Source organism: Ochotona princeps, chromosome 27 (genome assembly GCF_030435755.1).
Source record: "Ochotona princeps isolate mOchPri1 chromosome 27, mOchPri1.hap1, whole genome shotgun sequence".
Taxonomy (NCBI): Eukaryota; Metazoa; Chordata; class Mammalia; order Lagomorpha; family Ochotonidae; genus Ochotona; species Ochotona princeps.
Genome location: NC_080858.1, coordinates 27,269,039 through 27,339,184, shown reverse-complemented (window position 1 = coordinate 27,339,184; position 70,146 = coordinate 27,269,039). Strand labels below are relative to the sequence as shown.

General features: G+C 50.1%; 1 protein-coding gene across 1 annotated transcript; it reads left to right on the top strand.

Annotated features, from left to right (window-relative positions):
• The first annotated feature begins 15,379 nt into the window (after positions 1-15,379).
• On the top strand, positions 15,380-69,826 carry SCAF11 (SR-related CTD associated factor 11). The gene is made up of 16 exons (XM_058655703.1): positions 15,380-15,509; positions 21,506-21,618; positions 36,486-36,567; positions 38,399-38,556; positions 45,965-46,042; positions 51,424-51,524; positions 54,922-54,986; positions 57,856-57,905; positions 58,053-58,156; positions 58,883-58,984; positions 62,314-62,420; positions 63,447-65,972; positions 67,489-67,844; positions 68,686-68,901; positions 69,231-69,350; positions 69,509-69,826. Exons 3-16 carry the CDS (start codon positions 36,510-36,512, stop codon positions 69,653-69,655), a joined length of 4,188 nt encoding a protein of 1,395 aa, XP_058511686.1. The 5' UTR covers positions 15,380-15,509; positions 21,506-21,618; positions 36,486-36,509; the 3' UTR covers positions 69,656-69,826.
• Positions 69,827-70,146: the final 320 nt, after the last annotated feature.

Sequence of the window (70,146 nt, the reverse complement as noted above, 5' to 3'; positions counted from 1 at the left end):
TCCCAGAAGTCCTGTTTCCCAGCTCCCTGTTTGTGGCCTGGGAAAGCAGTTGAGGACGGCCCAAAGCCCTGCACCCGCGCAGGAGACCTGGCAGAAGCTCCTGGCTCCTGGCTTTGGATTGGCTTGGCTCCAGCTGTTGCGGCATTTGGGGAGTGAGTCAACAGACGGAAGATCTTCCTCTCTGTCTCTCCTCTCCTCTGTATATGTGACTTTCCAATGAGAATAAATAAATCTTTTTAAAAAAAAAAAATAGGCTGAGTGATTTGAGAGGGATGAGAGGAGAGACAGAGCTCCTAAGCTATGGTTCACTCCCCAACCAGGGCCGCTGAGTGGAGAGCCAAAGCCCTGTCTGCACGCGGATGGTAGGACTGCAGCACCTGAGTCAGCATCCTCTGCCTCGCAGGTGCATTGGGAGCTGGGTGGGAAGGGCTGCTGGACTGGTGTCCGACAGTCTTTGCAAGCAGTATCAGCCCCCCGTTTTCTTTTGGAACTGTCCAGCGTGCCAGGGAGGGCTCACCTCTGCAGTCTGATAGCACCTCCAGGGATCCCACCACATGTAACCCTGTTGCCCTGCCTTATCCCTGAGCATGGCTTCTGGTTTACACTGCATTATTTTTTCCTTTCAAGCCGATCTGATTTCAGGTATTTAGAGTGAACTGTAAATCAGCTTAGGCGCCTTTGTTCCTATCAGTATTATTTTGCTGGTATTCAGTAACGGGAAAGTTGACTGTGTAATCTCTAAAAGGTCATCCGCAGCAGAAATCTGTGGCTCAACTGGCAGCCTCAACTAGCCATTCCCTATGTAGGTGTGTGTACATAGGCGGGAGGCACTCCAGGCAATGGAGTGCCTGGAGGAGACCTCAGCACCAGCCCTGTGTGTGGAACGTCCAGAGAGACACAGCTCCGGCAAACAGGGCAGTGCTGGGCGCTCACTGCCTATGAATTGTGTGTCCTTCCAAAGATGTCCTGTCCATGACCACTGGGAAGCGACCCACGGGGGGGAGGGCTCTTGGTCAAGGTGTTCAGAGGGGTCCAACTTTTTTTTTTAAAAAAAAAGGTTTATTATTTATTTGAAAGGCAGAGTTACACATATCTTCCACCTGCTGGTTCACTCCCCAAACGGCTATGATAGCCAGGGGCAGGGCTGGGCCAGGTCAAAGCCAGGAGCATCTTCCGGGTCTCCCAAGCATGTGCAGGGTCCCAGGGCTTTGGGCCGTCCTCCGCTGCTCTCCCAGGACACAAGCAGGGAGCTGGATGGGAAGTGGAACAGCCAGGACACGAACTGGCGCCCAAACGGGTTGCCGGCACCATAGCAGGAGGCTTTATGTGTTACGACGCAGCCGCGGCCTCCTGACATTTTAGCTTGGCCAGACACAAGTCAGCGACCCAATATTTTTTATTTTTAAAAGGAGAAACAGAACTCGCAACTGCCAGGCATACGCTGGAGGGGCCTTCATGCCGGTACGAAGCCGACGGGGACTAAATCCACCGTGGTCACACCTGCTCCCAGTCGGACCGCGGCGGCACGGACCGGTGGGGAAGCCGGCGGCTGGGCGTCCCGCGGCCCAGGCGGGCTCGGCGGCCCAGGCAGGCTCGGCGGCCCAGGCGGGCTCCGGCCCAGGCACGGCTCCGGCCCAGGCGGGCTCGGCGGCCCAGGCGGGCTCCGGCCCAGGCGGGCTCGGCGGCCCGGGCACGGCTCCGGCCCAGGCGGGCTCGGCGGCCCAGGCAGGCTCCGGCCCAGGCGGGCTCCGGCCCAGGCACGGCTCGGCGGCCCAGGCGGGCTCCGGCCCAGGCGGGCTCGGCGGCCCAGGCAGGCTCCGGCCCAGGCGGGATCCGGCCCAGGCACGGCTCGGCGGCCCAGGCAGGCTCCGGCCCAGGCGGGCTCCGGCCCAGGCACGGCTCGGCGGCCCAGGCAGGCTCCGGCCCAGGCGGGCTCCGGCCCAGGCGGGCTCGGCGGCCCAGGCAGGCTCGGCGGCCCAGGCAGGCTCCGGCCCAGGCGGGCTCCGGCCCAGGCACGGCTCGGCGGCCCAGGCGGGCTCCGGCCCAGGCGGGCTCCGGCCCAAGGCTGCAGGCCGCGCCGCCGCCCCACACACCGGCAGCTCTCTGCGCCCTCGGCACGGCACGGCACGGCACGGCACGGCCCGGTGAGTCGCAGTTCCCCTTTCGCCGCGACTTTATGTCCTGCGTCCTTCCGTGGGCCCTGCTGAGATGCGGGTCACGCGTGGCGCGGTGCACCTCAGTGGCCGAGCACCCCCTGGCCGGGGACAGAGCATCTCCGTACCTCCATGGCGGAGTGACTTCATGCTGGCCGGCTGAGATGGACAGGTGCCCAGTCAGGGCCACCTGACATGGAACCCGTGGAACTACTAGAGTGTAAATCGGGAGTGTGAGTGGCGGGACTGCACACTTACAGACCTGTGTACGGCTCTGGGCAGAACTAATGTCAACATGGCAGCAGCCCACCTGCGGAGGTGGGCGGGTCCCCATTTCACTTGAGCCTAGTGTCCTTAAAACCAGGAGCCGAGCTCCTTGTATTGTTGCCTGCCCTTCCGTTGTCGAGTGCGTATCATCCCTGAAGCCCCTGAGAGAGCAAACCAGCCAAGACTAGGGAACCCCCCACCACTGTGCAAAGGACAGTAAACGCCGCTGTGGAGGGGGTACTGTGCTGCATGCTCCCCCAGGCGCTGGAGGATGCGAGACCCTGCCCCCTGGATGCTGGGGGACTCCTGGACACCCCCTCAACTTCCTTCTGCCCAAGAATCTATTAAAAGCTCAAAAGTAGACAAAAATACTGACTTGAAGGAAGATAGGATTAGGGCAATACTTTTTCTGTGTTTAAGTCAAAAATTTTTGAAGTCTTTTTTACATATTTGAGAGACGGGGGACAAAGTGACCCCCATCCTCTGGTTCACTCCCGACATGCCAGTGGCTGCCAGTACATCTTCAGGCTAGACTGGGGGGCCAGTAAGGCGAGTCTGCGATGTGACTGGCAGATCCCAGGCGCTGAGCCCCCCACCCCTCCCGGTGCTGCCCACTTCCTAGTGGAAACGGATCTGGAGCACAGGCAGGACCTGAACATAGGTGCTCACATTTGGGATGTGTGCCTTCTGCCTGAATTCTAATTACTAGCCATATCTTGCTTGGCAGGAATTGTTCTGTGTAAGAGACAGACACAGCCTGATGGCAAAAGTCCTGGCCTTGAACGCACTGGGATCTCATATGGGTGCCAGTTCTAGTCCCGGCAGCTCCACTTCCCCTCCAGCTCCCTGCTTGTGTCATGGAACCCTGGGACGAGTGTTTGTGGAAGTGGCTGGGCAGGCTGTGTCATGGTGTGTCCCGTGGACCCCTGGGACGAGTGTTTGCGGAAGTGGCTGGGCAGGCTGTATCATGGTTAGCACGGTGCTTCTCCCTGCACGTGTACACTTGGCCGCTCTGGGAATGCATGTGGGGTGTCTGTCATGCTATGTACACATGTGTGTACGTGTGTGCCTGCAGGGATATGTTGCATTATGTGTACACTTGTTCCTGTGCATGGCACAGTGAATACACAATAGCTTGCCCTCAGAGGCCCAGCTGCTGCCTGTTCCCACCAGTATCTACCGTAACGGAGGGAACCACATGTCCTGGATGAGATGGAAGAAGAATTAAGGTTTATACATGATATCTATGAGCCAGCACTGCCCGCAGAGAAGGAGAGAAAGTCACTTTTGTGTAGGATTTCAGCGGCATAGCTCCAGCCTAGCTTTGATAAGATAAAGTGTCACACGACTCACTTTGAAGGTCCTGCAAAGGCAGAACGGTGCCCAGGGCACAGGACGGTCCTGCAAAGGCAGAACGGTGCCCAGGGCACAGGACAGTCCTGCAAAGGCAGAACGGTGCCCAGGAGACAGGACAGCTGTATTCTCACGGGCAAGCGCCTTCCAATCTCAACAGTGAACAAAGCCGTGCTGCCACCTACCGACAGCAGAGCCAAAGAGCAGCCCAGGAGTTCAAGCCTGTGACATCTCTTTGCCTCTAAAATATATTAAAAATTTTCACAAACCAGAGGCTACAGAAAGTCTGGCAGCTGTTCATAGCAAGGCGGGATGGGCTGCAGTCAGAACAGCTCCTGTGTGGTGTCTACAGGGTAGAGGCATGAGCCAGCTGTGTTGCCGACAGGGCTGACCTCTGGGCAGACAGGCTGCAGTGGCTGCGGTGCTCTGTGCCAGTTGACTTCTGGTGGATGTGCTGCCTTCTCTGCTTGATGGCTGGTCTGCCCCTGCTCCAGCCTCGGCATGCCTCCTGCTGCCCACACCAGAGGGTGAGCCCATGGGCGGCAGCTCTCAGGCCGGGAACCCTGAGAACTGCAAGTGACAGCGAGCCTCGTCCCCTCTCAGCTTGGCTGTCAGGGTTCACTGTAGTCACTGCAGGCTGCCTGGTGCAGATGACTCACGGCCAAGAGGTCACCAGGAAACCAGCCATCCAGAGTACCAACGAGAGGTACCCTCCCACACGTCACAGATGGGCCAATCTGTGAGGCTGCCGAGCCACCAGCTCCCGACGCAGGGCCGGTGAGGAGCACGCTGGGGAACCATCGGCAGAGCCTGCAGAGCTGACGCGGAAGCCTCGCCTCATCACTCCCTAAGGAGAAAGCGAGCTGAGCTTTGTGCACACATGGCTTTTAACTTCTTAGGAGCTATGTTATTGTCCCTTGACTCATATTCGGAATATCATTTCTGTCAGCAGCCGTTCCGTGTATTTTGTACCGAGTCCCCACAGTCTGTCTTCTTATCAGCACCTTCAGAGCACAGGCCTTTGTCACATCGGCTGTGTGCAGCTGGGGTGGCCGCATGGCGCAGGTCCTGGGGAATGCTTCTGCCCACCTGCAGAAGTGGGCCGCCACGCCTCACGAGGAGCTGGCGCGTGTGCTGGCTGTGAGGGAGGCACACGCCATGGCTCACCCTAAGAAACAGTGCTTCTCCTCGGCTTCGGCTCCGGCAGATGAAGAGCAGCTGCGTTTGCATGTGTGGGGTGATCGCAGGAACCTCACAGTGGAAGTGGAGACCTGCGGTGGAAGGACAAGTTTCCCAATGAACACCTCGATGGGGAGCAGGGAGCATCCAGAACTCCAAGGCTGCGGGGAGGGTGGCCACGGTGGCCACGGCCTGGCTGGTGGCCGCTCGGTCCTTGGGGTTTGCCTGCTCTACTCCCGAGTGTCTGCTTTCTGCTCTCAATGAGCCTTGCTAGCCCGAGCACCTTCAGCTGGCCCCTTTCTCGAGGAAGGAAGCCCCCCTTCTCCCACCTGGCCTGTCATTGCAGTGTAAAGGCACATGGAGCGCTGGAGGAGGGATGCCCACCAGAGCACAGCGTGGGCACACACCCTGCGTCTCAGCCTCTCGGACACTGCCCTTTCTGCCTGGTGTGCTGCCACTGCACTTGTAAGCCTAGAGTAGAGGTTGGAAGAGTTAGAGTCCAGTGACTTGTACTTCTCTACCCAGCAGTTCCAGGCAGGACTCCATCACACGTGAGAAGCTGCAGACACAGCTACTGGGTTTGGGGGATGCTTCTAGAGTCCCCGGGCAGTGACCTGCACTGCCATGTGGAAGTGACCAGGCCTGGTGCTGAAGCCTGGCTCCATGGGAATTCTTCCACCTGTCCCAGCTCTGTGCCCGGCTGCCACAGGAGATCATGTCAGCATTCCATTCGCTAAATTATTTATGAGCCCAGCTGCTGCTCGGATTTTTTTATTGAATAATTTTGGAATGAATATTTTATAAGCAGCCACAGGCTGTTGGTATTTGACATGTTTTAGAAAATTAAAGAATATGATTTAAATTGTAAGAAGATGAAAGGACCACATTTCCTTGTTGAAAGAACACACTAAACGCGTGGTAGACGGGTTATATACTGTTCAATAGAAGGCCTACCAAGCAATGTGGATTGAATTTGGATCAATTTTCCTGTAATGGAGAAATTAAGAAAGTGACACACTTGATTTCCGCAGTGGTAATCAGTGCTCGGTTGGCTTCTCTTCCTGCTCCCTCGCACTCAGATGAGAGCTTCAGTTAGTTTCCACTTTACTAGACGGCGTTTCTGTAAAGCTACTGAACCAATGATGATTTTTTTTAAAGATTTATTTATTTTTATTGGAAAGTCAGATTTAGAGAGAGAAGGAGAAACAGAAAGATCTTCCATCTGCTGGTTCACTCCCCAGGTGGCCGCAATGGCCTGAGCTGAGCCGATCCGAAACCAGAAGCCAGGAGCTTCTTCAAATCTCCAACGCAAGTGCAGGAGCCCAAGGCTTTGGGGCATCCTCTACTGCTGTCCCAGGCCACGTGCAAGGAGCTGGAGGGGAAATGGAGCAGCTGGGGTGTGAACCTGTGCCCATATGGGATCCCAGCGGATACAAGGTGAGGATTAAGCCATTAGGTTACTGTGCCGGGCCCTTAAAGGTTTATTTTTAAAGGCAAGGGTTCAGAGAGAGAGACAGATCTTGTATCTGCTGGTTCATTTCCCAGATGCCACAACAGCTGGAGGGGCTGCTCCAAAGCCAGGTGCCAGTAAAGTCTTCTTGGAGCTCCTCCACATGGGTGCAGGAGACCAAGAACGTGGGTTACCTCCTGCTGCTCTCCCAGGCCATAGTCAGGAAGCTGGACTGGAAGTGGGGCAAGCAGGACCCTAACTGGTGCCCATGTGGGATGCTGGGACTGCAGGCAGTGGATTAGCCTGCGCTAGTCCAGATCTCTTTTTTTTTTTTCTGTCTCTCCCCTTTTCTCTCTGTGACTCTGCCTTTCAAATAGATGAATACATCTTGTTTAAAATGAATATGTGTGGGCCCGGCGCGATAGCATAGTGGTTAAAGTCTTCACCTTGAACATGCCAGGATCCCATATGGGCACTGGTTCTTTTTTTTTTAAAGATTTATTTATTTTATTACAAAGTCAGATATACAGAGAGGAGGAGAGACAGAGAGGAAGATCTTCCGTCCGATGATTCACTGCCCAAGTGAGCCGCAACGGCCGGTGCTGCACCTATCCGATGCCGAGAACCAGGAACCTCTTCCAGGTCTCCCACGCGGGTGCAGGGTCCCAACGCATTGGGCCATCCTTGACTGCTCTCCCAGGCCACAAGCAGGGAGCTGGATGGGAAGTGGAGCTGCCGTGATTAGAACTGGCGCCCATATGGGATCCCGGGGCTTTCAAGGCGAGGACTTTAGCCGCTAGGCCACGCCGCCAGGTCCATGGGCACTGGTTCTAATCCTGGCAGCCCTACTTCCCATCCAGCTCCCTGATTGTGGCCTGGGAAAGCAGTCGAGGATGGCCCAAAGCCTTGGGACCCTGCACCCGTGTGGGAGACCAGGAGGAAGTTCCTGGCTCCCAGCTTCGGATCAGCTCAGCTCCAGCCGTTGCGGCCACCTGGGGAGTGAATCAATGGATGGGAAGATCTTCGTCTCAGTCTCTCCTCCTCTCTCTATATCTGCCTTTCCAATAAAAACGAAATAAATCTTTTAAAAAATAACATGCAGATGTGTTCTAAAGGGGTTCTGAATGTATTTCTTGAATGTCAGTGTTTAAGCAAACACTGTATTTGGAGGTAGGCAGCTGGGTTAGTGGTTAGGGTGCCTTTTGGGATGTGCACGTCCAGGCCCAGGACCCAGTCCTGCTCTCCATCCCGGCTTTGTGCTCTTGTGTGCCAGCAGATGGTTGTTCAAACATCTGGGTCCCTGTCACTGATGCGGTAGACACGATAGGGTTTTGGCTTCAGCCTGCTCCAGCTTTGCTTGTGTGGGCATCTGGGGAGTTGATAAAACCTCTTTCTAGGGCCCAGTACAGTAGCCTAGTGGCTAAAGTCCTCGCCTTACATGCTCTGGGATCTCACAGGGGTGCCGGCTCATGTCCCAGCTGCTCCACTTCCCATCCAGCTCCCTGCTTGTGGCCTAGGAAAGCAGTCGAGGACGGCCCAAGCCTTGGGACCCTGCACCCACGTGGGAGACCCAGAAGACACTGCTGGCTCCCGGCTTCAGATTGGCTCAGCTCCACCCATTGTGGCTACTTGGAGAGTGAACCAGCAGATGGAAGATCTCTGTCTCTATTTGTCTCTGTAAATCTGACTTTCCAATAAAAATAAACAAACAAATCTTTACTAATAAAAAAAAATTCTCTCAGTGACTCTGGCTCTCAAATAGTAATATTTTCTTAAACTGTCATTAAGATTTTACATTACTATAGAAAGCACAAAGACTAAATGAATTTGAAATTAAAACCACTTAAAAATATTTAATTTGGAAAATAATCAATTACAGTTAGTACACAAATAGAATGAATGAGAAATAACCACTACAGGGGGATGTGGAAAGAAATAAAGAAGTGATGACTTACCCTGAAGTACAAGGTGCTAGTACCACTAGAATAAAACAAAAAATGACATGATTGGATTGACATATGCTCAAATGACAAATACAACACACAGGATAAAAATATTCCCCGAACTAGGAGCAGAAAGAACACCCTTTGTGGCATCGTGGGGACCTGCTGGCACCAACACGGTGAGGGGTTGGCAAGCTCGAGGACACGGCCGGGTGTCTGTGACTGGAGGTTTTCAGCAAGGGTAGTTGCCGGGGGCCAGCTGCAGCGAGTCCGGGGCTTGAGACGGGTGTGTGGAGTCGGCCAAAAGAGACGCGGACACGGTCACTTGGTCAACAAGTGACCAACAACTCAAGAAGTGACTTCTGCACACATGTTTGATTGTTCTATTTTTAACCTCGGGACTAAGTGGGCGTGCACAGATATTTGTTTATTTTATTTTTTACTTCACGGTCAACCAGGTGTTCTTAAAGATAATTCTGTGAGATACTTTCATTGGTTTCGTCAAAACAAGCCATTATTCATTCTTCAGTAGTAGCCATTGGGTGACTCTGGAGTCCAAGGCCACGGCACATGCAGTTACCTACTAATGACTAATACATTCCTGCCACATTTTTGTATCTATACCTTATCTAACACTTGATGGGAGAAATACATCAAAAAGGAAAAAATATAAAGATCCAAGACAGAAGTTTCAAATATTAAATCGTCCTACAAGTACAGGCTCTACAACCCCATAAACAATCAAAGAATAATTAAAATCATATCTATGATTTTAATCATATCATATCAATGATCAGGTGTGATATACAACTCCTGTCACCTGTGTGCAAGCAGGGAGTTCCAGGAGCGTTGCCAAGGTACCGGGAGCAAAGCACCAATGGTGTGAGATATTGATAAGGAGCACTGCTTTGATCTAGGATACTAGGCTAATGAAGCACAGCTGTTCACCATGTACCAGGGCGGCACGGAAGCACAGCCAAGGACTCACGGGGCAGGAGTGCACTCCGGGGAGAGGCCCTTGGCCTCCTCTTCCCTCTTCTCAACAGGTCCCACAGGCCTCTGCTGTCCCAGGTGTCCCGTGGGATGTAGTCTGGCAATTTGTGCTTCACAGTACATACCAAGAAGATGGAGCCAAGTTCAGGAAGACAAAGCAAAAAATGGGTAGCCCTCCCACACTCATGGACTGCGAGAATTAATTTTGTTAAAATGCCCATACTGTCCAAAGAGATCAAAGAGATGTATAGGCTCATTAAAACACCAATGGAATTCTTTGAAGAGTGAGATTAAAAATCCTAAATAGGGAGGTATGTAAGTCCCCAAGTAGTCCAGTCTGTGATAAAGAACACAGCTGGAGGCACCGCAGGAACTGATTTCAGGTTATAATACAGAGTTACAGCACACAAACAGTTACAGGCCTGTGTGACAGAGTACAGTGCCCAGAGTTCGAGCACCTGCAGCAGCCGACGACTCGCGAGGCGTACCTGGAGAAAGGTGATTCTCCGTGTAAGTGGCAACAGCAATAGCCACATGCCGAAGACTGGCGCTCGGGCCCACGCTTCATCCTGCTCCAAAAGCGACCTAACTGTGAAGCCTGCAACTAGGAAGCTTCCAGAAAAAATCATGAGCCAGGGTGGGGCAGGCTGATGGCCCTGATTCATAGGGTTATGCTGTATGCATGTGATGCAATACATGTACAGGTGTTACATGTTAATCAGAAATTACATGTTGGGGCCAGTGTTGTGATAGATGTGCTGAACTGCCACCCGTATTGCTGGCATCTCATATGCGTGTTGGTTTACGTCCTGGCTGCTGCATTTCCAATCTGCCTCCCTACTGGTTGCCTGGAAAAAGCAGCGGAAGATGGCCCAAGTGTTTGGGAGACGCTTCTGGCTTGTGGCGTCAGCTTGCCCAGGCCTGGGCGTGAGGCCACTTGAGGAGCAAACCAGCGGAAGGAAGAGACCCTTCCCTCTCCTTTCTCTGACTTTCAAATAAGTAAAACATTTAAAACATGAAATTGTAATAAAATATAACATGATAAAAACAAAGGTGGTCCCTAGAATGGGAGCAAATATTTGCAAAGCAAATATAGGATAAGTTGAGATTTATTGCAACTCAGCACAAATATGAACACTCCAACGGAAATTGTCAAATATTCCAAGAAGGAATTTTTTCCAAGAAGATACATGAGCAGCCAAAAAGTACATGAAGATGTGTCCAATGTTATTAGCTACCAGCAAAGGCCAGATTAAACCAAGATGGGATGTCAATTTACTCTCCACAGAATGCCTTCATCAGAGGCACACACGATTACGAATATTGTTGAGGACGCGGGAAAATTGGAGCCCCCGTGTGCCGCTGGCAAGAATGCCAAGTGGTGCAGCTGCTTTGGAAAAGTGTTTCGGCAGTTCCCCGAAACGTCAGCTGCAGAGTTAGCAAACGACCCAGCAGGTCCCCTCCGAGGTGTGCTCTCGAGGGACACCGAGGCAGCCGTCCACACAGAGCGGGCAGACGACCGCTCTAACAGCATTATGGCAATAGCTACAAGTGGTGCAACTCGCATTTACATCGTGGACAGATCAATAAAAAGTAGAGCACATATACAACGGAATATTATTCAACAATAAGAAGAAACAAAGTAATGCTAAATAGTTTTTTAACAGGGAGTCTATTTTTAAAAAAGATTTATTTATTTTTATTGGAAAGGTAGATATACAGAGGAGAGGAGAGACAGAGAGGAAGATCTTCCGTCCAATGATTCACTCCCCAAGTGAGCCACAACGGGCCGGTGCTGTGCCGATCCGAAGCCGGGAACCAGGAACCTCCTCCAGGTCTCCCACGCGGGTGCAGGGAGGGTGCAGTGTCCCAAAGCTTTGGGCCGTCCTCAACTGCTTTCCCAGGCCACAAGCAGGGAGCTGGATGGGAAGTGGAGCTTCCGGGATTAGAACCGGCGCCCATATGGGATCCCGGGGCTTTCAAGGCGAGGACTTTAGCCGCTAGGCCAGGCCGCCAGACCCCATCTTACAATATTTAGCATGGGCCCGGCATAATAGCGTAGTGGTTAAAGTCCTTCCCTTGAACATGCCTCCTCTCTGTATATCTGACTTTGTAATAAAATGAATAAATCTTAAAAAAAATCTTGTGACATGAATATTGAAAACATAGTTGTGGTTCTGTTTATATGAAATGTCCAGAACAGGGAAAGACAGATTTACAGAGAGGACGGGAGATATAGAGAAAGATTTTCTGTCCGCTGGTTCATTCTCCAGGTGACCACAATGGCCAGAGCTCCTCCAGTCTGAAGCCAGGAGCCAGGAGCTTCTTCCAGGTCTCCCACACGGGTACAGGCTCCCAGAGCTTTGTGCTGTCCTCGACTGCTCTCCCAGGCCACAGACAGAAGCTGGACAGGACATGGAACAGATGGGACACAAACCAGGACCCATATGGGATCGCGGTACACGTAAGGCGGGGACTTAGCTGTTAGGTCATCATGCCTGCCCCCCACGATATTTTTAGTGATACCAGAAGTTGAAGGCACTGTCCATTTGCAAATAGCTCTTCTTAATCTTGGTTGACTTGTTCTCCACTTTTATAATGCATTTTTCATAATAAACCTTTGTTTATGTTCTGAAGCTGAAGTCCTGGCTATTCACCATATAATATACGCAGCCAGAATAGGAGAGACAAGCTGCCAGTAATTCACAGCAGCACACCCATCCAAGTGTTGCAGGTAGGGCAGGCTTGGCTGAAATGCAGCTCGCACTCCCTGGGACTCCGTGTTCCAGGTTGGACTCCCTCGCTGACGGGCACCCTTGGAGGCAGCAGGTGAGGGTCCAGTGAACCCCTGCCACGGGGATCCTGGCTTTTGCCTGGCCCCGACCCCACCACTGCGGGCGTTCGCAACATAGCCAATCCCCTCTGTCCCTTCTGACTTCCTTCATCCCTTCTTTTATTAAAAGCAAGCAAGAGGGCAAACAGAGTCCTCTAGGGGGCAGTATCACACAGACAGCAAGCTGATCTATTTAGGATGTCGCCCTATCATTGTTGAATCAAAAAGCAAATGGTCAAACAGCAGTTTGCATAAGTATTTATGTAAGCACATAGAAAAGGGTCTAAAAGGATAGACTGTTGATGAATCAACCAAAGCATGTCTGATGAGATTGGCGAACCATTTGCCGTTTCCTTTGTTCATCTCTCTACAGCTGCCCTTCTACTTTTCATGGGGCTCCTTCCTGCAGAAGCTATCGTAACTTGAGAATATTGTCAGTTAAAAATGCGTTGCCTAAATCTGACCTCGCAACGCCACCTGACAGCAACGCAGCCCACTGAACCCAAGGGGAACTGAACCCCCATGCTGCCTGTCAGCAAGACAGGATCCAATTCTTAGGGGGAGCCCGAGAGCAGACCATGCAGGACAACGCAGGGCTGGGCCCAGCACTGGACGGCAGGGCAGTCCCCACAGCCAGGACGGGTGAGCATCATGCAGCAACGAAGGGCTCGCTCCTATCAGCTCCTGCAGAGATCAGTGTGGCCCTAAGCCTCCGCCTCGGGACCGTGAGTGCCATCTCCAGATAAACTTGGCCAGCTGCAGGACCCTTGACCCTTCTGTGACATGTCATAAACCCCTGCCCCACTCACGGCCCATGGCACTTCTGGGCTCCTGGCTGCGTCTTGTGGGGGTACCAAGTGTGCCTGCCTATTCCACATGGCCTGGAAGGACCTTGCCACCTGGCTGGCCCTGGAGTGTGTCAGGGGACCCCTTGCTGCCCTCAGCCTCCTGCAGTCCTGAGGGCTGTGTGGCAGGAGCCTGCTTCCACGAGGCTGTCTGAACATGCCCAGAAGTGTCAGCTGGCATGGGGCACGAGAGGGAGAGCCTGTTCATTCAGCAGGGGAGGGCGCGTGGGGGGCAGAGTGAGGGCAGGAGCAGTACTTGCTGTGATGTGCTGGAGACTGGCAGAGATGGGTGTAGAGAACACGGGATCCTCTGTGTCCAGCACTGCTGGCCAGAGAACAGGTGTGGCCTGGCTGGCCTTCCTCCACCAGCACCCAGGTGACGCAGGGCCCCCGTGTCCCTGTGTCATGGGCAGTCATTCAGGAGAGGCCAGGAAAGCAGTGAGGGGAGCCACTCCTGGCGGGCCGAGTGCTGGCTGTGCACCTGCTCATTTGCACTGTGTGCTAGGAGAGGGCGTTGGAAAGTGGCAGAGCTGTTTGTTGCTTGTGGCTCTGCAAGGAGCGAGGCAAGGACCATCCTCTGCTGCTTCCCCAGGCCGTCAGCAGGGAGCTGGAGCAGAAGTGGGCAGGGCTGCGACATCTGTCAGCCTATGTGTGAGCTGGTTTGCAGGAGGGCCAGGCTAGACCAGGCCACTGCATCTGCTGTTGCATGCGAGGGCTAATGTTTGGAGCACCTGTGAGCAAGTGCCAGGACAGGGTGCAAGTCATGTCAGACTGCATCACAGTACTCCTTGGAAAGTGCAAGATCCTGGATGGGGACTGGGCCTCCTACTGAAAACTGTGGGCACGCCTCTGCTGGGCTACAGCTCCTGCTGGTGCACATGAGAGCCAGGGCTGGGGGCGGGCCAGGTGGACAAGGTGGCAGACCCATTGGCACTGGATTACGGGGTGGGGTGGTTGTATACGGCATGGATCAGACTAGTTTGCTGTATATACTGGCACACACAGGAACCGGGGCTGGGGAGGCCCTGGTGAGAACTATTAGAAGCTGCCCCAACTAGGCCATTGTCCGGCCAGTGTGTACAAGGGCCAGGTCTGTGGCATGCTGGGCTGGGCCGCAGCATCCATCATTTTGCATGAAGACATTTGGCTGGGGACAGAACTTACCAGGCAATTGCAATTGCCAGTGTGTGCATGGGCTGATGGGGTGACAGACTGAACTAGACCCTATACTGGTTGGCACATGCGAAAGTTAGTCTGTAATCACCCCAGATGAGGTTTCTTGGGGGGAATCCCCAACTGGCTCACTGGACCCAACACTCCAGCCTTGGGGAGAATCATAGGATTTGTGGTCTAGCCTTGGAATGCATGTGTCAGGACTGGACTTCTTCGATTGCTGGTGCGTATGCAGTGGGCCGCATGCCAAGGTGCCTAAGGGGGACATGACAACCAGCTCATTTGGGCTTGCAGAGGACATCGAGTACCATGTAAGATGGGGAGTAGAACGGGTTGCACAACTCCTGGCCAAGCTTTGGCAGCAAGTGTCTGGGTGAGTGGATGCAGCGGGAACCAATGAGAGCAGTGGAACCAGCAGTATCCACAGCCACTCAAAGCCACTCAAGCCATGCCCTCGGAATGCTCTCCACACCGGAGTTTCTTTCTTCTTCTTTTTTTAAGAGTTATTTATTTTTATTGGAAAGGCAGATATACAGAGAGGAGGAGAGAGAGACAGGAAGATCTCCCGTCCAATGATTCACTCCCGAAGTGGCTGCAATGGCCATGCTTTGGGCCATCCTCTGCTGCTTTCCCAGGCCACAAGCAGGGAGCTGGATGGGAAGTGGAGCTGCCGGGATTAGAACCGGCGTCCATGTGGGATCCCGGGGCTTTCAAGGCGAGGACTTTAGCTGCTAGGCCACGCCGCTGGGCCCCTGAATCTGCTTTTTATTTCCTGTCTACTTGTAGTAGTCATTTCTGGAGGTGCCACTCCAAGTGTGGGACACGGGCTGGGCTTTCAGCTAGAGGCTGTTTGATGACGCCCCCGCCTGTGTTTTCTAAGGGTGATACTAAAGTGTGGGTGATGAGAGGGGCAGGCACGCGCTTATCGTAACTTGCAAAATTCTGAAACAAAGTGTAGCCAGTCGCCACTGGGTAGACATCACGAAGACGCCGCGTGTGCAGGAGGGAGCTCCGGTGGTCAGGTGCAGGGCTGAGCTCGTCCACGCGACACGAGTTCTTTCCCCGCGCCTGCGCGCCCGCCCGCGCCTGCGCGCCTCCCAGCAGCCCGCGCCGGCGCAAGGCGTGGCCCCGCCCCGGCGGCTCGCGGGCGCCCCCCGGCGGCGCGCGGCGGGTGCGGCCCGGCGGGAAGAGGCCGGTGCGGGCGGCGTCAGCGCGGCGCCGGGAGGGAGCGCGCAGCCGGGCCGCCGCCTCGCCCGCGCCTGCTCGGGCGTCCGCACGCAGCCGCGGGCGCAGGGCCGAGCTCGGGAGCCCGGGCCCGAGGTAAGCACGCGGGCGGCCGCGGGGGAGCCCGGCGCGGCGCCCAGTTGGGGCTGCGGCCTCGGCCCGGCGCGCGGCCCGGCCCGGGCCTCGGCAGGCCCCGCTCCCGCCCCGCCGGCCGCGCCGGGCGCCGGGCTTTTGTCGCGGAGCCAAACTTTGCGCGCTCGGCCCGGCCTGTGCTCCCGCGGCAGCCGCTCGCCGGCCGTGGGCTCCGGTCCGCCGCGGGAAAGTTGGGGCGCCCGGTGCGGCGCCGCGCGGGGTCGCTTGGTGGGAAGCTGTCCTGTCGGGGAGCCCGAGTTCCCGCCGCGTCTTTAACAACTTGGTGGTTCTCGCCGTGGCGGCGTGCTGCGGCGTCCGCAGGTGCCCCGCCGTGCTTTGGGTTTGGGGGGCAGGGGCCTGGCGTGGCGCCCCAAGTTTGCGCCGCCTGCAAACGTGTCGCGGAGAGCGCAGAGCTGCGTCCGGGAGGGGCCGGCAGGCTGGGAGGCCGCGCTCGGCACGTCGGCGCTCGGGCCGCTCGGAGCCCCTGCCGCCTGCCGCAGCTCGTCGTCGCAGGCCAGTTTCGGTTTTAGGAAAGTCCCGTGGGCTTTATACCTGGGAGCACAAGTTGCAGAATCGTCACCGAAGGGACTGAGAGGGTTAGCGCTCCTCGTAACTTCCGCCTGTAAGCTCTGCCCTGACGTCAAGATTTGTTTATCAGAAAGGGAGTGTGTGTGTTGGGGGTGGCGGGGGTGCATCTTTCGGTCCGGGCCCCAAATGGCCGCGGCGTCCCGGAGCCGGCCTGCGCTGCCTCCCCGAGCGCCTTCCGGGGAGCGGGCCTGCCGCCGGGCTGGCTCGGTGCACCAGGGCGCGGGCCCCTCTCCGTGCGCGGAACCCGAGTTGGCGGGTGTCTTGTTCTTGGTTTACGCCTGGTCTTGCCGACGGTGAACAGCACTGACAGGAGGCCAGAGTTAAAGTTTGCCGTCATTCTGTTGGTCCTGTAACTTTTGGCTGTGCTTAGCTGCAGACAAGTCCAGGGTAACCTGTAAAGACCCACAGAGATCCCCAGGGACTGCGATGGGGACACTCAGCCGCACGGGCCACGCTCCAGCCGCGGGGCTCCTGTGTGACTGACCCGATTCCTGTCGCTTTTCCTCCGTGTTTAATCTTCACAGTATCTGTGACTTTCCAACATACTATTGCATGATTTATGTATTTAAGTTTGTGACAGTCTTCTTCACTCTGGTGCAACTCCCATGAGAACACAACTTGAAGGTTTATCAGTGTATCAGTCCCTAAATGCCTGGACAGTACTTGATGTGTCCTGGGCATTTAGTTTTTAGTGGGTTGACATTCTTTCTGCTGTGAACGGAGTAGTTGTGTCTTGCCTGTATCCTCGTGTGGACCGTTCAATTCAGGAATGCGCGTCTTCGGAGGAGCGCCACCACCTGTGTGGTCAGAGCGCGGAAGGAGACTGCTGCCCCTGGACGCCACCCTGCGCTGGGCAGGCGGAGCTGGGCCTGTGCTGGGCACGAAGGAGGGCTTTTGTGTGGGCCAGGAAGCCGAGCTTAGCTGGTGGTAGGAGGAGAATTGTGGGGTGGGGCCGAAGGGCTCAGCAGGCCTCCTGGGGTAGATTAAAGATGGTTTCTGTTGAGGACAACAGGGTGGGTGTGCGGGGCTCTAGCGGGCTCAGCTGGAAGCGTCCATTGGCAGTGAGCAGTAGACTGCACGGGCAGTGTGTGAAGCCAGGATGCCAGCTGTGGGCGGGGAGCGAGTGTGATTTGGAGGGAAAGAAAACCGCAGTGGCTTCCAACATTAAAGGAAGCTTGCTGGGAGAATGTGAGGTCCCAAAGAATGTCAGAGAATTAGGAAGTGGGCGTGGTCCTGCAGAGCCTGGGGCAGATGTCCTGCCGGCTGTTGGCACTGTGCCTTGTCACCTCAGGTTGGTGCTTACCCAGGTCTAACCTGGGCCGGAAGTGAAGCTGGCGCTCGCGCTTTGGGAAGGTGTACCCCCATACCTACAGGAAAGCCAGTGTCTGCCAGCCAGTCCGCTTCAGGTGCTATACGTCATTTTGCCTTTTTGTAGTAAACTTAGAGTGTTGGGTTTATTTGCGCGTTTTGTAGAAGTGAGTTTGCGGCTCTGGAGAAGTCTGGCGTTTGCAGGTAGGATGCAGCTGGCCTGCCAGCCTCTCCGGCAGGTGCTTGGGCTCTTTTGGAAGAGCTGGGAGTGACCGGCTGTTGAGCGCCTGCAGTGTGGCCGTGTGACTGAGGCGCAGTGGGAGTTACCCGCTTGCACGGTGCTGGTCCCTGCAAAGCTTCCGTTAATAAAACTTAATCTTTTTTTTTTGAAAGATTTATTCATTTTATTACAAAGTCAGATATACAGAGAGGAGGAGAGACAGAGAGGAAGATCTTCCGTCCGATGATTCACTCCCCAAGTGAGCCGCAACGGGCCGGTGCTGCGTCTATCCGATGCTGGGAACCAGGAACCTCTTCCAGGTCTCCCACACGGGTGCAGGGTCCCAATGCTTTGGGCCGTTCTCTACTGCTTTCCCAGGCCACAAGCAGGGAGCTGGATGGGAAGTGGAGCTGCCAGGAGTAGAATTGGCGCCCCTATGGGATCCCGCGGTGTTCAAGGCGAGGACTTTAGCCGCCAGGCCACACCGCCGGGCCCAATAAAACTTAATCTTGAGAAAGGAAGAGCGTATTGTTCTTCATATGGATTTGTTGCTGCTTCATTTATCTGCTAATGAATTTTGTAGGTAACTTTTTTTTTTTTGAAGATTTATTTTTATTGGGAAGTCAGGTATACAGAGAGGAGAGACAGAGAGGAAGATCTTCTGTCCCTTGATTCACAACGGCCGGTGCTGAGCCTGTCCGAAGCCAGGAGCCAGGAGCTTCTTCTGGGTCTCCCACATGGGTACAGGGTCCCGAGGCTTTGGACCGTCCTCGACTTCTTCTTCTTTTCCAGGCTACAAGCAGGGAGCTGGATGGGAAGTGGGGCCCTGGGGTTAGGACCAGTGCCCACATAGGATCCTGCCGTGCGCAAGAAGAGGACTTTAGCCCTCGGCTACGGGGCAGGGTCCTGTAGATAACATTTTTATAAGAGTCTTCCAGCCAGATTCCAAGTACAGTACAGATTACCCTTTGAACTGTTTGAGAATAAGTGGCAGGTGCAGGGTGGTCCGCACCTCAGGGTTAGGAGTTTTCGGTATGAAACTTTGTAGCTGTTGCAGTCAGAAAGTTAGCTACCTAGTGGCAGGTGTCCATCAAGTTCGTCTGTTTCCACAGTAATTTATTCTGTGATAAAAGGATTCTGTGTTGCCTTTTGATGTAATATCCTTTAGACTCCTTTACCAGAACAGACCCTTGAACTCACTGTCAGAACCTTTATAGTTTTTTTTTTTTTTAAAGATCTTATTATTATTGGAAAGCCGGATATACAGAGAGGAGGAGAGACAGAGAGGAAGATCTTCCATCCGATGTTTCACTCCCCAAGTGAGCCGCAACGGGCCGATGCGCGCCGATAATTCCACTATCACTTGATCTGTAAAATCCTCATCGCCACTAGGCTATTGTGCCAGGCGCCGAACCAGAAACCTCTTCCAGGTCTCCCACGCGGGTGCAGGGTCCCAAAACTTTGGGCCATCCTCGACTGCTTTCCCAGGCCACAAGCAGGGAGCTGGATGGGAAGTGGAGCAGCCGGGTTTAGAACCGGTGCCCATATGGGATCCTGGCGCGTTCAAGGCGAGGACTTTAGTCGCTAGGCCATGCCACCGGGCCCAGAACCTTTATAGTTTTTAAAGATTGAAGGTTGGTGAAGTTGCCTTTACGATGGTTACTGTGTTTCCCCTGCTTCCATCCTCTTCCTGAAGGGACAGAATCAACCTCTCCGTCCTGACCCTGAGCAGGGAGACTGGCCACCTGGTCACCACCTCAGCTTATCTTCCAGTGGGGGAAGGGAACTTTTGTTTTACAGAGAGAAAGTCTCTCTGCTGGCTTACTTCCCACATAGCTGCAGCATCAAGAGTTGGGCCAGGCTGAACCAGGAACCAGGACAATCTTCTGGGTTCTCCCATGCCGGTGCAGGGTCCCAAGGCTTTGGGCCATCCTCTACAGCACTCCCAGGCCACAGGCAGGGGCCTGTATGGGAAGTGGAGCAGCCGGGACCTGAACTGGTGCCCTGTGGGATGCTGGCATTGTGCCTAGAGGCTTAGCTGCACCACCATGTTGACCCTGCATGTTTTTATATGAATTTGTGTCCTTATGTGTAAAGTGTACTGCTTATGGACAGGTGCGTACTTCAGTCTGTTTTAATCCAGTTTCAGAATATCCTAATTGCTGTTGGATTGTTTGCATTTGGTGTCATGAGTACTTGCAGCTGGGTGCTTCTTGCTTGGTTGCTCACCACAGGGCTTGTCTGGCCAGGTCGCCCGGCCTGTAGCCACACGTGGGCCTCTTCCAGTTGAATGCAAGCTCAAGTACAGGCACACCAGATCTCACAAGGACACTGTGAGCACTTCATGTAGTAAATGTTGCTGATGACATGTTAAGATGCTAACACTGTAGACATCGGATTAATAAAGCAACTAAGCCAATTTTGTGGTTTTTAAAATGGTTTTAGTTTTTAGGAAATCTTAAATTGCGTATGTGACTTACATATGATTTTGATTGTGTTTCTGTTGGACAGTGGTAGGGATTCTCAATTATTCACCGTCTCATTACAGTTGGTGCTTCCGCACTTAGTGTAGCAGCCCCTGTTACTGCCATTTAAGTTATTTTATTCTTTTGATAACAGGTAGGTTGTAGTATTTTGTATTAAGTTCACCTTTAGGAAATTCCACTATCACTTGATCTGTAAAATCCTCATCGCCACTAGGCTATTGTGCCAGGCCCAGGGTGCACATTCTTATCTAGAATGTTCTGTGGAGCCACTGTTGCATGGGGTGTAGGTAACCTAGTTTCAACCACTGGGCCAGCTGCTCACCTTGTGGCTCAGTGCCAGTGTGCTTTGCCTGTTTGTTTTGGGGAGAGAGTCCGGTGGCATACACTCCCTTAGACAAGCTCCTTTCCAGGAACGGTCCTGGAAACCCATTCATTAGACAGAGCTAATTTAGGCAGGTGCGACATGGCGCTGTAAGGGTTAAGTGAGATTTCTGACTAGTTAGCAAGCAGTGGTGGGAAACTGTCTGAAAACAGGAGCCCAGAGCCCTCGTGGGGGGTCCTGGTACGTGTCTGTAGGGTCCCATTTAGGGGCTGCTGGTGTGCCACTCCGTGTTGGCTCGCTGCTTGTTAGGTCAGCGTGTCAAACTGTGGTGCTGGTCGGATTCCTGGCGGATGCTCTTGGGAAGGCAGCAGAAGGTGGCCTAGGGAGCAGAGGGAGTCCAGGGTAGTGCACTTGGCTGCCACTGAGCCTGTCTGGGGAGTGAGCCAGCAGATGGAAGACGCCTCTGCCTTTCCCTCGGTCATTCTGGCTTTCAGATACATACACACATACATACAAAAATTACATTTAGGAGAGAATTCCGTATCTGTGCCTGATGCTAATAGAGGCGAGAACATTTTTTTTAAGGTTATGTGGTATATAACTAATGTAAGGTGTAGCTGGGTTAGGATAGTAATATTTTATAGAGTAAAATTTTGGGGGTCACAGTGACAGATACACTCTGTTATGTAACAGTAAAATTATATTCGTCTCAGTTAATTTAATAGAATGAATTTGTGTCTAAGAAATTTAGATTTATATGCATAGCTGGAGTAAAAAGTGGATGGCTTGTTTGCTATGGGGAATGATTACTTTTTAAAATCAGTTTTATTATAGAAACTTGTCTCCATTTGTAAGGAATCAATATGACAATGTTACTTTCCTAAGGAACCAGTCAGAGGAACATTTAGTGTTTGTGCAAAAATAGCAAACTTTGTTGTAGTTGAAGCTATTTAATGTAAGGTCTGAAAATCTTGTTTAAACAGAATAAAATTTCAGAAATGATGTTTTGAACATTGTCCCTTTTTTCCTGTTGTAGGTGGATTCTGTGCCCTTTCGTCTGTAATAGTGCTTACATGTGTCGTTGGTTTATAGTGATTCCTCTCCGAAATCTCTGTTGGAATCAAATCCCTCCTTCAACTGCCTTAACAGGTGGGCTGTCTGGAGGAGGCAGTCAGGCGCAGGGCCGTGCCCTCGCGGTTGGACGGACCCTCCAGAGAACGTGGTCAGGTGCAGGGCTGTGACCTCGTGATTGGGTGGGCTCTGCAGAGGACATGGTCAGCGCAGGGCTGTGCCCTCGCAGTTGGATGGGTTCTCTGGAGGAGGTGGTGAGGCGCAGGCCGTGCCCTCGCGGTTGGATGGACCCTCCAGAGGACGTGGTCAGCGCAGGGCCGTGCCCTCGGAGTTGGATGGACCCTCCAGAGGACGTGGTCAGGTGCAGGGCCGTGCCCTCGCGGTTGGATGGACCCTCCAGAGGACGTGGTCAGCGCAGGGCTGTGCCCTCGGAGTTGGATGGACCCTCCAGAGGACGTGGTCAGGTGCAGGGCCGTGCCCTCGTGGTTGGGGTCAGTTCCTTGCAGCTGGGCGGGGGGAGTTGGCTGAACCTTTCTTGTTTTGACCCTGAAAGCTTGTGAGGACTCAGCAGGATGCTATGTCCAGTCTGGGACAGTGAGCAGCAGTTTCTGCTATCCTGCAGGACCTGGTCTTAGACACTTGAAGTAGCTCAAAGACAGTTTTGCTTGCTTCTGGGTGTGTTTTGTGCTCTCTATAGTTTTCTAATCTCATTTTGATAAGTGAGTGGGTGGACTGGGATAGCTGTGTTGGCTTAGAAGCTTCTCCAAGGGTAGGCCAAGGATTAAATTAAAGATACAATTGAGGGCCCGGCGTGGTGGCCTAGCAGCTAAAGTCCTCACCTTGCACAGGCCAGGATTCCATATCAGCGCTGGTTCTGGTTCTGGAGGTCCCACTTCCCATTCAGCTCCCTGCTTGTGGCCTGGGAAAGCAGTCGAGGATGGCCCAAAGCCTTGGGACCCTGCACCCATGTGGGAGACCCGGAAGAGCTCCTGGCTTCAGATCAGCACAGCTCCAGCCGATGTGGCCACTTGGGGAGTGAACCAGTGGACGGAAGATCTTCCTGTCTCTCTCATCTCCTCTCTGTATATCTGACTTTCCAGTAAAACAAATAAATTTAAAAAAAAATGTAATTGATCATTTTCCTATTTTGTGTAGAAGGATAAAAGTCCATCATTTCTTCCTCTATTGAGGTGTGGCGAATCGTTTTTTTTTTTTTTTTTTTTTTTGCCAAGGGCTGTTGAGTATTTTTAGCATTCACAAGCTGGTCAAAATTATCACTTTAAAAAATGCCTGCTGTAGATTTATGGAGTTGAGTCTTGCCTGTAGTGGTCTTGCAGGTCTTGGGTGCCTGCAGCAGGACGTCCCATGTCCCTGCTATTCCATGCTTGTGTCTCGGGTGCACTGTGTGTGACCCCAAGTGCCTTAGACTTCTTGGGAGGTTTGATTGTAAAGTTGAGTCTGATCTGCTTTTGTGTCATGTAAACGTGAGGCTTCATCTTGTAAAAAGCCTGCATTTCTCCATGTGATGTGTGATGGGCATGGGATGGGTGTGGGATGACGTGTGATAGGCGTGTGATGGTGCGGGATAGGCGTGTGATGGTGTGGGATAGGTGTGTGATAGGCATGTGATGGGCATGTTGATAGGTGTGTGATGGGCGCGGGATAGGCATGTGATGGGCATGGGATGGGCGTGTGATAGATGTGTGATGGGTGTGTGATAGGCGTGTGATGGCAAGGGATAGGCATGTGATGGTGTGGGATAGGTGTGGGATAGGCGTGTGATGGTGTGGTCTAGGCGTGTGATGGTGTGGGATAGGTGTGAAATAGGCGTGTGATGGTGTGGTCTAGGCGTGTGATGGTGTGGGATAGGCATGTGATAGGCGTGTGATGGGCACGGGATAGGCGTGCAGTAGGCGTGTGATGGGCGCGGGTAGCTGGGTGGGAACCAGAGGCTGCAGCAGCTGCTCGTGCCTTTCCTGCTTGGTTCTGTCTTCACCCTTAAATGAAAGGGGAGAGACCAGGTGACCAGCTCTGCTGGACTCTTCCTCTGTGCAGCTGGATTGCCAAAGTGTGAAAGTTGTCAAAGGACGTACAACACGCTGCTCTTCTCGAATTGTTTCTCACTTGTCAGGATAGTGGAAGCCTGTCCTAATTTTACTAAATTCTTCTGTGGCAACTGTCAAAAAATAAAAAGTGTCTTTAAATAAAGCAGTGCCTTTTGGCTGAATTAACTACTCATGAACTACTTGCAGTGGAGGCTCCTCCTCAGCCACCTGGGCAGTAAGTAGAGGCTCTCCCTCGGCCACCTGGGCAGTGGAAGCTCTCCCTCTGCCACCTGCAGTGGAGGCTCCCCCGGCCACCTGGGCAATAAGTAGAGGCTCTCCCTCAGCCACCTGCAGTGGAGGCTCCCCCTTGGCCACCTGGGCAGTAAGTAGAGGCTCTCCCTCGGCCACCTGGGCAGTGGAGGCTCCCCCTTGCCACCTGCAGTGGAGGCTCCCCCTCGGCCACCTGGGCAATAAGTAGAGGCTCTCCCTCGGCCACCTGGGCAGTGGAGGCTCCCCCTTGCCACCTGCAGTAGAAGCTCCCCCTCGGCCACCTGGGCAGTAGAGGCTCCCCCTGGTCAGCTGGGCAGTAGAGGCTCCCCCCTCGCCACCTGCAGTGGAGGCTCCCCCTGGTCAGCTGGGCAGTAAGTAGAGGCTCCCCCTCGGCCACCTGCAGTGGAGGCTCCCCCGGCCACCTGGGCAATAAGTAGAGGCTCTCCCTCAGCCACCTGCAGTGGAGGCTCCCCCTTGGCCACCTGGGCAGTAAGTAGAGGCTCCCCCTCGGCCACCTGCAGTGGAGGCTCCCCGGCCACCTGGGCAGTGGAGAAGCTGGTTAATTCAGTAGGATTGTTACATTGTAACTGTTCTAGTGTCTGTCTGTCTGCAGGCTATAGATACGAGTTCTCCCTGCTTTTCAGAACTATAACAATGCAGGAACCAGAGCTAGACAATGCAGGCACCTGCTTTGATGCTCCTTGGTGGTAGTGTAGCTTGCATGGCCTCGTTGTTGGAAAGACAGACTGAAGGAAATGTGAGTAAACGTGTTCTTGTATGCTAACCTTTTAAAACTTAAAAAAATTTTATCATTGCTAATAAACAAACTTTCTTGTGTGTATGGTTCAGTAAGTTAAGAATGTATGTTTGAAAGGCAGCTGGGGAGAGGGCGAGAGGAGTCTTTCGCACACTGGTTCCCTCCCTCAGATGGCCTAGCAGCTAGGACTGGGCCGCGCGGAAGCCAGGAGCCAGAAGCTGGGCCCGCCGCATGTGGCTTGGACTTAAGTACCTGAGCCGTCTCCTGCTGTCTTCCAGGTACCTTATCAGGAAGCTGGATTGGAAATGGAGCAGCCACGGCTTCACTTGGCACTCGCACAGGATGTGAGCCTGCCAGAAGCCATCTTAACCTTCTATGCCACAGCACCTGCCCCTAGTCCTGCACAGGTTAATACATATATAATTTTTTTTTTTTTTCTTATTACAGCCAGATATACACAGAGGAGGAGAGACAGAGAGGAAGATCTTCCGTCCGATGATTCACTCCCCAAGTGAGCTGCAATGGGCCGGTGCGCGCCGATCCGAAGCCTGGAACCTGGAACCTCTTCCGGGTCTCCCACACAGGTGCAGTGTCCCAATGCATTGGGCCGTCCTCGACTGCTTTCCCAGGCCACAAGCAGGGAGCTGGATGGGAAGTGGAGCTGCCGGGATTAGAACCGGCGCCCATATGGGATCCCGGGGCTTTCAAGGCGAGGACTTTAGCCGCTAGGCCACGCCGCTGGGCCCACATTTTGTATTTTTTAAAGATTTTTTCTTTTTGGTTGTAGGGGGAGGGCAGATTCTAATGAGAGAAGGAGAGACAGACAGATCCTTCATTCACTATTCATTCCTCAAGTGGCTGCAGCAGTTGGAGCTGCGTCGATCCAAAGCCAGGAGCCAGGAGCTTCTTCTGGGTCTCCCACATGGGTGCAGGGTCCCAAGGCTTTGGGCCGTCTTCTACTGCCTTCCCAGGCCACAAGCAGGGAGCTGGACAGGAAGTGGAGCAGCTAGGACGTGAGCTGGCACCCATATGGGATCCTGGCACATGCAAGGTGAGGATTAAGCCACTAGGCTACCATGCCAGGCCCTGTGTTTTCTTTCTTTCTTTCTTCTTTTTTTAATTTTAAAGATTTATTTTTATTTGAAAATCAGAATTTAAGAGGTAAGAAATTAATTGATCTTCCATGAGCTGTGTTCATTCCCCAGATGGCCACAGTGGCCAATGTTGGGCCGGTCTAAAGCCAGGAACCGGGAGACTCTTCTGGGTTACCCACGAGCAGAGCCTGAGCACTTGAGCCACTTTATTAGCAGGTATTGGGATCCAAGTTGAGCAGCTTGGGCTCACACCGGCACCCATTTGGGATGCTAGCACCGTGGCTGGAAACCTAGCGCCATCTCCCACAGCACTGGTCCCAAGATGATGCTGAGGGTCACACAGACTGTTGACCGGAATACTAGTTCAGTCCTTTTTATTGCTGCATGGTTAAGTGTACCATAGTTTATTTTGATGAAGTTCAGTATATAAATTGATGATTTTTTATTGCTCTATTGGTTTTGGTACTAGAGTGATGCCAAGCTCAGTGAATTGGGAAATGGTCATTTTCCATTTTGTGGAAGAAGTGTGTTGGTTTGGTTTTATTTCATAAGCATTAGTAGAATTCCCTAGGGAAGTTATCTGGGCTTGGAGGTTTCTTTGACTCCAAATTCAGTTTTTAAAAAGTAATTCTAGGGCTGTTCAGGTTACCTAATCTGTCAGTCTTGCCAGAGATTTAAAATTTATTGATTGCTTCGAAGAATGAACTTTTGATGTCATTGATTTTCTGTTTTTCTCCTTTGAATTTTATTAATTTTTTGGGCTGGCACGGTAGCCCAGTGGCTAAAGTCCTCGCCTTGCATGCCTGGGATCCCATTTGGGCGCCAGCTCATGTCCCGGCTGCTCCACTTCCCATCCAGCTCCCTGCTTGTGGCCTGGGAAGGCAGTCGAGGACAGCCCAAAGCCTTAGGACCCTGCATCCGCGTGGAGACTTGGAAGAAGCTCCTGGCTTCGGATCAGTGCAGCACCGGCCATTGCGGTCACTTGGGGAGTGAATCATTGGATGGAAGATTTTCCTCTGTCTCTCCTCTCTAAATCTTTCTGATAAAAATAAATAAATCTTACAAAAAAGTTTTTTGATTTTTGGTATCTGTTTTCCTTGCTCATGTCTGCCTCATCTTTTTCTCTTTTTCTGGCTTTTTAAGTAGATGTTTAGGTTATTTTTTCTAACCTTTTGTTTTCAATGTCAGCGGTTTTGTATGGCATTTTGTTGCTTTTTGGGTTATTGGTGTGTCTAGACTAGGTTGCTGGTTTTTTGTTCACTCTGTGTTTGTTCCTGTTTTAGTCTCTTTTCTTTGGGTTTTGAACACCTTTTACTCTTCCATCTTGATTTGTTGTGCCCCTGATTAATTTTTAAGGTTACATCTGTGGGGAATCAGTTTCTAATTTTTTTTTTTTTTAACTTGAAAGAGTTGTAGAAAGGGAGCGGGGAGAGAAAGAGTTCTGGTGTGTGCTGATTCGCCCCAGATGGGCCCTGTGCCTGGAGCAGGCCAGGCTGGACCAGGAGCCCAGGCCTTCCAGGACTTGCGAGTGAGTGGTAGCGGCTTGAGGTGCTGGGCTGTTTCCTGCTGCTTTCCTGAGGCTCTTAGCAGGGACTGGATGGGGACAGGAGCAGTGGGGTCCGTGAAGCAGTGTCCTTAAGTGGGATTCTCTGCCCAGAATTACAGGCGGTGGCTTTAGCTACGGTGCCACACTGCCAGCAAGTGTTTATCGCTCGGAAGAAATCTTAGCGCAGTATTCCTCTGCTCTATCCCTGTGGTGTGCGCTCTTTTCTGTCTTTTTTTAAAGATTGACTTATTTTATTGGAAAGTCAGATTTACAGAGAGGAGAGACAGATCTTCTATCCACTGGCTGTCTCCCCAAGTGGCCACACCGACCAGAGCTAATCTGAAGCCAGGAACCTCTTCCAGGTCTCCCACGTGGGTGCAGGGTCCCATGGCTTTGGGCTGTCCTCGACTGCTTTCTCATGCTACAAGCAGGGAGTTGGATGGGAAGTGGCACAGCCAGGATACGAACTGGCGCACATATGGGCTCCTGGCACACAGAAGCGAGGGGTTTAGGTGCTAGGCCACGACATCGGGCCCCGTGTGCTGTTTTTTTTAAAGGTTAGCTCATTCATTTGAGATGCAGGCGGAGTGACAAAGATGTCACATGGTCTGATGTCTCCCAGCCTGGACCTCAGTCCAGGTCTTCCACATGGGTGGCAGCTACTCACCCCACGAGCCACTGTTGCACCCAGGTCGGTAACCGGGCCAGGTATCACACCCAAGCACTCTGATCAGTGTGACGTGGTCCTCGTAGCGGGAGGCTGGTTCACGTCTCTTCCGTGGTCAGGTAAGCGAAACCTCTCCCCTCGGTGCTGGTGCATGTCTTGATACGTGGCTAGGTCGTCCTTCCGTTCTTGGTCTGTGTTACCTCAGTGTAGATTGGAAGTGCTGTCAGCTGGTAGTATTAATGTTTGCTTTCGTTGCCAAACACGTTTTATTTCAAGATCAGAACAGTTAATCACATTCACCAACATCATTTACATTTCTCTCATTCTGGTGTTCTTGTTCTTGAAGAGAGAGAGAGAGAGAGAGAGAGAGAGAGAGTATGTGTGTGTGTGTGTGTGTGTGTAGCTACTCCAAGGAGTTGGGAAATTGAGAATGTCCTTGAGTTCACACTACTGAAGGGTGTTTTTAGCCGATGGACAAATCTGTTTTTCTGCCCTTTGGCTTGTGTGGATTCTGGTGAGAATTCCCCAGGCGTGGGAATCATGAGCCCTTCTCTCTGTCGTTAGGAGTAGTAGTGGTGTTGTGTCGTTTATTTCTGGCAGTTTTATCTGGACTTGCTGTGATGCTGAGCTGGCTGGTCCCACTGCATTGGAGGGAGGTCCAGCTTGCGTCTGCCCCTCCTTGGCCTCCTGAGAGGAATTTGAGCGTTCCAGAATTGCCTTATAGATTTCTGTGGATCCAGTCATTGTTGTTTTGTGGTTTGTGTCTTTTTGTTCAGATGTGGTAGTTTCTACTCATTGGTTTTGACCTGTGTGCACTTGTTTTGTGGGCTTGCTGTTTTGTTTCTGTTCCATTGAGTCTGTGTAGTGTATGTTTAAACTTCAGTTACTGTACTTTCTCGATTCTGAAATTTGCATTTGGTGGTTCTGTAAGTGTCTTCTGTTTCTTGGCCTTGATTTTAGCTTCCCATTGCTTACAGGATATTTGCTTTTACTTGTTAGATAGAAATCACTCCCACTCCTTAGGTACGTCATTGCACATAGCTCAGGAGGACTGTGGCGCCTCCATCATCCTGCACTTTGTTCTGTTGATCCCTGGAATGGTGAAGTTGTGCAGATCTGAAGCCAGGAGCCAGGAGCCACTTCCAGGTGTCTCACACAGGTGCAGGATCTCTAAACTGTGGGCCGTCCTCGACTGCTTTCCCAGGCCACGGGTAGGGAGCTGGACGGGAAGTGGAGCAGCCGGGACATGAACCAGCTCTCATATGAGATGCCAGTTCTTGCAGACTTTAGCCACTAGGCTCCTGTCCTGGGCCCAAAACAATTTTCATGAATTCAGATTTTAAATGATAGCTTTAAAAAACTTGTTCTGTTTTCAAGTCGGTGGGTTCTGTACCTGAGCCTTCTGGCTCGCCTTTCGCTGTGAAGATGGCTGTTCCTGGCTCGCTTCATCCTGCAGAGATGGCTTGTTTAAGTGGACGCGGAGCGTGGTGTGTGCACTCACAGGCCTTGTGTTGGCACCATCCTCCTCTTGCAGCCTGGGTCAGAATTTCGGAGACTTTCTGAAGCATCACTTAACATATAAAACTCATTTCATTATGAGACTTCTAGACATGGATGGCTTGTTTTTGTCTTGATTTTCAGTTTATTGGTAAATGGTAATTTAAAGGGTTGTTTGTTCATCATGAGTGCCGCTTGCACTACAAGCTGTTTACTGAAGGTAGGTCCAGAGTAGAGTTGACTGGGAAAAATTCCCAGCAATAATACTGTTCCAGTGGTGAACAAGGAGCCAGGTCTCTAAGGATCGTTCCAGAAACTGAGCAAGTGCTTTCAGGAATTAATAGGAACCCAGTGGTAAAGGCATGTGAGTGAGTCCATTAGAGCGAAGACCATTGGCAAGTTCTCTGTCTTGTGTCATGTTTTACTGATTGTGGTTGGTTAGGGTGAGACTTGAGCACGGCTTCTGCCAATCTAGGCAGCGCTTGCGATTGCCTGGCTCTGTCCTGGATCCTCTGTAGGTTCTAGTGTGCCTCCTGGAGGCTGACAGGTTCTGGTTCCCTTGCCTGGCCTCTCCACTCGTGTTACAGCAGGCATTGAGTTTCTGGCTCCTGGCTTCAGCCTGGGCTGGCTCTGGATCCTGCATGTATTTGGGAGTGAACCAGCAGATAGAAGGTCTCTTTCTTCGTGTTCATCTTAAAATGTTAAACCACAGAAGCAAATAAGCAACCTGGCAGCTGGATTTCGAGCACTGCTCCGTGGTGATGAGCGAGAGCCCTCCCTAGGCGTCAGGAAAGCGAGCAGCCGCGTCGATCTCTGAGAGCCTGCTGATGGTAAGACTGGCCTGGGGGTGGAAGAGGCTGCCTTAGTGTTAGTGGCTGCACAAGGCCCTGCTTGCCTGACTCTGGTGCCCAAGTTGTTAGTTGATGAGGTATGTCACTCAGAATACCTAATGAATTCCTGCTTTATTTTTAAAGACTTATTTGTATTTGAAAGGCTGATTTACAGAGTAGACAGAGATCTTCCATTGCTGGTTCACTGCCCAAGTGGCTACAGCTGTCAGAGCGGGGCCTGTCTGAAGGTAGGGGCAAGGAGGTTCTGCTGGGTCTCCCACGGGAGTGCAGAGGCCTAAGGCCTGGAGCCGTCCTCTGCTACTTTTCCAGGCCATCAACAAGGAGCTGGGTAGAAGTGAAGCAGCTGGGGCTCAAACTGACATCCATACGGAGTACTGACACTGCAGGTAGAGGAGTAGCGTGCCATGCCACTATACAAGCTCTCTTTAAAATAGAAATTTAATTCCTAGAAGATTGAATATGAGACTTCTTTTTTCAGTCTTGGACCTCTTTGAGAGAGGTCCTTGGGATTTCTGCGGGTTTTCTGTGGAATATGCCATGTGAATCCACACGAAATCAAGCGCCTTCATGATGTGTGGCTATTCTGGGCTGAGCTGTGCCCACCGCGGGACAGCTCTGCTCCCGTCCCAGATCCTTGGCTTGCACCCTGGCTCCCGTGTGTGAGAGTGGCGAGGGGCTGGCTGAGAGGGTGAAGGGCCCTTCTTCATTTTGTACCTGGAGTCTGATTGTATCTTTTGACACGTGAATGAGGGTATTGATCGATTTAATTATTCAGAGATGTTAATTTGCCTTTGACTATTGTCTAAGAAAAACGAAGTGGGTGAGTGATTGCATTCCCCGTTTCCCTCGTCTCCCTAGCAGCAGTCATCATGACTGTATGCCTGTACGTGCTGCTGTGGTTGGATTTTAATATAGTCCTATTGGGCTTTGGAGTTTGGAATATGAGCAGGGCTGTGTGAACTTGTACAAATAATGGCCAGGCGAAATCAGGGAGGAGTGCTGCAGTGAACTGGAAAGGCGGAGAAGGATGGATGGAGGAGGAGGCAGCCCATGGAAGCCGGGCCGAGCTGGGCCGAGCCGGGCCTGGGCAGTCTCTGTCCTGGAGACTTTGGCCTTGAGGGGCCTCAGCGGCTGCTGCAGTGGAAGAGACGTTCTTACATTCCCAGGTGGAACTTGGAACAATTGTTTGCGTGTCTCAACTCATTTTAAATCCATTTTATTTTCAATCTGGAATTTCATAATTGTACTGCATCTATATGAGGAACATTTTTAAGAGTTACACCTTCAAGTATGGTATCCATTAGCAGCTGAGCTACTGAAATTAAGTAAAACTTCAATAAAATAAAATATTGGGCCTGGTATGGTGGCTTAATTGGTTAAATCCTCCCCTAGCAAGCACTGGGATCCCATGTGGGCACTGGTTCGTGTCTTGGTGGCCCCACTCCCCTTCCAGCTCCCTGCCCGTGGCCTGAGAAAGCAGTCGAGGACGGCCCACAACCTTGGGAGCCTGCACCCACGTGGGAGACCCGGAAGAGGCTTTCGTCTCCTGGCTTCGAATCGGTGCAGCTTCAGCTGTTGGGGTCGCTTGGGGAGTGAATCAGTTGAATCAGTGGATGGAAGATCTTCCTCTCTGTCTCTTCCCCTCTCTGTATATCTGCCTTTCTACTAAAAAAAAAATCTTAAAGAAAGTACTGTTTGACATGTGTACAACTCATGTGGAGAACTTGTAAGTAAAACTGGGAAGTAGTGTAGGTGGATTGTGGCTCACTGATGATGGGTCCGTGACAGCGGGTGATGCAGAATTGGGATCGATCCCGCTGGCCTGTAGCCCAGGGAGGGACGCCTGCCAGCCATCGCTTGTCTCGTGTCTTTATTAACAGGAAACTGCTCTGTGTAATAGTCCTGCCTTTCTGTTTCCTGAAATTTAGAGCAGAACTGGTGCTCAGAGCCCTGGTGTTTGCAGTTAGATACAGGAGCCCCGGCAGGACAGTGGTGCTGCATTGGCTCTCAGGGCCGTGTGCAGATGTTGATAAAATGCAGGTTCTGGGTCACTGGGTGGCAGTAGTGTGTGGGCATACCCTGTGCTGGTTTGGTCTCAGGTGGTAGCGAGTACCTGGATTGATGCATTTTTCTCGCAGTCAGTTTTGTTGGCTTGCGCCGTGTACGCTGCCGCCGTTCCTGTGCTGGCTCGGCGGTCTTCTGCACTCTGGCCTCTTAGACTGCTCCACCATCTGTCCATTTAGCACAACACACACCCAATCTGGGTGCTTCCCGGAACAAGGCACCGCCGTGCCATTTTGCAGCAGTCTCGTTGCTGGCCAGCGAGTGGCTCAGCTCTGAGCAGCCGCGGCATGTTACTGTGCACGTTCCTCTGGTGACTTGCAGTGCCGGTTCACGGGCCGCCCTGTCCGAAGCTTGTGGTGACTCCGCCGGGTGACTTCACAGTTCCCTTGTTTCCACTGTGTTGTTAGGAAAGTGTTTCTCCCCACCAGGGATTTCTGTCCTGTTCAATGCTGTACTGAAGGAATTGCGTAGTGGTTACCTACCTGTAGCATTAAATAAAGCCTTGACAAAAAAAAAATCCTCAAAAAGTTGTTGGGCTTTTGCTTCAATAATTGATAGGTTATTCTAGCTGTGCTTGGAATGGCCCGCCGCACTTGAAGATAGCCGATAATGCTCGCTTGAAGCCTGCTGTCCCTCCAGGCCAAACATTCTTTCCATTTGACCTTGCTGTTCATGGTATGGTTTCCAAGGCTGTCACTCTTTTATCAATACATTGTTTGTCTTTAAAAAAAATTGCAGCAGACTAAAACAAATATTAGCATCTCGGCTGAGAAGGGAAGCCTTCCTGTCTTGACGGTCTATTTCCGCAGGCATGATGATTGAATTAAATGTTTCAGGGACGATTGGCAGCGACTCATGTTCGGATTTAGTTATTGAAGCCTTAAATTATTCTTCAAGTGTTACTAAGTTTCTTCTGACTTTGCTCTTTTTTTTTTTATTTATTTTTTTATTGGAAAGTCAGATATACAGAGAGAAGGAGAGACAGAGAGAAAGATCTTCGATCTGATGATCACTCCCCAAATGACCTCAGTGGCTGGTGCTATGCCGATCTGAAGCCAGGAGCCAGGAGCTCTTCCAGGTCTCCCACATGGATGCAGGGTTCCAAAGCTTTGGGCCGTTCTTGACTGTTTTCCCAGGCCACAAGCAGGAAGTTGGATGGGAAGTGGGGCTGCCGGGATTAGAACCAGCGCCCATATGGGATCCTGACGCGTTCAAGGCAAGGACTTTAACCGCTAGGCCACCGGGCCCCTGCTCTTCATTTCTGAGCCAAAAAAAAAGGAATATTAAGAATTGTCTTTTTAAAAAGATTTATTTATTTTTATTGGAAAGGCGGATATACAGAGAGGAGGAGAGACAGAGAGGAAAATCTTCCATCCACTGATTCACTCTCCAAGTGGCCGCAACAGCTGGAGCTGAGCCAATCCGAGGCCAGGAGCCTCTTCCAGGTCTCCCACACGGGTGCAGGGTCCCAAGGCTTTGGGCCGTCCTCGACTGCTTTCCCAGGCCACAGGCAGGGAGCTGGATGGGAAGCGGAGCAGCCAGGATTAGAACCAGCGCCCGTATGGGATCCCAGTGCGTTCAAGGCGAGGACTTTAGCCACTGCGCTATCACACCAGGCCCAAGAATTGATTTTAAAGTTAATTTTACATTCCACAACTGCCCAATTAATTTCTATTTTTTGTCTTTCATCACCATTTTTTTAGTGTTACTTATAAATGTCTTTGACTTACTTCCTGTATTTGCTTTTTAAAAAATTAAAAAAAATTATTTATTTGATTTATTTTGAATTTTATGGTACAATTCCATAGCATCTGGGATTATGCTGCCACCAGATTCCCACCTCCGGCGTGGTTTTCCCCATATTGTTACAATAATATAGTCTTTCATAAGGAATCCCAGTTCCATCAGTGTGTTATTTAAGTGTGCCCCGACATTGCTGGTTCAGACAATATCAGTCAGTCCAGCGTCCCATTGTCTAGATATGTCCAACAGTTTCATTGGGGTCCGTCTTTGATTTGGAAGTAGGGTTGCATATTGTGTTGTATCTTCACATCTGGATGTGGTGGTCTCTACAACGCCATCACAATACATTCCCTGAAATGAGACGCCACGAAACAAAGTCAACAGCAGGTGTGAAGTTAAAGCAACAACAATAAAATTATAGCACCCTGGAGTTGAAGAAATGCACTACTGAAAAACCAGCACATGGGTGATGAAACGAAAACACAAAAGCCTCTTGGGTAATATGATGCCACCGTATGATCCATGAGCCAGCCATGAATTCAAGAGAAAAAAAAACTTGGAAGAAATAAAAATGAAATAAAAAACATCAAAACACATGGGATACAGCATGAGCAGTACGGAAAGGGTTATCGAACTTAGAATTTGCGTGCTGGTTTCCTTCTATTAGAGAGAACATATGGTAATTGTTCTTACTTCACTGAGTAGAATGTTCTGTAGTTGGGACCATCTAGTTGCAGTTGGTATAATTTCATTCTTAATGGTTGAGTAATATTCGACGGAGTAGATGTGCCACAGTTTCTTTAAGCACTCCTCTTTGGACGGGCCTCTGGATTGTTTCCATGTCTTTGCTGTTGTAGATTGTGCTGCTGTCAGTATGGGATTACAGCTCCCCCTCTCGTATGCAGTCTTCATTCCCTTTGGGTGTATTCCTAGGAGCAGGATAGCTGGGTCATAGGGCAGGTTTTCTGCAATTCTCTAAGCACTCTCCATACTGATTCCGCTTTGCTGGGCTTCCTGAATTTGTTCACGAAAGCTTAGAAATTCTTTAGCTCTTGGAATTTCTGCGTTTCTAGTTCACTTCCTGGCCAGTTTGGCAGCGCAGGTCTCTCCTCTCTGTAGTCCATTCCTGCTCTAATGGCATGCCAGTCATTAAAGAAAATACCTGTGATGTCTTTCTCTCTCCAGAGGACCTTCTGGGTCAGCGTTGGAGAGCTCCGACTGGTGCTGTGTGGCTTGCATTGCTCTGGTTTTTCTCTGTCCTGCGCTGGCGTCTTGCGGGCGGAGCTCATGGCTTATATCCATGTCTGTCTTTTCTCTGTCCTGCGCTGGCGTCTTGCGGGCGGAGCTCATGGCTTGTATCCATGTCTGTCTTTTTTCATAATCGCACACTTTTGCACCTCCTCGTTCCAGTCAGATTGGTCTAGCCAAATGGTGTTTAATGTTCCTTCATCTGTGATCTCATTTCCGATGCACAGGCTGTAGCTGTGTCAGCCACATGGTTTACCTTCCGTTGTTGTTAATTAATAATTGTATAAGGCTGCAGCTGTGTTGTGGCCCCGCAGGCTCATCCTCCGCCCACTGCTCCAGCATCCCATAAGGGTACTAGTTCATGTCCTGGCTGCTTCACTTCTGATCCAGCGCCTGAATTATGACCTGGGAAAGCAGCAGAGGGTGGTTCCAGTGCTTGGGCCCTTGTACCCACAGGGAAGACCTGGGGGAAGCTCCAGGCTCCTGGCTTCAGATCGGCTCAGCTCTGGCTGTTGCAGGCATTTGGGGAATCAACTGGCAGATGGAGGATCTGTCTCCTTTTTTTGGTGTAAATCTACCTTTCAAACAAAAAAAATCAATAAATCTTAAAAAAGAAAAAAAGACTTCTGGGCCCGGCGCTGTGGCCTAGCGGCTAAAGTCCTCGCCTTGAACGCCCCGGGATCCCATATGGGCGCCGGTTCTAATCCCAGCAGCTCCACTTCCCATCCAGCTCCCTGCTTGTGGCCTGGGAAAGCAGTCCAGGACGGCCCAAAGCTTTGGGACCCTACACCCGCGTGGGAGACCTGGAAGAGGTTCCTGGTCCTGGCATCGGATCGGCGCATACCGGCCCGTTGCGGCTCACAAGGGGAGTGAAACATCAGATGGAAGATCTTCCTCTCTGTCTCTCCTTCTCTCTGTATATCTGCCTTTCCAATAAGAATAAATAAATGTTTTAAAAAAATGATTTGTTTATAAAAAAGCAGTTGTAAGGCTTTTCCGTAAGCTGGTGGCCTTGGCGGCGGTGAATGCAGGGCTCTGGGTTATCCGCACACTGCCCTGGTTTGTGTTGTGGACTGTGGCTTCCTGCAGTTTGGGAGGTTTTTCTAATTTTATAGTTTTGGGAGAAGGTGATCATAAACAGTCTCTGATGATTGATCTTGTAGGAAACTGGAGCCCGAGGAGAAGTGATGCGGGAAGCGGCCCACGCCCTCAGTGCGGGAGAGCAGGACGTGGCAGACATGGAAGGTAGTGTCACACTGTTCACACTTCACGTTTGTCTGCTGCAAGCAGCTCAGTGTCCAGAATGCTCGCTCTACCTTGAACGTGCTCGAATTCCTGGAGAAGCAGGAAGTGGGCGTGTGTTCTTTCCTTCCTCCTTGTCTGGTTTTAATCAACAGGTTTTTGCTTTGTTGAGCTATTTCATTAAAATTTTGATGTTGAATTAAGAGTTACTGCATTTGTCGTCTTAATAAAAGGTAAGTACGAATACTTTTCCTTTTAAAAAGCTGCTCTTCATTGCCAGAAGAGAAGAAGCCTTGAAAGTCTTTAGCTGTTGTTGTCCTAGCCTTGGTTTGTCTGCAGGCTGTGTTCATTTGTTAACACTGTCTGCTTGGGCTTGTTTTTCCCCATTCCTTTTATTCTTTCTGAAAAAAAAAAAAAAGTAAAAATTGTAAGTGCAGTGGTTTTTTTGTGATAAACTCTAAGTTTTCTTCTCTCTAACCTTCTCAGACCTATTCAAAGATATCTTACTGAGGATGTTATCTTGGGTTGTAAGTTTCTCTGTTAACACTTGGAAGATATTATTTAATATGTTGTTGTTTTATTTGTTCCTATCTAGAAACTCCTTGTTGGTTCAGCTGTCAGTTTCTTGAAGAGGCTGTGTACCCTCCCCGCCCTCCCCCTTTTCCTGGTGTCTGTCTTGGGTGCGGAGCAGTTGGACTCTGCGGTCTCCAGACTTGGATTATTTATTCCCCTGGTTTAGCATGTGTGTTATGTCCTTTGACTGTGGATTCATGTTGTTAAACCGCACCCCAGTCATTCCGCACCCCAGTCATTCCTCTCTCCTGGTTCTTGGCCGCTTTTTTTCAGGCAGTCTGCTGACCCTCTGCCCCAGCCTCAGCCACCTTAGACCTGCCAGCTTCTGTCTCCTGGATTCGCCACGATTTGCTCAAATTTGTGTTTTGGCTTACAGGTCCTCACTGCCCTGTGGTGTTGGGAGCCAGTGAGCTTGTGATTGGCTGCCTGCTGCTTCTCACTTGGCGCTGTTGAGTTGAGAGGTTAAGCTGCGTGCATTGGCTCTGCCAGGTGCCGAGAGCTCTTTGAGACCATGTCCTCCTCGGGGTTTGTGTGTGCTTTCTGAACTCGGCCTGAGCACATTGCAACTGCCTGTTCTCAGGCCACGGCCTGCGGCTCCTGCCCGCAATGCAGCTGCGCCTTCATTTTCATTTTCCCTGAGTTGCTGGTGACTTAGTGATAGACGCTTGAGGGGCTTTGGGTGTTGGCATTCCTGCAGATTCTGACAAGAGTTGGTACCATCTGTTCGTTTTACAGATGTGCCTTGAGCTAGCAATTCCATTTTAGGAATTTGTTGCATGGATTTATTTCTTAAAGTATGAAATAACAGAAAATGTTGCATTGTAGTATTGTCATAGCCAAGGTTGAAAACAAGTGAGTGCCAATTAAGTGACAGAAAAGAAGAAAGACACGCTAGTGTGTTCTAGTGTAGCATCATGGGAAGAAGAAAATGTAAAGAACCTGTTGAGGATTTGCTTTTGCACTGAAACGTCTTTGGAAGGAGCAGAAAAAGCTTGACCGCTGCTACTTGTTGGATTGAGTAGAACTGAATGAATAGGGGTCAGTTTGGGCAATTTGTCACTGTACACTTTTTTTGCTTTATATTTTGAGCCATATGAATTTTATTTTAAATTAAATAAATGAAAAATATAGGAGATGCGCTGTTGGGGCAGTTGGTATGTCTGAGATGCTTTGACTCAGACACGAGTGCCATGGCGCCAGCACCCTGCGTCGGGTTTCCGTGTGCGGCTTGGAGGCCTACATGGGCTGTTCTCCTTTACAGGTGAAGGGACTGGCGAGGACACTGCTGCCACCCGCCTGCGGTATGACAAGTCTGGAAGATGTCCAATATGTCTTAATTGCCTGTCGGAGAAGGAGGTTGGCTTTCCGGAAGGCTGCAGTCATGTCTTCTGTGTGAGCTGTATTCTGCAGTGGGCAGAGGTATGTAGCAAGCACAGCCAGTACTGTATTGCATTCTCAGGCGTGACTTCATGCCACTCATGTGAAGTCAGAATTGACACTGCCTTTGTAAATTACTGCACAGGTCAACGCATTTCTCCCCGACTTTGGACAGGTTTTCCTGTATTATTCGAATGCTATGAGATTATTTCCTTCTCATTTTCTGTCACTCACCATTTTATTCTCTTTCAATAAATTTTAAATGCTTACCATTTTTTGGGAAGATATATTCATTTGTATTTGGAAGGCAGATTATTCAGGGAAGGAGAGAACACGAGCCCTTCTTTCTACTAGTTTGCTCGTCAAATGGCGACAATGGCTGAGCTGATCCAAAGTCAGGAGGCCAAGACTCCATCCTCTGCTGCTTTCCCAGTCATAATCAGGGAACTGGATCTGAAGTGGACCAGCCAGGACTTGAACCGGTGCCCATTTGGGAGGCTGTGCCACAGGTGGAGGATGAGCTTGTTATGCCACTACACTGGTCCCCAAAACAACGAAAGCATAAAGAAGAGATTCTTGATAGATGGCAACTAAGAAATAGTGTATGGTGTTGAGCCACTTATGGGTATTAATTCATAACCCTCATTATATAAATTAGTAGTGAAGAAAAACATGTTAGTATTAATCACGATATGTTTCCCAAGTAAGTATTTTGGCAGTGTGTGTTAGTTAAGGAGATCTTCCCGCTAGCTGTTTCCAGCTTGTTCAATGTTTCTGGGAACTTTGAAATGACTCGTTACATGATTGGGTCTCTGGAGCAGGCATGCTTGACCTGTACTTTCATGAAGCGTCGGAGGGTGACCATAGCTTCTGTATGGCCTGGATGGATTTTGGCAGCAGGGAGGAAAAGAATGGTTTCTGCTTACTGTGGCTGTGGACATGGAGAGAATGAAGGGTAGCTAAAAACATATTTTGGGGAAAGGTGTTTTCCATTTTGCTGAATTCATGTGATAGGCTAATTTCTGTGTCTTTACAGGAGCATTGATTAATGGAATAAGCATTTTTTTTCTGTTGCCCCAGTTAAGTAATTCCTCTGTTTTGAATTTAGTGTACCTTCATTTTAACTTTGTGTTTAAAAGGGATTTTTGGTGGATGCGAGGAAGATTTCAGTTTAGTACTTTCATAATGTCTTCAGCGAGCGCATGATTATGAACTTTAGTGACGTTTTCTAAGAAGGTTAGAATATATAAAACTTAGTTTTCTGTTCTTCCTTACAACTCCCAGTACACCTTTCATACCACCAGAGGCTTTTTCATCAAATTCCAAGTTTCTGTGTGGTATTTATCTAGAAGTGGGATTTGCTGTACAATTTCGTTGGAATGAAATCTCTTTTCCCAAGATTCTAAGTTGTGATAGTAGGCAAGGCAGGATGGGGAGGACTGTGACTGTTTAGGCAGAGTGCTTCATCTGGACTAGAAGAATAAACAGGTCCGTGGGAGAGCATTCGGTGTCTCCCAGGAAGAAGCAGGACAAGGATGATTGGTTACTACATCGCTTTGTAGAAATGATGAATGAGTACTGATTGACATTCAGGCTTTAAACTAAACTTCGAGATTGACTGTTTCATTGTTATGGTGAAAATTAGCAATTATGATGAATTACATAATTCAGAACAGATGGCTTGGGTCTGTCCACCCACATGGGATACCTAGATGAGGCTCCTGACTCCTGGGGTTGGCTGGCTCAGCCCTGGCCGTCATGACCATCCAGGGTGGGAAGCAGTGGTTGAAGGCCTTTCTCTGAGATCCTTTCAGATACATAAATATCTTAAAAATAATTTTTGAAACTTGACCCATTAAGTGCTATTTATGTTCACTTTGAGTAGATGAGTAGATCAGTATGAGATTTACAGGAGCTGGAAAAATAGTAAGGAATGTGCCTAGTTCAGCTTTCTAAATTTCTGTGTCTTTCAGAAATGCGCTGTGCTTTTTGGCGGTATTCAAGGTTCGTTAAACCTTTGATTAAGGACAAGCATCCAGGCTGAGCTTTATGGCATAGCGGGTTATGCTGACAATAGGGATGCCTGCTGGTTCTGGTTGTGTCTCCTCTGCCTCCCATCTGGCTTTCTGCTGGTGCGCCCGGGAAGCAGGGAGACTCCTGGAGTTCCCGCCCCAGCCCTGGCTCTTCTGGACCTGTAGGGAATGTGCTAGTAGATGGACGACCTCTCTGTTGCTACTTGCACACTGTCTCCTCTATCAGCATGTCTTGCTCATGTATATATTTTAAAGATCTGCTTATTTTTACTAGGAAGGCAGATTTATGGAGAGGAAGAGACACAGAGAGAAAGACCTTCCCTGAGTGGCTGCAGTGGCCAGAGTTCAGCTGATCTGAGCCAGGAAGCTCTTCCTTGTCTCTCACGTGGGTGCAGCCATTGAATAAAATGTTTTTTAAATGTTAATTTATTTTTATTGGAAAGTCAGATATACAGAGGGGAGGAGAGACAGAGAGGAAGATCTTCGTCCGATGTTTCACTCCCCAAGTGAGTGCAGCGGCTGGAGCTGAGCCAATCTGAAGCCAGGAACCAGGAGTTTCTTCCAGATCTCCCACGTGGGTGCAGGGTCCCAAGGCTTTGGGTCATCTTCCTCTGCTTTCCCAGGCCACAAGCTCGGGGCTGGATGGGAAGTGGAGCATCCAGGACCTGAACTGGTACCCAAATGGGATGCCAGTGCTTGACGGTGGATGACTGGCCAATTAACCCAGAGCACTGGCCTTATTCTTTTAAGTTGCTTGAGCTATTTTCCTTTTCCTTTTAAAGATGTATTGGCTTTTCCACTATGAGCAAATCATCTTTCTTCTTAGTTTCACATTTCATGTCAAACGCTGACAGCCTCAATTTGAGCAAGCAGGTTGACGGAGTCGGCATGGGGCAGCTGGTTCAGGTGTGCTGTTGGTCATGAGCCGGAGGTGATGAGGGTGTGACTGAGGGCATGCTCAGTGGGGCAGGTGAGGAGTGCAGTTGGCGTAGTGAGAAACCTGCTGCTGGGTTGATAATTGGTGTTGTAAGATAAGCAGAAATTTGCACATCAGCTTCAGTATCTGGAGTTCTTCAGTTAGCTTTCCCTGAAATTTTAATTTCCTTTCTGTTTCTATAGTAATCTAGACATATTACCTAGTTCCCTTTGAAGAATGATTTTAATATCTAATATGTATGTGAAATGCCACTATTAAACTAAGTATTTTTTTTAAACAAAGTGTTATTAGATGTATGATTTCTATTCTTAACATCTGTTAGGAGTTGGGCAGCTCTTTTGAAATTTTATTACAGAGATTATTGCTTCTGACCCTGTAAGAGCTTGAGCCAGTGTTTCCAGACCTACTGCTATGAATTAAACTCTTGGGAAATTCTTCAATAAACCCAAGAATATTTTACATTGTGAACACTCATTGCATAAAACATACATAAAGACTTGTTTTAATACTCCAATTTACCAGTTGAGTAGATTAACATATTTCTTTGTAGCATCCTGTTAAGTTCAGAATATATATATTGTTTACTGAAATTTCTGTTTTTATACTAGAAAAAGAAATTGTAAGTGTTAAATGTCTAGAGTCAAGATTAACTGTAATTCCGCCCAGCTGTCACTACAGTAGGAGGCCTTGGGGTGGCCTCCTGAGTGCTGGGTTGCGGGCACCGTACGTGCTGTGCATTGCAGCACTGACCACAGCTCTGAAAAGGGGCAGAAGAGCCGGTGTGGCTGACTGCACCGCCTCAGTGTGCCTGAGTGCAGGGAGCCCTCACTGGAGGGCCAGGCACAGCGTCCTGGGGCGTCCGCCTCGGATAGCGCACATTCTTAAATCATCTGAATTGGACTTTTAAGTGGCAGTTTTACAGAATGTACTCCTAGAGGGAGGGATAGAAGGTCCTGGTCTTGCGAATAGCCAAACGTACCTGTAATACTTGCCCCCTGTTCTGTAGGAGGGGCTGTCTGTGGCAGCCCACGTGACGGAAGCTGGAGCAGCAGCAGGAAAGAAATAGTAGGAATCCAGGATCCTGAATCCCCACATAAGGAAGGTTTCCTGTTTTCCTATTTAACCATGGGTTCTCTGAGCTTGGAATTTACAGCTCTTCAGAATACTAGGTTAGGTTTTTACTAAAATCATTACAAAGAATTCACAATTGTCTCCTTTTCTGACACAGCATGAGTATAGAAGATTCCTGGTAGAAATGCATGCTCTGTCTAATGCATACTACACTGTAGAGCAGTGGGCAGGTTCTAATTTTGCAGCTGTATCATCAGGTTGAATGTTAGCTTTTGACTAATTTTGGAACTGAAAGCTGTTCAATGAAAATCATAGTACTTCTAGCAGGTAAATAAGCGAAAGACACTTTGTTGTATATAAGGGATCAAAATGGTGAATTGAATATTTATTGTATAAGGAAGCAACTTGTTAATTTTCTTGAAATCATGGTTTTGAATTAGTATCTATAAAGAATTTGCTATATAAGTTTTACCTTTTTTGTTGTTTTGTTTTTAAAGACTTATTTATTTTTGCTGCAAAGGCAAATATACGGAGAGAAGGATCTTCTGTGTGGTAATTCACTTCCCAAATGACCACAATGGCCAGTGCTGCGCTGATCCGAAGTCAGGAGCCTCTACTGGGTCTCCCACACGGGTGCAGAGTCCCAAGGCCTTGGACCGTCCTTGACTGCTTTCCCAAGCGACAAGCAGGGAGCTGGATGGGAACTGGGACTGTCAGGATTAGAACTGGCGCCCACATGGGATCCCAGCGCATACAAGGCAAGGACGCTAGGCTACCATGCTGAGCTCTTAAATGTGAACTCTTAAAATTTTTGGGGTGATGCAGTGGCCCACATGCTAGTCCTCCACTCTGTTCCATCTCAGGAACATTAGTTAGTGGCCCAGCTGCTCCACTTCAATTTCTCCAGCTCCTTGATTAATGGCCTGGAAGGGCATTGGAGGTTGGCTCAAGTTCTTGGGACCCTGAGCCCACATGAGAGACCTGGAAGAAGCTCCTGGCTCCTGGTTCCAGACTGGCTTTGCTTTAGCCTTTGTGGCCACTTGGGAAGTGAATCATTGGACGGAAGATCTTTCTGTTTTTCATCCTCTCTGTGTATCTGATTTTCAAATTTACAAAAATTTGACAACCAGTATTAAAATGTTTTTAAAATTATAGTAGTATAGTATCATAATGTGTAACCCAAGGAGTTACTAATTTTTTTTTTTGAAGGTGTATTTATTTTTTGGAAAGTCCGCTGGTACACTCTCTAAGTGCCTGCAATGGCTGGGGCTGAGCCAGTCTGAAGCCAGGAGTCAGGAGCCTCTTCCAGGTCTCCCAGGCGGGTGCAGGGTCCCAAGGCTTTGGGCCATCCTTGAATGCTTTCCCAGGCCACGAGCAGCTGGATGGGAAGTGGGGCAGTTGGGACATGAGCTGGTGCCCATATGGGATCGCAGTGCATGACAGGCGAGGATTTAGCCACTGAACCAACGCCGTGGGCCCAAAACTTTGTTTTTGAATGATTTTATTTTTGATGTTGTCTACATGGTTGAGAAAGATTATTAATGTCCATGTGGACCACTGATTTGGGTGGGCATGATGGAGGTATAGGGGAAAGTGGATGAAAACAGTTGCTTCCAGTGTTTTTTTCTTCTGTACCTTGGGAGTGAGAAGATGAGTGGAGACGGAGGTCTCCAACAGGTTGTACAGTCAGTACCCGGGCATGGGGATGCACCCCACAGGTTGTACGGTCAGTACCCGGGCATGGGGGTGCACCCCACAGGTTGTACGGTCAGTACCCGGGCATGGGGGTGCACCCCACAGGTTGTACGGTCAGTACCCGGGCATGGGGGTGCACCCTACAGGTTGTACGGTCAGTACCCGGGCAGGGGGGTGCACCCTACAGGTTGTACGGTCAGTACCCGGGCAGGGGGGTGCACCCCCACAGGTTGTACGGTCAGTACCCGGGCATGGGGGTACACCCCCACAGGTTGTACGGTCAGTACCCGGGCATGGGGGTACACCCCACAGGTTGTACGGTCAGTACCCGGGCATGGGGGTGCACCCCCACAGGTTGTACGGTCAGTACCCGGGCATGGGGGTGCACCCCCACAGGTTGTACGGTCAGTACCCGGGCATGGGGGTGCACCCCCACAGGTTGTACGGTCAGTACCCGGGCATGGGGGTGCACCCCCACAGGTTGTACGGTCAGTACCCGGGCATGGGGGTGCACCCCTACAGGTTGTACGGTCAGTACCCGGGCATGGGGGTGCACCCCACAGGTTGTACGGTCAGTACCCGGGCATGGGGGTACACCCTACAGGTTGTACGGTCAGTACCCGGCATGGGGGTACACCCTACAGGTTGTACGGTCAGTACCTGGGCATGGGGGTGCACCCCCACAGGTTGTACGGTCAGTACCCGGGCATGGGGGATGGCCACACAATGTCGTCCTAGGATCCCTCATGTGGAGCATGTTCGACATAGTCCCGGAGCTTTCATACAGTGTCATAAACATCACACAGTTAGGGTGTTCAGTTCTTTGAATTAGAATTATCATTGTGGTGTCTTCCTATAAAGGTATGGGATCCTGGTGCGTGTGAAGCGAGGATTTAGACAGTAGGCTATCACACTGGGCCCAACTAGAATCTTTTTCATGACCCCCTCATATCCATGTCTGTCAGATTTATTGCACCAAAGTAAAACTCTTCATTATGCTTTGTTAACAGTCTCTGAAGCACTTCCTGTGAGTTAGGATGAAGCATTTTTCTGTAGAATCCCCCCTGCTTCTCAGAGTGGTGGGGAGTGTCGGTTGATGTTGTAACCTTGTGAAGGTGGGTGCTTTGTTTCCTCCCTTGGTTGGCGTCTGCCAGTCTTGAGGAGTGCTGAAGTCCAGAGAGGCAGAGGTTGCATTTCCCTCTTGAGGAATAACAAAGTTTGCCTGTATTCTGTTATCTTTGGAATTTGTTAAGATTTATTTACTTTTATTTGAAAGACAGGTTAATAGAGAGAGGAGGGGACAGAGGGACCATCCGTCTGCTGGCCCACTTCCTACACGGCGCAGCTGCCAGAGCTGCGCCTTCTGAAGCCAGGAGCCAGCTGGGCGTCACAGAGCTGTGGGTGCCCGCCCAGGCTTGTTCACAGCAGGGAAAGCCAGTTGGCCATTAGAGAGCTGTGGGTGCCCACCCAGGCTTGGTCACACCAGGGGATGCCAGCTGGCCGTCGGAGAGCTGTGGGTGCCCGCCCAGGCTTGGTCACTCCAGGGGATGCTTCAGGAGCAGTGTGTGTTCCCTGGTTCTGGATGTGAGTGGTGCCTTTCTCATCAGTGTGTCTGCCAATATCTAGCATACTGGACATCTTAGTAGTATAGTTTAATCTTGATATTTTATAAAGAAACATTGATAAAGATACAATTTGTCATTCATTCTTTCAGACCCTGGCTTCATGTCCTATTGACCGAAAACCGTTTGAGGCGGTGTTAAAATTCAGCATATTGGAAGGCTGTGTTAAGGTAAGCCAGGTTCTGTTTTGCAGCGCTATGTCAAGTGAGTTAAGAACGTTGTTCTTACTAGGGTTCTGGTCGGTCCAAGTCCCAGGAGGTTGAGACCAGATTGGGGCTGAGGCACAGCCCTCGTGACCAGTCATGAATGTCTCTGAGGATATTCTAATAATGTTTTGGTCTGTCATTAATTTCTGCTTAAATTTTTATCTTAGTGTGAAGATTTCTGTATTTTATAAATGTTTAATAATGGCACAGCACTTTGAACACATTTTTTAAGTTAAAAAACGCAGACATCTTCCCAAAATTATTTTTTTGTGAAAAATAGTATAATTTTGAGATTAATCAGTGAAATTAAATGTAAAATAGTACCTTTATTAAATATTGATTACCTCATTGATGCCTTTTATGTATCATTGTAATTGATATTAGTTGTTGATTTAGAAGGAAACAAAACAAATAAAGAGGAGTGGCGCTTAAGTAGAATGTGTGAGGAAGGAGTTTCTTGAGCTGTTACAAATAGGTCCTGTCTGGAACGTGGCTGAGAATGAGGACCCTCAGCACATACGTGTGTGTGATTCCCTCAACAGGAAAGTGAACTGTTTCCACAGGAGGCGGGAAGTCGGACGTGAAAGTAGTGCGTGTTACTGAAACATTGTTTTCTAGGTATTTCTAGCTTATTTGGATATATTTTTACCAGTTGAGGTTTTTTTCTTTTTTTTTTTTTTTTAAGATTTTAGTATTATTATTGGAAGGCCGGATATACAGAGAGGAGGAGAGACAGAGAGGAAGATCTTCCATCCGATGTTTCACTCCCCAAGTGAGCCCCAACGGGCCGGTATGCGCCGATCCGATGCCGGGACAAGGAACCTCTTCCGGGTCTCCCACGCGGGTGCAGGGTCCCAATGCATTGGGCCGTCCTCGACTGCTTTCCCAGGCCACAAGCAGGGAGCTGGATGGGAAGTGGAGCTGCCGGGATTAGAACCGGCGCCCATATGGGATCCTGGGGCTTTCAAGGCGAAGACTTTAGCTGCTAGGCCAGGCCGCCGGGCCCACCAGTTGAGTTTTGATGTAAGCTGCAAAGAAGATTGCAGCTCAACCATAATGATTCACATCGGAAGGTTTGTTGTAAATGTGTAACTGTTACCTGTCAGTTCATTTCCCACATTACTGACAAAGTTAAGTTCCCAAATAAAGATTGCTATCTCACGCATTTCCTTCATAGGCGCTGTTTGCTCTCTGTTACTCATGAACGAGCCGTTGGCTCCAGGATCATTGCATGGGGTCCTAACACTGCACCAACTTCACACCCTGCTCTGCTTCTCTCTGCTTGCACTGGCCCTGAGTGCATTTTAACTTGATATTTTTTCTATTGTCTAGAACATTCTTTTACTTAGATTCCTGTCATTGTTGAAGAGTAACTCCTAAATCATTTACTTGCTAACACCTGTGACACCTCAGTGCCACTGTGTGCATTCATTTGCGCTCCTATCCATTGTGAGCACTTAATCTCTGCACAGGCACCTCTTTGTTTCATTTCCCCAGAGCTTAGCACACTAAGCCTATGCCTTGAAATGGCATGCTGAGGGCCCGGCGCCTTGGCCTAGTGGCTAAAGTCCTCGCCTTGAACACGCTGGGATCCCATGTGGATGCCAGTTCTAATCGCGGCAGCCCTGGTTCCCATCCAGCTCCGTGCCTGTGGCCTGGGAATACAGTTAAGGATGGCCCAAAGCTTTGGGACCCTGTACCCACGTGGGAGACCTGGAGGAAGTTCCAGGCTCCAAGCTTTGGATCAGTGTAGCACCGGCCATTGCGGTCACTTGGGGAGTGAATCATCTGATGGAAGATCTTCCTTTCTGTTTCTCCTCCTCTCTGTATATCTGACTTTGCAATAAAAATAAATAAATCTTTCTATTTTACTTTATTTAGGATTCCCCACCAAACTCCCATCCCTGACAGGTTTTCTCCAAGTTGCTACAATAGTATAGTTCTTCATGAGGAGTCATAATTCCATCAGTCTCTTATTTAAGTGTGCCCCGACACTGCTGATACAGACAGTGTTAGACAGTCCAGCGTCCCGTTGTCTACACACGTCCAACAGTTTCATTGGGAGTCCGTCTTTTGTTTGGAAGCAGGAATGCATGTTGCATTGTACCCTCACGTCTGGATATGGTAGATCCCAGTCCTCCATCACTATACATTTCCATAAGGTCAACAACTGGTATGAGTTAGAACAGCCACAACAAGAACAACATCAACAAATTACAGCACCATGAAAAAAACGCACCACTGAGTAACCAGCATGGGTGACAGAAAGGAAACACAAAAGTCTCTTGGGAAAAATGATGCTACCGTGTAATCCATGAGCCAGTGGTGAATTTGACAAGAGAAAAGAAAGTATTTGGAATGAATGAAACTGAAATAAAAACATCAAAACACGTGGGATGCAGCCAAAAAAAAAAAAAACAGTATGGATCAGGTTATTGAAGTTAAGCTTTCCATGCTGGTTTCCTTACATTAGAGAGAACATATGGTATTTGTGCTTTTGTGATTGGCTCATTTCACTGAGCATTATGGTCTGTAGTTGGGACCACCCAGCTGTAAATGGCATAATTTCATCCTTCTTAGTAGCTGAATAATGTTCCATGGAGTAGATGTACCACAGTTTCTTCAGCCACACTTCTTTGGAAGCACATCTGGTTTGTTTCCATGTCTTTGCTATCGTAGATTGTGCTGCTGCAAATATAGGATTACAGATTCCATTCTCATGCAGATTTCACTTCTGTTGGGTATATTCCTAGCAGCAGGATAGCTGGGTCATATGGCAGGTTTATTTGCAATTCTAGCACTCTCTGTACTGATTTCCACAGTGGTTGTACTAGCCTACACTCCCACCAGCAATGAAGGAGGGTACCTTTCTCCCCACATGCACACCAGCAGGTGTTGTTAGTTGAGCTCTGAATGTAGGCCAGTCTCGCTGGAGTTAGGTGGTACCTCAGCGTGGTTTTCATTTGTATCTCTCTGATGGCTAGGGAGCCTGAGCATCTTGTCATATGTCTGTTAGCCATTCGGATCTGTTCTTTTGAAAAATGTCTGTTCATTTTCTTTGCTCATTTTCTCACAGGGTTGTTTTTTTCTTTTACTGTCCCTGGGTTTCTGAAGCTCTTTGTAAATCCTGGATATTAGTCCCCTATCACTCGCATTCTGTTGGTTGCTTCCTCACTTTAATTATTTCTTTTACTGTGTACAACACAAGCTTTTTAGTTTGATGTAGTCCCATTGGTTGATTTTGGCTTTGATTGCCTTTGCTTTTGGTGTCTTTTCTAAGAAGTCTCTCCCTGTTGCTCTGTCTTGGAGAGTGCTTCCTATGTTTTCCTTTCATGGTTTGATGGTTTCTGGGTGTAGATGTAGGTCCTTGATCCATTTAGAGCTGATTTTTGTATACTGTGACAGGTGCAGGTCTTGCTTCTTTATTCTGCAGGTTGCTATCCAGTTGTCCCAACAGTATTTGTTGAATAGACCAGGCTTTTTGCCTACATTGTTTTCAGTTTTCTTGTCAAAGATTAGTTAAGTATACATGTGAGGGCTCCCTTTTGGAGTTTCTATTCTGTTCCACTGATCTTCTCTGTTTCTGTACCAGTACCAGACTGTTTTGATGACCACTGCTCTGTAGTATGTCTTGAGGTCTGGAATTGTGATTCCTCCAGCTTGATCTTTATTCTTCAGGATAGCTTTGGCTATTCATGGTCTTCTGTGGTTCCAAATGAACTTTTGTATCATTTCTGTTTCTGAGAGGGATGTTGTTGGGTTTTGGTTGGGATTGCGTTGAATCTCTGTATTGGTTTTGGTAGTATGGTCATTTTGGTGTTGATCCTGCCAATCCAGGAACATGGTAAGTTTCTCCGTTTTTCAAGGTCTTCTTCAATTTTCTTTTTTAATGTTTAATAGTTTTTGTTGTAGAGGTCTTCCACATATTCAGTTGGCTTAATTCTGAGGTAGTTAAGATTCCTCTCCTCTAGTTTAAAGGGGACTGTACTTACAATTTCTTTCTCTTCCATGGGATTATTTGTGTACACTAGTGCCATTGACTTGTGTTCATTAATTTTGTATCCTGCTACCCTGCCAAAGTCTCTTATGAGTTCCAGTAGTGTCTTGACTGAGTCTTCTGGTTCTCGTATGTGGAGAATCATGTTGTAGAGATAATTTCAGTTCCTTGTTTGCAGTTTGGATTCCTTTACTTGTTTTTTCTTGCCTACTGGCTCTGGCAAGGACTTCCAATACTATATTGAAGAGTAGTGGCGACAGTAGACATTCCTGTATAGGTCCAGATTTTAGTGAGAAGGCTTTCAATCTTTCTCCGTTTAGTGTGATGCTGGCATTGGGTTTTTCGTAAATTGCTTTGATTGTGTTGTAGAATGTTCCTTCTGTGGCTATCTTGCTTAGGATTTTCAGCATGAAGTGGTGTTGGATTTTATCAAATGCCTTTTCTGTATCTATTGAGATGATCATATGGTTTTTATTTTTCATTTTATTCATGTGATGTATCACATTTATTGTTCTGCGGATGTTGAACCATCCCTGCATGCCTGGGATGACTCCCACCTGGCCTTGGTGAATGATCTGCCTGCTGTGCTGTTGGATCCTGTTGGCTAGTATTTTATTGAGGATCTTTGCATCTATGTTCATCAAGGATATTGGTCTGTAGTTTTCTTTTTCTGTTGTTTCTCTATCTGGCTTTGGTATTATGGTGGTATCAGCTTCATAGAGTTTGGAAGGATTGCCTCTCTTTCTATTTGGAAAAGCTGGTGGAGGATTGAGGTAAGTTCCTCTTGAAACGTTTGGTAGAATTCATCAGTTAAGCCATCTTGGCCAGGACTTTTCTGTGTTGGGAAGGCTTTAATTACTTTTAATTAGTGATTCAATCTCAGTGCACGTTATAGGTCTGTTTAGGCTAAAGTCTTCACCTTGAATGCACAGGGATCCCATATGGGCGCCAGTTCTAATCGCAGCAGCCCTGCTTCCATCCAGCTCCCTGCCTGTGGCTTGGGAAAGCAGTCAAGGATGGCCCAGAGCATTGGGATCCTGCAGCTGTGTGGGAGACCTAGAGGAAGTTCCAGGCTCCAAGCTTTGGATCGGCACAGCACTGGCCATTGTCTTCACTTGGGGAGTGAATCATCAGATGGAAGATCTTCCTTTCTGTCTCTCCTCCTCTCTGTATATCTAACTTTGTAATAAAAATAAATAAATCTTAAAAAACGGAATGCTGAGTGCTTGGGTGAGTTAGCATATGTGCTTTGATTATACCTTCTATTTCCTTTGGTGGTTCAAAGGAGAATTGAAGATCCATGTTGTTTAATTATGCTTCTAAATATGTGATTTTGTTTTTCTCATAGATTCAGGTAAAAAAGCAGCAGAGAGAAACGAAAGACAAGAAAAATGAAGGCTTTTTAAAGGAACAGCTTTCCTGTTATGAAAGTTGTAAAAGTTCTATAAGGTTAGTGCTTATCTTTACAAGTGGGACTCAATGTTAGTATTTCAGATATCTAGCAGCACATAGGAGTGTCCTCGGAGCAAACAAGGTGAGTGCAGCACACACTCACCAGTGCACGGGAGTGTCCTGAGAAGAACATGCCAGGTATGGCTTACATGTGTTCAGTTATTTCTTTGAAAGTACTCAATTGGAAATTTAAGGAAGGATCAACTGAAATCTCAGATTATAATGGGAGCTCTATTCTGTCTTTGCTAAAATGAATTTTTCCTCCAATTATTTTTCCTTATGTCTTAGATCCAAAGTTGCTGAATTTTTCAGTGCTTCCCCTTCTGTCTCCCTTGCACAAAGCAGTGACAGGTAGTGACAGGGTGACTGGTGCTCTCAGGCCCCGCCTGGAGGAGCACGGATGGGCAACACGGACCACCCGTGGAGGTAGCTGGGGGTTCTCCCAGGAGTTCCAGCGGAAACTCCTTGCCCTCCCCGGCTTGCCTGGGTTGCTGCAGGCACTGCTACCCACTGTGACACTGATGTTTAAAAACTCTGCTGTGTAGTTTCTGGGGTTAAAATCTCCACTTTAACACATTTCTCCAGAAATACAGGGCTTCTTAATACTTTTGTTTAATAGGTATTTAGCATACTCTTTTGAACTAAATGGAGTATAGGTAGTATACTGGAAGTTGATGTTAGTACTTAAGTTAATATAGTTAAAATGTGTCTTTTTTGAGCTGTAATGCTCTAGGGCTATCTACCATAGGTCTCCATTCTCCCAGATACTTTCTTTTAAAGATAGGCTGGGAGAGTTGTCCAATTTGATCTTCCCCCCCTCCTCTGCCATGGGGCTAGACATCCCCTACCGACCTCAATGAGCTGTCCTGTCTCCCATGTGGCATCTAGGCATGCCGTCTGCTGCGCTGGCTTCAGCAGCCTAGGAGGCCCAGTTCACTCACATGCACATGGTTAGACCATAGATCCTGTGATATCCCCTGTGGTTTGAGTTCTGCATCCAGTGGTCCAGTTGGTGGTGAAGTACCCGAAAAACCTTATCTGAGGTGACCCCACCTGCCTCCTGTGTATACCAGCCAGTGTGAGATCCAGCTCAGTCTATCACCCATATCAATCAACACACACTACTGGTTGCAGTTGCCGGGTTATTTCTGTCCACAGCCCCATCTCATTTGCAAACAGTAATGCTGTGTCCCAGCCCCCCTGTCCACTGCACACTTGGTCCTCAGGCACACCATAGTTGGAGTGACCCCCAGTAACCCCCACCAAGCCATCTCCAGCCTTGGCTCCTGCCCATGATGGTATGTGCAACAGACTGGTTGGATCTGTCCACATCCCGTTTGGCTCTCGTACACATCAATGGTTGCTGCTGCCTAGCTCAGTCCAAGTGACCCCACTATCCAGACCACACTTAGGCTGGCAGGTGTTACCCCCGTCCAGCCAAGTGCACCCCCAGCCCTGGTTCTCATGCTCACCAATGGAAGCTGCAGCTCATTAGAAGGGTGCCCACAGTTTCTCTACTGGGCCCACTCCCAATCCAGGATCTTGCACTTTCCAGATGGTTCTGCAGTCTAGCTTGACAGGACTTTCCCATTGCCGACATTTGCCAGTTAAAGTTGTGGCAGAGCCCAGCCAGCCTGCCCTTACTCTGGCTCATGGATGCACCCGTGAATATAGTTGGTTAGTCCAGCTTGGCTCTCCCCCTAACCCAGTCCATATGTAAGCCAATGGGTGTTGTAGGCCAGCCTGGCCTGGTCTGCCCTCTGTCCCAATTCTCATGGCCCTTCAGCTCACACTCCCCCCGATACCCCTGCCCTGAGAGGTCTTGCATGTATTGATGGGAGCTGCGGCCCAGTCTGGCATAGCCTGTCTCACCTTGGCATTTAGCAGTGGGTCCTGTAATCTAGCCTAGGCCAGCCAGCCCCCAGTCCTGGCCCTGATGTGAACTGACTGGTGTTGGCAGCCCAAGCCAGCCTGTCCTGCACCCTGTGCTGGTTGCTCTGAACCAGCCTGGCATAGCCTATCCCCTGTCTTGGCCTTTGCCATCAGATGCTCTAGCCTGTCCTGACCTAGGCTGCCACACGTCTCAACTCTCACTGTGGGTGCTGCAGTTGAGCCCAATTGCTGGCGTTGGACCAGGCCACAATCAGGAACTAGGAAGTCCATCGGGGGTCTCCCAATTGAGTGACAGGAACCTAAGCATTTCAGCCATTATCCACTGCTTCCCAGGCGCATTCAGAGGAAGCTGGGTTGGAAGTGGAGTATCTGGGTCTAAAGGCTGAACTTTGATTTGTGCCCATCACAGGTGGCCCAACCATATTGACCCAACCCCACCACTCTTGAGAGGATTTTCCGATGTCCCTTTTAGAAACGGTAGCAGCTGCTTAGTTGCTTTTCTTTGTTTCCTTCCCTTCTTTCTTCTGTTTTTTTCCTTCTTTCTTTTTTTTAAGATTTATTGTTAAATTTTTTGTTGGGAAAGCAGATACACAGAGAGTAGGACATGCAGAGAGAAAGATCTTCCATCAGCTAGTTCACTCTCCAAGAGGTTGCAACAGCTGAAGTTGAACCAGTCTGAAGCCGGAGCCTCCCACGTGACTGCAGGGTGTCAAGGCCTTGGGCCATCCTCTATTGCTTTCCCAGGCCACAAAGTAGAAAGCTGGATGGGAAGCGGGGCAGCTGGGATATAAACTGGAGCACATATGGGATCCAGGCAGATGCAAGGGGAGAATTTAGCCAGTAGGCTAGCACTCCAGACCCCAGCAGCTCTTTTGCTGTTTCTTCTGGGCTAAGTACCGACCTGGCAGCCACACTCAGTAATGCTTAAAGACTCGGATTTGGGCCAGCTACTTGGGACACCTTCAGCCCATGTTAGAGTTCCTTTGGCATCCTGGTCTGCCTGTCTGCCAGTGCACTTGGGAAATAGCAGATGGCCCAGTGCCCGGTGCTGACCACAAGAGAGCAGAAGGGTTTCCTGAGTGCTGCCTTCAGCCTGGTGCTGTAGCCATTTCAGAACTGAACTGCAGATGCAAGACTTCTCTGTCTCCCTCTTTGTCACTCTGCCTTAAAGTAAGTGTTACAGAAAGGATGAAAGAGATGCGGAGTTTTAAGAAATAGTGGAAGAAGGTAAAGAAAGCAGGATTGGCAGATATCAGAAGAAAAGGTAAAGATAGGTAATTGTTCATAGACCAAGGTGGTAAAACTTGTGTAAATTCTGGCTGACATTTTAATGTCGGATGGGAGCTTGTGAGAGTGTTAATTAAACCATTTAGCATGCTTTCAGGATAGTTAATAAAACGCATGTATATAAGATACTGTTTGGATGGATAATTCATCTAAAACCAGTGAGCAAAATTAACATTTTCTCTTAATATCAAATTTTTTTTTTTGATGTTTACAGGAGAGGAATCTTTGGAAAGGAAGGTGTCTTGAGTGCAGGAGATCATGGCTCGAGTGTGACACACGGTGAGGGGCTTTTTGCTCGTGTGGTTTTGAGTTGAGTGGTTGCACCAGGATTTCAGTAGTAACACAGCAGCTGGTGGAATAGTGGAGCACAGAACGTGGTAGAGTCCTGTGCAGTGTTTGTGTCTGAACTTGAGTTTCCTGCAATCATTTGTTGTTGCTCAGCTGGGTGGAAGGCGTGTGTGTTCCTGGGAATGGTATTCAGTTTTCCCAGTTGGTTTGCTTGGTGTTTGGCACCCTAACTGTTCTTGACCTCAGGGCTGTAGTACAAGCACCGGAGGGAAGAGGAGCTGCAATGCCTGTAGGCCAGTAGCTTGTAGCAAGGGAAATCTGTAGCAACAGGACATTCACCTCAAAATTCTAGGAGCCAGTAGTGGTTTGACCCTGAGCTGCGCTTCTGGCCTACTCCACGAGCAGATAAAGCCCCGTGAGCCCCAGGTATGGTTTGTGGCGAGCCGGCCCTGCGTCTGCTGAGGCTGCCCTTGGTTCTGTGCTGAGCAGCACCTTCCTTAGAGCTGTTGGTTAGCCAGGAGGTGAGTGTTAGTTATTTAAAAAGATTGACAGAGTTCTAGTCCATAGGATATTACGATATTATTATGCGCAGCTAATTCCCACTACCTGGTTCTTTACCGTGAGCTGAAATCACCAGAAGCAACGAGGTATCTTAGGAGGTTTATTCCAACGGAGCAGGAACAGGGTAGAGGTGGTGAAAATCAGGAAAGAAGGGGAGAGAAGAGAAGGGAAAGAGAGCGAGCCGCACCTGGGGGGGGCCTTTTTGTCTGCCAGGTGTAGGGGGTGGGGATTGGGAGGGATTGAGGCCAGGCCCCCAGGGGGTTGGCGCCTGCAGGTGAATGCCTAGGGATGATTGGCGAGTGGGCGGGGTTGGGGAGGGGTGGAAGATTGGGGTGGGATTCAGGTGGAATGCCAGGTTACATCCGATTGGTGGATAGCTAGGCCGGCGCGAACTGCATGAGCTGTGAGGAAGAAGGGATGGCGCCGGGTCCAGGGAGGAATATTGGAATAACTCCTTAGTGAGTGTCTGAGGTCCAGGCCAGCTTAGAGGACTTTCTAGGGGTGGATAAACTAGTGAACTAGGAAAGTCATGCATTTACTGTATTTAAAAGCAAATACCTTTTTTATACATTTTGAACATCAGATTGGGTTTGTTGGTTCTTCAAATTGGTACTAACAAGATCTGGGGTTTGAGTCACAGATTATTAAGTGTAAATTACCTTTGATAATTTTCTGTTACATTGGAATTGAATTAAATATTACTTTGTTTTGATCTCTGGACTGAAATAATTAAAAGAATGTTCCTTTTGTTAACAATTCTGCATGCAGACGTGCCTGTGTTTTCACTCTGTGCTGACTGGACAGTCACCCTTTCCTGCTGAGAGCTTCTGCGTGAAGATTCAGATCTGATACATGATCTTGGGAAGACAGGTTTACAGAGAAACATCCTTCATCCATTGGTTCACTCCCCAAGTGGTCGCAAAGGCTAGAACTGAGCCGAGCTGAAGCCAGGAGCTTCTTCTGGGTCTCCCACATGGGTGCAGGGTCCCAAGGCTTTGGGGCCGTCCTCAACTGCCTTCCCAGGGCGCAAGCAGGGAGCTGGATGGGGAGTGGAGTTGCCGGGGCATGAGCTGGTGCCCATATGGCATCCTGGTGCTTGAAGAGGGAGGATTAAATGAGCAGTTGTGCTGGGCCCATGTCTGATTGTTGTGGGAGATAAAATAATACTATAAATTTTCTATAGAGAAGGTTGGCATAATCTCATTTATTAATATGAGTTTTATAACCACAGTGGTTTTTTTTTTTTTCTTTTTCTTTTTTAAAATTCTGTATCTCTGTTCTGGTCTTGATTTTAGAAAGTAAAATAGCAAATTAGTAGAGGCCATTTATAAGAATGTATGACTCATTCTGAGTTGAGGTTTTCTTTTACTTAGAATAATAATTGACATCTGAAGCCACGCTAAGACATTCTACAGGATGCCTTAATCCAACTGAAGATTGGATAGCTGGGGCCCGGTGCAGTGCCTAGTGGCTAAAATCCTCACCTTGAATGTGTCAGGATCCCATGTGGCCACCAGTTCTAATCCTGACAGCCCCTCTTCCCATCTAGCTGTCTGCTTGCAGCCTGGGAAAATAGTCGAGGATGGCCCATAACCTTGGGACCCTGCACCGGTGTGAGAGACTCGGAAGAGGCTCCTGGCTCCTGGCTTTGGATTGGCTCAGTTCCAGCCATTGTGGTCACTTGGGGAGTGAATCAGTGGATGAAAGATCTTCCCCTCTCTCTCTCCTCTCTGTTTATCTGACTTTGCAATAAAAATAAATAAATCTTAAAAAAAGTGATTGGATAGCTAACTTAAAATTTTCTAATTAAAAGGTTAACATTGTGTAAGGCCTGTCTGCTTAAAGTGCTTGGTCCTGTGTGCCTGTCGGTGTGAAAGTACCCGAGAAGTCTCTCAGCACGTGAAACAGCCCAGCCGACAGTGTGGAGAAAAACTCCCTCGGTCTTGAACTTCTGAGGTCCGGTGTTTCTTCCTGGGAGAAGCTGGACAGTGTTGATGATAATTTACGTGGATTTTTGTGTGCTTTTGGTGACAAGGTGGCTAAGGTTTAGGCAGAATGGCAGAAATTGTTAACTAGAATTGGAAATCCCAGTGTCTGGGTGTTGCGATTCCCCGTCCTGCTACAGGGCAGACTCGCACTTTCCGTTGTATTTTAGGTGTAACAAGGTAAGATGGGAGACTTTCACGAACAGTGTGTAGATGAAAATCCTGCTCTTTGAGATGCAGCCTTGGTACGTGCTAGTTCACAGCTGGGAGCAGTGTTGCTCGCGGGTAACCAGGTCCTCTGTGTCTTTGTGTAGGAACCTCTCCACACGGTGAAGCAGGAGTGAAGGAGCATGCAGGGGCAAAGGTAAATGAGGTTTGTGGAAATACACCTCACGGTTCTAGTGCCTGATTGTAGTGCCTCGGGTGTATCAAAATGCTGTGTGACTATTGTGTGCATGCTATGGAGGTATTTTTTTTTTGCTCTTTCTTTAATTGTGTCTTACTTTTCTAGCCGCGGCGAACCAATCAGTGTGGAAGTTTCAGAAATTGTGTCTCCAGTGTCTTCTGTTCGGACGGTTACACTGGAGAGGCTTCTCTTACCTACCTAGCCTACTGGTTAGTATTTTCTACTTTTAACAGATACAGTTAATACTTGCTTTCAGCATTTTAGTTAGGTTTTGGTGGAAATTTAAATTTGGGTTTCAAAGAACATTATGAAGCCCACTCTTCCGCCTCCCCCTGTGCTGGTGTTTAAACTTGTGTGCTTGGTTTGTGGAACAGAAACTAACTGCAGACAGAGCTGGCTGCTGTGTGAGCATGTCTCCTGTTCAGTGACCGTCTCTGCACTGAGCTTTGTCTTAGGAAAGTAAGTTCTAAAGAAGCTTTGTGCATGGACGGAAGACGGGGCCTTCACAGGGAGGTTGGTCTGTGTAAACGGAATGGTTACGTTGGCTTTGGAAATCCCACAGTTAGTTGAACCAGCTAGTCAGAATAAAGTGATGTGGTTAGGTTTCAGAGCTTGGCAGGGAGCAGGGAGCCCGTTCTAGCTACGTAGCCTTTTGAAAAGCCATTAGAGCCATTTTGTGGTTGAGCGAAGTATGCCCTGCCTTATTGTCACTTTTTGCAGCTATGATTTTTCTCAAGCTCCTAATCTGAAATAACTTTTGAAATTTCAATTATTTTAGTAAGTCTAATTTTCTGATATAAAAATGTCATTTTAAGAATGGATTGATTATGAAAGTGTTGAAGTTAACACGTGCTCGAGGGAAACTACTGTTCCTGATGTAAGCTGCTGTCAGAAGTACTGGGTGTTCTTATGACGTTGCACAATTCGTCTTTTAGTACAGAATTTATAGAAGTCAGCGAAGTCAGTGACGTGATAAGGCACAAGAGACAAGAGCTGGGAATGTCGTGGTTTCCTGATGCAGTCCTTGGAACTGGAAGGTAAAAGAAATGGGGGCTTATTAAAGTGTTAATTTGCTAATATGAGCACAGATAACATTAATATTTGGGTGCAGGGCATACCTTATTTTCAGTAGTGTTCTTCCTTCAGTAGTGTTCTGTAAAGTCATACAGAATTCTGATGTTTGAAATGCCCCCAGTGAAGCATCCCCATAGCGTGTTTCCTTGTGTAGGTGTTTCTGTGCTGGATTGAGTCAAAGGGACAACACTGGATACCAAGGCCTGTCCTGACCGGGCACCCCATGTGTCCACTGCTCTGCCTGCACAGGTTCAGTGGTGGTGAGACCTCGCCAAGCCCAACCTACATTCACTCTGCTCTTGGGATGACCTTGTGTCCTGGATTCTAGTCTAGTCTGGCACACCCCAGACCCAGTCCACACTCATGCCAGTGTGTACTTCAGTCATGTCCAACCCGGTTTGCCGCCCTCATTCTGGCTTTTGTGCTGACCAGTGGGAGCCACAACCCAGCCAGGACATCTTTGTTGTTCTGCGTGGCCTACCTCCCCCGGAACTAAACCACAAACACTTGCCGACAGTGGAGCTGCCTTGGTCAACACACAGGCCTGAATCACCACGGAAGTTCCCCAAGTTACTCCTCCAGGCCCACCCCCAGACCCCGTTTTCACACGCGCCAGCAGGTGCTTGGCCCTTGCCCAGCCTTTGTGTTTTGGCCCAGCCCTTCCCACACCCTGTTTTTGGGGTGCACTTGCAGTTGCTGCTGCCTGACCTAGCCGGCCTTTTCCCAGTCCAGTCCCCATGAGTGTGTGTGTGTGGTGCGGGTTTCTGTGGTCTTGCCTAGCTCAGCCCACCAACGCCCTCAGCTCTCAAGGTAAGCAGTGCAAATTACAGTTCCACAGGGATGAGCCCACATATCCCTACAGAATCTGCCCCTGGACTGGGTCCTCTCACATGCTGGTTAGTGTCATGACCCAGCCCAATGTGACCTGACCCTTGTTCTGACACTCACTGGTGGGTACTGTGATGTACCCGTGCCAGGCAGGCAGCTAGCCCTAGCTTTAGTGTGCGCTGGTGGGTGGTGGTCACTGGTCGTCAGTACTAACTAGGTCAGCTCAGGTTTCCCATGTGGGCGGGTGCATTGATTTGACCCAGAAAGGTCCTCCAGGTTCCCTCCTCTAACGTGCTTGGACTCGGCACCCTTGTTCACCTACAAGTACAGTGGCCTTGTCGATGCAAGGCCCCCAGAAGTCATTCGTCACCTGCAGCATACTCCCTCAGTGGTCCTGCGCCCTCCCACACGCTTACACCCTCTTCCCTGCTTAATCCACAGTCCCTGCGGCCGAGAGTGCATGGGTTCCCCAGCCCAGTCTTCCGGTAGGTTAGCATGCTTGCCAGGAGGTCTGCCTGCCCACTAGGAACCCAAGTTCCTGGCATGTGTTCTGACCCAGAGTGCTACCCCTCTGTCCACCCAAGATCCCAAGCCAGTCCACCAGCATACCATGCCAGTGTACTAACCTAGGCCTCTCCCACCCTGACCACCTGGTATCAGGCACATGTGGAAACCCCCTGGCTGGCTCTGCTTGCCTGGGCGTGAACCCCAGGCCCCTGCAAAGCCTCATCCCCAAGCCCCCTGAGCCCGCCCGTGCTGATAGAAGCCCACACACTGATTTTCAATCTTTCCCGAACCTTATCTTACTCTGAATGAAGTAGCTATTGTCAGGAGTCCTAAACTGAGCAGAGAGGACTTGAAGGAGCTGACAAAGGCAGCAGGTGGGAATGCAGAAACTGTGGAGGATTGTAACAGGTCTGTCCAGACGCTGGGCGCTTTAAAGGGGCTCCATCCTCAGAATAAGGAATTCTCGCGAGACACAGATAGCACAGGCTTGCCTGGTGACTCTCGGGTCACCTGGAGAGGGGCAGAGGATGTGGAAGAGGGAGATGCTGTCTGGGGAAGTGACTGGGTCCTCATTCAAGAAGGGGCTGCAACAGATGTGCACACAGAGACCAAGCTGGGTTTTTACACAGTGGTGGTGACTGGAATGGAAGGTGCAGCAGCCCTGGTCCTGCTGCGATGGCCGTCTCTCGGCGCCTGCTCAGGCCTGGCTCTGCCGTGGCTTTCCCGTCCGTGTGCGCACAGCCAGGGCGGCAGCAGGCATGGCTCTGGTCCTGCTGCGATGGCCGTCTCTCGGCGCCTGCTCAGGCCTGGCTCTGCCGTGGCTTTCCCGTCCGTGTGCGCACAGCCAGGGCGGCAGCAGGCATGGCTCTGGTCCTGCTGCGATGGCCGTCTCTCGGCGCCTGCTCAGGCCTGGCTCTGCCGTGGCTTTCCCGTCCGTGTGCGCACAGCCAGGGCGGCAGCAGGCATGGCTCTGGTCCTGCTGCGATGGCCGTCTCTCGGCGCCTGCTCAGGCCTGGCTCTGCCGTGGCTTTCCCGTCCGTGTGCGCACAGCCAGGGCGGCAGCAGGCATGGCTCTGGTCCTGCTGCGATGGCCGTCTCTCGGCGCCTGCTCAGGCCTGGCTCTGCCGTGGCTTTCCCGTCCGTGTGCGCACAGCCAGGGCGGCAGCAGGCATGGCTCTGGTCCCGGGCTCCCTACTGCCTTGTCACAGACCCAGCTTGAGTTCTGGACTCCTGATTCTGCCCTCAACAGCTCTCAAATGTTGTGAGGGGTGGTGAAGTTCTGACTCTGCTTTTTAAATAAATAAATAAAAAAGGAATGAATGAGAAGTTTGTAAAAGTTTTAACAAAAGAATTGCTTACCTGAAAATACTGTGGTCTTGTCTCTGGAAATCCCCTAGAAGTCATTCCTCACAATTTAAATTGTAGTATTTAAAACAGAAACATCTTTTTGTATTAGCTTATCCTCATCTGTTTGCCAGTATTTTATCAGAGAAACATGCTTAAACACTTTTTCTCAAGGTTGTTACTTGGTGTGACATTTGACCCCCCATGTCTCGTATTGGCGTGCCTGCATTCCGCTTCCAGCTCTGGCTCTCATTTATGGCTTCCTGCTACCACACACTCTGCTGGAAGTCAGGAGAGCGCCACGTGGGCGTCCTGGAGTCGGCATCCTGCTCCGGGCTGCAGCCGAGCTGCCAGTGCCAGTTGAGTCAAGCAGATGGGAGCTGTCTGTCTGCCTCTGGCTTTGTTTTTACGTATGTGTCTCTTTGCCTGTCAGAGCAGTCAGTATGTAACTGTTTGGTAGCCATCTTTACATCATTAACAACCAGAATTGACTTTTTAGATACTTGGGGTGTGCTTCATATTTTTAACCTGTTTTGGAGAATTGATTTTAGAAATTGCTGATTTTTCTTAGCCGTTTAGACAGAAATGTGTTTATTTTGTCTTGTGTTTTCAGAATTGGCTTTACACCCTGGGGCACCGAGACAGGGAGCCTCCCTGTCATTTCCCCCTTACTGCCTAGAGCTGTGTTTCCAACACATTCCACTTCTTTTGAAAATTTTGGTAAGCTTAATGAAATAATTTGTTATAATTGTTGCTACTGATTTTATAAGAGACAAGAGTATTAAAAACTGTAAAATAAGGTATAGTAATTCCTAGTAATTTTGATAAATACTTACACAGTTTAAAAAATGTTCCAAGTATATTCATGGATTGGAATATTATCAGTCAAGAAAAGAAGGAACTCCTGTCACTTGCATGAGCATGGATGAGCCTGGACTGCACTAGACAGCGTGATGCGGAGCCAGGCGCAGGAAGGGCGGTCAGGTGTTGTCTTCCCTTGCTGTGGCCAGTCAGACTTGCCCTTGCAGAAGTCCAGGTGGGAAGGTGCTTGCCTTGCCTTAGGAGTTAGGGCTGGTGTTAAGGGGTGCTGGTCCGCGGACGCGGGCAGGGCTGAGTTGGAGAGCTCTGATGTGTGGCATGAGCACTGTTGGCCAGATGGTCATGTACAGAGGGGAGACATTACACGCTAGAGACCTAGAATTAGCACTTCCACAATGTTATGTGCCAGAACATCCTACTGTACACAGAAAAATACGTACCATTTTATTGTGGATCAAAAAATTGCTAAAAACATGGTGGTGCAGAGTTGGCAGGCTGAGGCGGTAAGGAAGTGTACGGGCGTCCTTCTGATGAAGGCCTGCAGAGCCAAGCCGTGAGAACTCTCGAAGTAACATCAGTTAATGGACAGGTGGTTTGAGCCCTTTTCATGGACAAACTTGACAGTTTTTTCTTTTGCCTAACAAAGAGCAGTTATCGGATTTGGTCAGTTCCTTTAAGTTCCAGGCAGTGTGAGCTGCTTACCAGTTACTTTCTTATTGTTGTAGGGAGCTGCCAGCGCTGCTGTGAGATGTCAGTAGTTCTACATGCTGCATAGTTTGATTCTCAAGTATCTTGTTTCACTCTATTGTAGATATTATGCTGAAATTAGTTAATTAAAAAATATTAGCTAATGCCAAGCTATTATTTGATCCTGCAAATGAAAAGGACAGTAAAGCACATTAAAAATAATTTTTAAAATATTATTAGATTTTTCTTGCAAAGGATATGCGTTAGCGCAGACCCAGGAAGGAGAAGAAAAGAAGCAAGCTTCCGGTGCGGCAACTACGAGAGGGTCGAGACGGAGGTCTGCAGGAGCCACGCCCACGAGGAGGTCCACACGGAACACCCGAGTGGACACGGTCAGCCCCGCCCAGAAGTCTCCCGTGTCCAGTGGCTCTGGCTGCGATGCGCCAGGTGGCAGTGATCCTCCTGTCAGAGCGTCCTCTGCAGCTGAGTCTGAGAAGCCAGCGAGACAGGCTGCAAAGCGGAAGCCCGCCAGGAGGGGACGGGAGCCGCCTCTGTGGAAGAAGAAACTTCGGAGCTCTGCCCCACCTCCTGAAGAACAGGCTGCAGGGGACTCAGTGGGTGAAGAGACAGCAGAGCCGGCCGCACCACCTGTGCCGGAGAGAGAAGCCCCATCCGACGTGGAGGCGGGTGCCAGTGCTGAGCAGGCACAGGCAGACGGTCAAGCTGCTGAAGGCTTGAAAAGCCCTGGTGAGCCCGTGGAGGGCTGCGAGGACCATGCCGAGCACTGTGACCTTCAGGAGCAGGGAGAGCGTGCAGAGGCCACAGCACGTGCAGCAGATCCTGGGGAGGACCTGATGACACCTGCGGGTGGAGGTGAAGAGGCTGCCGTCGAGTGTTCAGAAAGTGGGACATCTCCCTGTCCAGTTGAGGAAGGAGGCGAGGTGCCGGAAAGTCAAGGGCAGGCATCTGCAGCCTCCACCACACAGGCTGAAGCCGGCTGTGCGCCCTCACAGGTGCCAGGGGAAGGCCAGCAGCCCGTGCCTGCTCCTGAGGACACAGGGCTACCGAGTGCTTTGCTGAGTGCTGTCGATCGGGAAGACCCCCCAGGGAAACCAGAAGAGCTCCTGGAGAAGCCTGTGGGAGAGTCTGCAGAGGAAGAAGTCACACAGGCAGGGGACCCAGAGTCTGGCGAGAGCCTGGGGGGTCCCCTGGTGGCGCGCGCAGGAAGTGGAGATGCTGAAATAACCGAGCGCGAAGGTTCTACTGGGCAGGAGTCCGAGAAGAATTCTTTACAGAATCATCCCAATGCTGAGCTGGACACGTCTTCAGAAGGAAAGGCTGAGCCTGTGGCTGAGGCTCCCCCACGTGTGCAGCTGCCTGCCACAGGCGGCGGGGAGACCAGCGAGACCAGCGAGACGGCGCCCGTGGGCTGCGACTTGCCTTGCAGTGACCGCAATGAATCTGAAACCGAACCTTCGATAAGTGTTGATTCGAAGCAGCTGAGTGAGGAATGCGTGGCACACGGTTCTGCAAATGACATGCCACCTCCTGATGCTGCCAGTGACAAGGCTGACAGTGTATCTCAACCAGCTGGGAGCCCTGTAGAGGCAGCAGCGAAGGCCAGAAAACCCCGTGCTCGAAGATCCAGGTTCCATTCCCCGTCCACCACGTGGTCTCCCAGCACAGATACTGCTCAAGAAAAGAAGCGCGTGCAGTCTCCTTCTCCCAGGAGAGAAACGGGGAGAGAAGACCAGGCGTGTCCGTCACCGGCTCCTCAGAAAGAGTCCGCCAGGGGGCGTAGGAAATCTTGCTCTCACTCCCCAAAAAAGGATGTGTCCCCGTCTCCAAAGAGAGAGAGTGCTCGGGAAGGCAAGAGGCCTGGCTCCGGGTCCCCAAGACGGGATCCCTGCAGGGAGAGCAGGCGCTCTCGGTCCAAAGGGAAAGACTCCTCCTCCAGGGAGAAGTCCAGGTCCCGCAGCAGGGAGAGAGAAAGAGGCAGCAGAAGGTGGTCGAGGTCCAGATCCCATTCGCGGTCGCCGTCAAGATCCAGAACAAAGAGGAAGGGCTTCTTGCCTGGGAGAAGCGACAGGCACGGCTACTCTCCCCGGTGGAAAGACAGGTGGGCCAGTGATGGCTGGCGATGCCCACGGGGCAGTGGTCGCTACAGAAAGGACGACCCCGGGAAGCAGAGAGAAAATACGAGGAAAGAAAGAAATGAGCTCAACCCAGGTGTTGATGACCCAGGTTGTCCTGACAAAGTTAGGAATGACTGCCCCAGTTGGGTGACAGAAAGAATAAACTCTAGGCCTGATCCCAGGACCAGACACCCAGAGAAGTCACAGGAGTTTCACTGGGAAGAAAATCGGAGTGAGAATTCAGGGAGTTTCTGGAATAGAAACTTTGGTTCCGGGTGGCTGTCTAACCGGGGTAGGGGCCGCCGAGGCAGAGGCGCTCACCGAGGCCATTTTGCTCACACAGATCAGAGTGAAAACGGGCGGCAAAGTCGGAAGCTGCTCTCAGGGAATTCAAACAGTTCAGGGGATGAGTCGTTCAGATTTGCAGACCAGCAGTCCTATAAGCGGAAAAGCGAGCCGGAGTTCTCATTCGACACACCGGCAGACAGGTCCGGATGGACGTCCGCGTCCAGCTGGGCCGTGCGGAAGACGCTGCCCGCAGATGTGCAGAATTATTACTCCCGGCGCGGGAGGAGTGCCTCGGGCTCGCAGTCGACATGGATACGACAGGAGGAGGACACAGCAGACCAGGGTAAGGTTTTCTCTGCTCGTGGTACGGTGGGTGTGTGCGTGGAGGTGGTAATTACCTGTAGTGTCATGCCGCCTGGTTCCTTGTCTTGGATCCTGGCCCTTGTCCCCATCTTGGCACGTCCTGAGGGCAGCTGTGATAGCTGACGTCTTGGGGCTCCTGCCACCCCCCCACTAGAGACCTGAATTGATGGAGGAGTGAATGGCAGTGGATGGGAATGCCAGAGTGGGTGCTGTTTTCCTGCCTTATGCCTGGCCCATTTGGCATTCAGGGAGTGAGTGAGTGCTAGCCAAGCTCTATCACTCTACCTTTCAGGTAAAATGAGAATATAATTTTAAAAAGTAATAAACTAATGCAACCTGAACCCCAACTGACTGCAGGTGAGGGTGTGTCATGTGGGTTGGTGTAGCCACAGGTGAGGGTGTGTCATGTGGGTTGGTGTAGCCACAGGTCATGTTGTGTCATGTGGGTCGGTGTAGCCACAGGTCAGGGTGTGTCATGTGGGTTGGTGTAGACCGCAGGTCATGGTGTGTCATGTGGGTTGGTGTAGACCACAGGTCAGGGTGTGTCATGTGGGTTGGTGTAGCCACAGGTTAGGGTGTGTCATGTGGGTTGGTGTAGCCACAGGTCAGGGTGTGTCATGTGGGTTGGTGTACACTGCAGGTCAGGGTGTGTCATGTGGGTTGGTGTACACTGCAGGTCAGGGTGTGTCATGTGGGTTGGTGTACACTGCAGGTCATGTTGTGTCATGTGGGTTGGTGTAGACCACAGGTCATGGTGTGTCATGTGGGTTGGTGTAGCCACAGGTCAGGGTGTGTCATGTGGGTTGGTGTACACTGCAGGTCAGGGTGTGTCATGTGGGTTGGTGTACACTGCAGGTCAGGGTGTGTCATGTGGGTTGGTGTAGCCACAGGTCAGGGTGTGTCATGTGGGTTGGTGTAGACCACAGGTCAGGGTGTGTCATGTGGGTTGGTGTACACTGCAGGTCATGTTGTGTCATGTGGGTTGGTGTACACTGCAGGTCAGGGTGTGTCATGTGGGTTGGTGTACACTGCAGGTCAGGGTGTGTCATGTGGGTTGGTGTAGACCGCAGGTCATGTTGTGTCATGTGGGTTGGTGTAGCCACAGGTCAGGGTGTGTCATGTGGGTTGGTGTAGGCACTTGTGTCTTCTTGGCCCCAACTCTGTTGGTTGTCAGATTCTAAAGTGTCTTCCGTTTTTATGACAAAAATAATGACTTTGAGATGCTTCTGTGTGCGATAAATACTGTATGTTACTTTTACCTGTTAAAGTGCTGATTGCAGATGTTGATAAATGTTATTGCAAGAACTTTTGAGAATAATTTTGGTGGAAGATCTAGTTGGAAGATTGTTCCCTGTTACTTAGAAGTAGCTGGAATCAGGTGCAGGTTGCCAGGCGCGTGTGGCCGAGTCCTAGCTGAGTATGCGCAGTGCTGCTTCGCGTCTCTGCTGACAGGGATGGACAGTGTGGTGTTTTCACAAGCCTTTTTCCTTTGCTAGATTGTAACCTCAAAGACCAAACAAGCCAACAAGTCGATGGTTCCCAGCTGCCACTGACCACGCTGCAGCCGCCCCTGCAGCCGCCCCTGCAGCCGCCCGTGAGCATGATGCAGCCCCAGCCTGTGAACATGTACCCCTACCCTGTGGGGGTCCCGGCTCCTCTGCTGGGCGTGCAGCGTGGCCCCTTCCCCATGCACCCGCAGCTGCCGGTGCACCTGCACGCCGGGCTGCCTCTGCTGCAGGTGGCTGCCGCTCCTACTGTCACATCTCAGGGACCACCCCCGCCCCCGCCCCCGCCTCCGCCGGCTCAGCAGGTCAGCTACGCGGCCCCCCAGCCCGAGGGGAAGCAGCTGCAGGTATGTCGGGACAGCTCTGCCCCAGCACAGCTGCTGTGGGCTCCCAGGGTTTTGGTTTGCATCGAGGGCCTTCCCTGCATCCAGCGGCCGTGGGGTCGCGTTCCCTTTGCCCTCCTTCCACAGAAGAAACCACGAGGGCCGTTCCCAAGGCTCTTACTGCACCCAAACTGGTTCTTAGATGAAGAAGAGCAAAGCCTTGAGCCCAGCTGGACTCCAGGGCGGCCCTATCCTTCTCACGGGCTTTGGGGCAGGGTGGGGTGGTGGTGGGCGGCAGCCTCGTGGGAGAGCACTGTGCTTGGCTGCACAGGAGGGCAGAGGCCCGACGCCCGGTCCCTGGAGTGTGGGGACCAACACCCTGCTCGGCGCAGGTGTGCCCTTCAGGAAGTTCCTAGCTCTCGTGTTGCCTCCTGTGTTGAGTGAGGCTTTCCTTGCCTGGAGCAAACAGGGCTTTAGGCATACTTCCCTCCAGGACATTACTGGCTGTACTTCATTTCCAAGTGGCCTTGACATATTTCGGGTTTTAAGGGTATCCCATGTGGGAGCCCTGTTCCCGAACCACGTCCTGCTCGTGCTCCTGGGAGGCATAGGTGACGTCACCGGAGAGGCCTCCATTGATGCCTGGCCCAGCCCTGCTCTTGCAGCTATGTGAGGAGTGACTGACAGTGACAGATTCTCTGTCCGTCTGCCTTTGAAATAAATAAGTTAATCAAATAGCCCTTTTGACGTAAATGTCCTGGAAACATGCCTCTTTCCTCAGCAGCGGAGTTGCAGCCTGTGTGCTTAGCGGTCTTTGCGGGTGAGGGTGTGAGCCCTGCACTAACGGTCAGTCACTCTGCTGCAGGCTGTTCCCAGTGCGTCTCATGGAAGCAGCAACATGAGCGCAGCCGTGCTGCCCGCCCCGCCAGCAGCCCCAGGAAGCGTGGGGACAGTTCCGGGACCAGGTGCTGGGAACACTTCGTCGTCTGGCCACGGCAGGGCGTCTAACGCTGGGAAACTGGCAGACAGCAAAGCAGGTGGCACGGTGGAAGCCAGTGCAGACAGCTCCGAGACAGACAAGGTGAGTGCTGGGCTGAGAGCAGCCTGCCCCGTGTCGGACCAAGGTGCAAGCGCCAGCTTTCCGTTGGCAAGCCTGAGGCAGCTTTATTATTGGGAGCTTAAATGCTGTTACTCTTTTGAAGAATTTTGCCTAGATGCACCACTCAATGAGTTACTGGTAATATTTTATAAATTTGGAAGTGATTGCTATGTATTCATAAGTATTTTATATTTCTCTAATATCTGCAGAGATCCTTATAATATCAGTATTCCCTGTTTTTCATACTTTTAAAGAAATGTTTTGAAGGTATGTGATTGACAAATAGTAATTACACATTTTCTTCTCATCAGAAATTACAAATTCAAGAGAAAGCTGCACAGGAGGTAAAATTGGCCATTAAGCCATTTTACCAAAATAAAGATATCACGAAGGAAGAATATAAGGAGATTGTACGGAAAGCAGTGGATAAAGTAAGTGGCTTCAGTGGCGTGGCTGCACGCGCTCGGTAACCGCCTGTTTTCAGGAAGGAGGCGTGGGTTTCAGTTGCTGATGCGTTTCCGTGTGTGAGGAAGGAGCACGGAGCGTGGGCTGCGCCTGTGAGCTCCCTGCATTCTCGCCCCTTTCCCAGGTGTGTCACAGTAAGAGTGGAGAAGTAAATTCTACGAAAGTGGCCAATCTGGTAAAAGCCTACGTAGACAAATACAAGTATTCACGGAAGGGGAGCCAGAAGAAAACTCTGGAAGAAGCTGTGTCCACTGAGAAACACGTGGGCTGAGGGGGACGCTCCGTCGAGGACGGCTCAAGATCTCTGCCAAGTGCAGTTTCAGCTCGTACCACTGGCTGGGAATCACACGTGGCTGTGATTGGCATTTGGTTTTGATAAAATTATTTTTTTTAATGTAGGAGATCCTGATTTCTTCTAAATAAATACAGTTCTACACTGCAACTTCTCTCTCCTTCCCCACCCTGCTACCCTTCCGCCCTGCAGGTAGAGGAGGAAGATGGGGGCCGGCGGGGCTGTCACAGGGCCCGTGAGGCTTTGGCTGCTGGAAGATGTGCTGCCTACGCGCGCAGGGTGGAGCCCATCAGTAGGAATATCCCAGCGTGCTGGTTTTGAAAAAGAAATATAATACATTTATTCTGTCAGGCTAAGAAATAAATATGACCTTTATGATTCTCCTGTTTTAATTATAGAAAGCAAATATTGTGTTATCATGAAAATATTTCTAAGATGAAGTAGAATAGCCACTTGCAGGGATCCTCATG

Excerpts from the sequence above, each read along its gene's own strand:
- SCAF11 (XM_058655703.1), top strand. The coding sequence starts at position 36,510 with ATGCGGGAAGCGGCCCACGCCCTCAGTGCGGGAGAGCAGGACGTGGCA. Across the intron at positions 58,157-58,882 it reads CTTACCTACCTAGCCTACTG|TACAGAATTTATAGAAGTCA; the intron begins GTTAGTATTTTC and ends TTCGTCTTTTAG. Across the intron at positions 65,973-67,488 it reads GGAGGACACAGCAGACCAGG|ATTGTAACCTCAAAGACCAA; the intron begins GTAAGGTTTTCT and ends TTCCTTTGCTAG.